The 60,948-nt window shown below is 38.6% G+C and overlaps 3 protein-coding genes across 3 annotated transcripts; 2 read left to right on the plus strand and 1 right to left on the minus strand.

Annotated features, from left to right (window-relative positions):
• Nucleotides 1-24,464: 24,464 nt before the first annotated feature.
• Nucleotides 24,465-26,518, plus strand: LOC108414049 (probable G-protein coupled receptor 139). The gene is made up of 2 exons (XM_017686820.2): nt 24,465-24,552; nt 25,581-26,518. Exons 1-2 carry the CDS (start codon nt 24,465-24,467, stop codon nt 26,516-26,518), a joined length of 1,026 nt encoding a protein of 341 aa, XP_017542309.2.
• Nucleotides 26,519-32,459: 5,941 nt separating this feature from the next.
• On the minus strand, nt 32,460-42,202 carry eif2d (eukaryotic translation initiation factor 2D). Its single transcript, XM_017686822.2, has 15 exons — nt 42,009-42,202; nt 40,462-40,652; nt 40,298-40,381; nt 40,106-40,196; nt 38,804-38,911; nt 38,351-38,622; nt 37,747-37,864; nt 36,644-36,689; nt 35,777-35,883; nt 35,137-35,292; nt 34,847-34,936; nt 34,519-34,614; nt 33,222-33,342; nt 32,803-32,977; nt 32,460-32,704 (listed from the first exon to the last, which is right to left on the minus strand). The coding sequence occupies exons 1-15, from the start codon at nt 42,062-42,064 to the stop codon at nt 32,634-32,636; spliced, it is 1,782 nt and encodes a 593-aa protein (XP_017542311.1). The 5' UTR covers nt 42,065-42,202; the 3' UTR covers nt 32,460-32,633.
• A 1,500-nt stretch (nt 42,203-43,702) lies between these two features.
• On the plus strand, nt 43,703-60,387 carry mapkapk2b (MAPK activated protein kinase 2b). The gene is made up of 10 exons (XM_017686823.2): nt 43,703-44,362; nt 52,131-52,270; nt 53,571-53,635; nt 53,916-53,995; nt 55,641-55,767; nt 55,893-55,968; nt 57,930-58,054; nt 58,849-58,934; nt 59,776-59,856; nt 59,991-60,387. The coding sequence occupies exons 1-10, from the start codon at nt 44,159-44,161 to the stop codon at nt 60,132-60,134; spliced, it is 1,128 nt and encodes a 375-aa protein (XP_017542312.1). The 5' UTR covers nt 43,703-44,158; the 3' UTR covers nt 60,135-60,387.
• The last annotated feature ends 561 nt before the right edge of the window (nt 60,388-60,948 follow it).

Genomic DNA, 60,948 nt, shown 5'->3' on the forward strand with positions numbered 1-60,948 from the left:
GTTGAGGCTTCAGATATTGATCTCGCCCGGAACACGACAGCAGTGAGGCAAAGCCTTAGAACTAACATGTGTGCTATGAAAAGGCACCACAAACAAGAAACAGATGAAGTGGTGAAAATTTCAAGAAGCTAACTATAAATGCTGTCTGCTGAGAGGAGACACTGAAGTAGGTTTATATTCTGAGCTAGCCATATAACAGTCACTGAGGATGCAAAACAAATGGGGGGAGGGGGGCATATTCCCGCTAGAAAAAAATTGCATTGACCAGCATAGCTGGTCACTAACAAAACCAACATGTTTTGGATGCAGGTATCCTGGTCAAGCAGCATGTCCATGTTTGGTGACTAGCCAAGCCAGTTAGCATAAACCAGCTTAGACCAGCATGGATTTCGGCGGTGACATCAGCTCCATGTCCGCAATGGTAAGCCTTAAGTATGCTAACTGTAAACAATCGCTTTGGAATCAACTTCAAATTGCATTGCATTATAGGATCGTTTCACCACATTGGCTGGGTTTGCTCTTTGTTTACATGCTTCAAATACTCACACTGCAAGAGTTTAAAGGATTGCTGTGTTATTGTGGTTTTGCAGGTGTATCCTGCTTAAAAGTGAATCAAATGAGAAGGGCATGTATCTTAACCAACTTCAGAAGGATGCTAAACAACATATGGATAAAACTAGCCTTACTCCAAACTCCCAACCAAAGAATGGAGTTATGATCTGGACATGCTACCTCCTCTTTCATTCACAGACTTCTTTTCTTAGCTGGTGTCTTGCTTGAATATTGTTCAACCCTATTCTTTTGGGAATTTTCAAGTTACTTGAAGCCCAAATACAGCTTACACTTGGTCAATGGCAAATATAATCCAGTTATGGACATATATTACTTGGCTACTGGCATATGTCACTCAGCAAGTGGCATATTTTACTGTGGGTATTGCGAGCATTTTAGCAAACACTGCTAGCCTAGCTGGTTAGTTAATTACTACTGTACTGTACTATATTTATAGTACAGTTAACATATTAACTCCACAAAAACCCACAGTAGATCACCTAATGTTTAAGGCTTAAAGTTTACACGAAAAGGGCAGCCAATCTAAGGTCTTTAAGACAAATAGACAAATGCTTATTGTTAAACCTCAAGCTACATTACTAGCTTATTAACATCATAAGTTATTCTCTTATGTGTTGCACCATGGAGGCTGAAGAACAACATTTCATTCCAAAGTATTCAAGTTGCATCGAGGAATGACTGTGAAGATCTCTCGACTTGACTTGATAATGCTTGTCAATTCTATTGACAATTCTTTTCTTTGGAGATCATTCAAGCTGTTTGTGCTCTATTGAATGCCTTTGTCAGCAACTGATATACCTTAAAGGGAAATTCTATCGACTTTTCAAAATGTCTGCACAATCCTTGGTGTGTAAACAAAGTCATTTAGATTGGTTTGTTTTGAAGTGGTGCATTGTAGTCAAACCTAGCTACTCTCTTCACAGCGGTGGTGAGAAGAACCAGAGGTCCTGATGTCTATATTGCAGATATAGCCATTTTATTGAATATCCAAAATGATCTTCTGAGTTTTTCTGCATGGATAATAGTAACATTGTGATAAATGTTTTTTTGCCTTAATTTTGCCCTATAAAGCTTTTCACCATGAAAAAAAAAACATTGTAGCCCAAAGCTTATGTCACAACTGACACAAAACAATGTCTCAGGCATCAGACTGCAGACTAATTAAAAGGGACATCAGGATAATTCTGGACAGTGTATCAGTGACATATAGGCTAACTGTTATCTTCATCCTACACTAAAGTGTTCTGTGTCTTATATACTGTTCTGCAGAAAGTATGCAGGCTGTATAACTGCATGTTCTCTAAAGCTCAACTGAGGGTGCAATGCTCTAGGATTCCTGTGGCTCTGTGTCTCACCAGACCTGTCATATTAAAGCATTTCATGTGAAGTTATTGATCAGACAGACATGATTACTAAAGCCTATTTCATATTCTTACCGAGGAGAACAGGAAGGAGGAGTGACAGAGGCAGCTAAAGAGCAAAAATGAGGAGTGAGCACAGAACACAAGACCCTAAAGGAGTTTCTGAAGAAACCTCTAACATATTCTATAGGACCAAAATGGTTGTGCATTAAAAATGCATCTCTCCATCTCAATCCCCCTCTCCATTCTCAAAATGGAAAGCATGAAGGTCCACTCAAAAAGTCTGGAGAACACTTCATAATGGTCTTACAATCCAGATGTGTGTGTGTGTGTGTGTGTGTGTGTGAGAGAGAGAGAGAGAGAGAGAGAGAGAGAGATACACACACATGCATGTAATTGACTGCACATGACTTAATACTCTATGAAGTCTCCGTGCTGCATTCATGTGAATAGCACTGTTGCGGACTTTGTTCCATTTTGAAAAATAACCTGATCCCAGATCAGCACTTTTACTGCAAGATGTTCTGAAGGGGTCTATACTTACAATGAAGAAGTAAGTACACCCCATGAAATCTCTATCTGTTATATCATATATAGATAGTATTTGTTCTTAAATTAAACAGTGTGTACAGATAAATATTGTGTAAAAGAATTTTTGTCTTTTGAAAAGGAAAGTACACCCCTGGCTTCAGTAACTGGTACTGCCCCCTTTGACAGAAACTGTGTAGTATTTTTAGACATTTACTGTGAGACATTTTTTGCCAATTCCTCCATGCAGAATTCCTTCAACTGTGCAGTGTTTGAGGGGTTTCTCACATGTACAGCCCATTTCAAGCCCTCCCACAGTATATCAATGAACTTCAGGTCTAGGCCTTAAGCCCAAAAGCCTCCATTTTTTCCTTTTGAGGCATTTCTTGGTGGATTTTCTTGTATGTTTAGGATCATTATTCTGTTGCAAGGTCCACTTATTCAGCTTCAACTTTTTTGTAGATGGTCTCACATTCTACTTAAGCATTCTATGATATGAAAGAGAACTTACAGGAGTCATGGTTCATCCCTAGATATTCATTAGTAAACTTTAGTGTTGCCCTAATATTCTTTTTAGATGGTAAAGGATTCCTCCTATACCTTTCATGTAGGTCAAATCTATGCAGTCTTTTTCTAATAGTAGATGCATACACTTTTACACCAAGAGTGGCAAGAGCTACCTGCAGATGCTGTGATCAAATACTGGGGTTCTTAAAGACTTCTTTTAACATCTTATGGCCTGCTCTAAAGTTAAGTTTGCTGGGGCATCCAGGCCTGGCAGTGGCGGTGGTTTTAAGTCTTCTCTACATGTAGATGATCTTCTGGACAATGGAATGATTGATCTCAAATATTTTTGATATCTTCATAAACCCATCCTAGACCCATAGGAATCTACAACCTTCTTGCTGAAGGCCTCTAAGAGCTTTTTTTCATCTAGGTTAAGGTCAATGTTAAGGTCAAATTTATTTATATAGCTTTTTTTTTTTGTAACGAGCAGGTCAAGCACAATAGTGGCAAGAAATAACTTCCTAAGACTCAAATTGGGAGCCCATCCTCTTCTGGTCAACATAGGCATAATAATACCACACACGCCAATAACAAAGAACAAACCAGACCATATATTTTATATGTTTAAATAAGACAAATGTTTTCTAATCATTATCGCCTGATTGGGCATACCAGATTGCAATTTAACACATTTAGAGTTATGATATATGTAGGGATGTACTTTCTTTTTCCACATAAAGAAACACAGACTGTGTGTGAAATATTAATGATTAATGGACAAGTAAAAATGCTCCAAAATTGCTTGGAATAAAAACTCTTCACATTAACTTACATTCAAAGTTAAAAACACTTTTTCCTCTACTGTCAAGTTACCATTTTGGAGACACTTGTTTTTCTTTGGACAGCGACAATTTGCCTCATTCTTTCTCCACATCTTCTAATCCAATAGCTACACCCTGTCTGCAGTAACAATATTTATCACCTTATCATTTCAACAGAAATAGGTGGGCAGGGTTGGTCTATAGCACCACAAGTAATGATGCTTCAGGGTCATCCTTATATTTGTGGAGTCCTACATTCCCCAGATCCTGTATTTTTTCACTGAAGTTTCCAGGAAACAGCCCTGTGTTTCCAGGGTTCCATGCTCCCTCATTGAAATGTTCTAGGAAACAACGTTGTGTTCTTATATTTCAGTCACGTGTTGCCTCAATCATGTTTCCTCATGTTCCTCAGGTGCAGAACTGGCCAAGATTGCCAGATCAAAATCTGATGCAACATTAATTTCATACATTATTTAATAATTCAAAACTGTGACATTTTATTTGCCACTTTCAAACTGGACTGAACATAGTAAACTATACATTCCTTCTGGTGTAAGTTAGCTAGCTAGCAAGCTAAGGGCTGCACAATTATGAATTGTAAAAAAGAAGGGCAATGCCACACGTAAAATAGGCAAACGAGTACTCGCACAGTTTATTCTACACTCTGACTTCTCTAAAAAGCATCACAAAGTTTGACTAGGTGGCCAATTAGCTCACTAAGGCTAAGTTAGCTTAGTGTAAGTGCTTCCATTGTCACCATGACATGTGATTTCCTTAATGTTAATCTTAATGCTAATAGTTTACTACATTACTAACTACATTTTGCAGTAGAACCCTAACTATTGCCCCATTTAAGTAGCTTTCAATAGAGAATGATTATGACTATCAGTCATGTGGATGGGTAGCACTGATTAACAGTACATCTGTTTTAATTTCCCTGAACTGTATGTAAAATAGATATTTCAATATATATTATTCTGCGTTCATATGTTTACATTGAAAAAGGAATTATGCACTTCATTCTGGTGCTTGACAGTGGCATGAAGCCATGAAATCGTTGGTATGGTGACTGCATTACTGGCAAAAACGGGTGATTATGATAAATAATTCCGGGGCCCATGACACCAGTCTTGGCCCAAAAGGGCCCAAAGAGTTCAAGTGATTAAAGAAATAGAATCCCTTGACCGCCTGCTGGATTGGAATAAAAACCTGAGGCATAGTATGTTAACCTCATTTAATTCTTCTTTTATATGCTTTTATATGACAAAGCTTCTTGATAACATGGCTCCTTTATGATCAGCCCTGATGTACTCCTTCATTTGGGCTGCTGCAGTGATGCAGTACGGAATATTACATAAGGTCATTGCAAACCTCATTTCTACAGTCATTACTAACAAGCTAATAGCCTCTCCTGATGATGTAAGAAATCTTATCAACTTCAACACATGAAAGCGTGTGTGTGTGAGCGTGTGTAGGCAGGGTGTGAGGTGCAAGTGAGAACAGAAGAGGGTTCTCTCTCCCTCTCTCTCTCTCTCTCCAGCCCAAACAGCTCCCAGCAGACATCCATTATTCAGCACTAAGCTTTTTCATCACCATTCACACAACATCCTGCCACCGCAGAGGCTATTTACCGCCACCGCTGCTGCTGAGAAATATATCTCTGGGCTCAATTCAGACTACATATACAAACAAACACACACATGCACGCACACACTCACTTAGACAGACATTCAAATGAAAAAATCCAAAAGTGATCAACCAACTCCATACTATAACATCATAATTATAATCATATTCAGAGTCACTGCCTCCATCTTGATGCTGAGCACTGAGGAGGGGATCATTATACTGAATGTTGATTCTGAGCATTAACGTGGAATTTTTGCAAAATCTCTGCATAATTCAGTGATTGAGACATAAACAGTCATTTCGAGTGGTTTGATGTTAAATGGTTCATTATAGAGAAACTCACTTTCAAATTTGTACTTTTTTTTAATTAACTTTATTAATAACAAAATAATATGGATGCACTGAAATTCTGGACACTAAATTTTAGGCACTGATACATTTCGGCTGAAAGTGATCAAAAGTAGCCGCTTCAGTTTTCAGCCAAAAGAGAGAAGAAGCCAAAAATTGTGGCTGAAAGAAAGAAAAGACTAGGCAAGGCTACAACCGCTTGTCATTATCCAACACTTAACAAATAATAAGAACGATAAAGAGAAAGGTAATCAGAGAAATCACTGTTTTCAAATGCACAGTGTGGCAGATAAAGAGTGGCCATCTGAAACTATTTCATGTATTTTTTAAGGGACATTCATTCGACAAGTAAGTTCTAATCACCAAAAATGAGTATCAGTACGAGTACGATGTTCAAGAACTTCTCCGCTACAGGTTTGTTCCCAGTTGAAAACACGACATCTTGCTCAATACACAGAACTTAGCAAAGCAACAGAGAAAGCAGAACAGAGAGATCCTGCTAAAACCATCTGTAGCCACAGTTTTTGACATGAGGAAAAATGCAAAGTGCAACCAAAAAATGATGGCAATCGTTGCCATTGATGACCAACCGTTCTGTTGTTGATGAACCCTGCATACTATAAACATTCAATTCACATTTTAGTCTGTACAGCAGCTGACATAGACATGAATGAGCTGTGCATGTGCAAAGAGTGCTGCCAAGGGCCAATCACTAATCGGTACTGTTCGCTTCTCCTTTGTTTTATTGTAAATAGAATTTGACCATCAGACGGTTATCATGGTCCATCAGACGCTCTTATCACTCACCACCCCACTCAAAACACAACATCCTTCTTGTTGTTTGTCCCCCACATGGAGGCTGTGTACTGTGTGAGAGAAACAATGAGAAAGATATTCTATCTCTTCTAACGTTATCTCTGACTGATTATATGTGAATGTGGCTGAAATCAGAAAATCTGAATTTTAGCAGTGCAGAGCAGCAGCTTGGAAACAGCTTGGAAGTGACTGCTGGCTGATGTAGTTTTAATGGGCCAGTCACTATTTCATACTCGTCCCATTGTCTGACAACAGAAACAGAAACATATGTCAATGAAAACAGTTTTGGGGGAATTCTGCTGTATTAAAATATAGTTTACACAAGCACACATAGTAGGAGAGAATCAACCAGATGTGAAGGGCTGACACCATCTGACACAAGGCGAACTGTAAATATGACCCAATGATGCCACAAATATGCTAATTAGCACATAATGTCATCTAATTCCGGCAGGCATTAGCTATTTTCCATTAAAAGGTGTTGCCAACATTGGCCTCTTGGCAAAGTCTTGCCATTTTGTTTATTGTGTTTTGACCCTTGCATTGTAATTTCTAGTTTTGATTGTGAATTTCCATTTTGTGTACCAAACATCATAAGCCCCTGAAGGAAACACTGCAGCTCCTGCTCCTGTTTCTTACAGGTAAAAAACGTTTTCAGCAGGCGTGTAAATCTCTGACCTCACATTTCAATTCTTCATTCTTAATGACATTTTGGTACAAAATTCAAATAAGTGTTTACACAGATGTGACTGGATGAACTCTTTACACACCAGTATATGGAATATAGGCAATACAGACAATGATAACAACTCACTAAGCTATGAAGTTATACACCCCTAGTTCTCGCTGATAATTCTGCAATGCAACAATCTCACAGTGTTATTTGCTTAGTCACACTCTAGTAGTGGATGCCAATCAATAAGCATAAGGATGCGTACACACATCCCAAACTCTTCCATCTCGATTCCTCCACAGTCACAGTGAGCTAGAGAGGGAGTCCAGGCGTAGAGAACAGAGCCATGTGTCTTTATAAAGGCAAACTGCATCCATCATCCGCAACCATCGCAGTGCAGGAGAACTCATTACTTACTGCAGCAGCAGGCATGCTGGACCTGTCATAGGCCCTAATGTCTTTAAATACGACGTCTTCGAATGACCAGGGAGGACATTTGCCCTGACTGTGAGTTTTTCAAAAAATCTAATTCATCCAGTTTTTTATTTGCCTTCTAATGTAGTCAGCCAAGTTATGTTTTGCATCTAGTGATGGGCCTTTCAGCTCTTTTCAGTAAATAAGAGCTGGCTGTCTTAGATCCCAAGCAAGCCTTAATTCAGTAGCACTGCTAGTTTTTTGTTTCTAAAATTAACCAAGTGAGCAAAATTATCCATCGCTTAATTTAAAAAAAAACCTTAGTCTACCATCTAATTAACAAAACGTGTAATTATTCTTTTTTAAAACTGAATAAGTCAGATGTGCTTTCAGCGGATGAATTAGGAATTGGCAGATGGGTAAAACATAGGCAAATCCATCAGTCATCAACAAACAGGATAAATCTCAAGTTGCTCCCTAATTCTTATGCAGTGCACTATGTTGGTGATGAAATAATGGGTTCTAAACCCAAATTGTGCACTATATGTCTAAAAGAAAGTCATTTATATTCAGTCAAAGCTATTTAACATTTAGCACACTATTTCAGTGTAGAGGCCATAGTTTCCTAATCTGTGCCGTGCACTATATGAGTAGTAAGGAGCCATTTGAGATTCAGCCAAAGGCATGTAAAAGTCAAAATCAGAAGAAATCTGGAAATACAGGTAAAACGTACATCTTAAACCACTAAGAAGAAAACCAGAGCCAAATTGACACAATAAGCAGCAGGTTTGGGGATACTGAGGTGGCAGAGCTGGAATATTTCAAGGAGATCCAGGACAGGGATCCTGTGATTTTCTTCTACAACATTGTAAAATCAACACATTTGTTTTGCCCTTTTGTTTCTTTCACTGCTATCGTTCATCTGAGACCCAACTCACTCGTGAATGACGCATCACTATTAGTATCTTAATATAGCTTTTGTACTGCAGCTTTGATGGAAATAACAAGGACATGTATACTGACTAATTATGGACACAACCTAGGCTGTGCTGTTTTTAGATGCTATGTTATATGATAAAATAACAGTACAGCATGTGTTAGAAACATGAAAACCAAGAATATTTGAGATTACTGAAAAACGTAACATGATCATTTAGACATGCAGTTTTCATAAATGGTGTGCATAATCTTCCAATATTTGTTACATTAGCCTTGTATATGTCTTGGCTAACTGACTGTACAGTCAACGTAAAATTTGAAGGCAACTTACTTCTCAGCATTTTTTAATTAATTCAATTAGCATCTGTGAACTCCTACTCCTTCAAGTTAGTTGAGAAAGCTAAGAAATAAGTTGTCTTAAGATTTTAGGCCTAACCATAATCATTTTTACACTGCAAGGCTAAAAGGTTCAAAATGATTTCTAAGAAAATGTGTGCTGGAGGGCTTGTGTTGTATGTTGCCTCGAGGCAACTTTGAAATTATATAATGCATCTTATCACAAACAGGATGTTTTATCTAAATGTTCATAAAGAAATCGAGTAACTACACGATGATCTTTAATTGCTAACTAACTGTGATTAACTGTAATTAACTGTGATTCAATTTCATGTTATTTTAATGAGGCAAAACACATCATGATCCAACATTGTTAGGTAGTGTTTTGATTTCTTGCATATTTAAAACCAGAAATAACAGTTAAAACTATGCTAAAATATTAACAAAAGAATCATGTCATTTTCAATAAATCAAGCCTTTGCTAATATGAACAAAACTAATAAATATAACATACTGCATGCTGACTGCTGCATGGCAGAATGGACTGGAAAAAGGTTTCTAGCCACGAATATGCAGACATATTCATTCTAAATATGTTAGATTTCCTAAATTAACAAAGCAAACAACAAAAAAAAAAACTAAATCACAAATCATTTTAAATGAAAAACCAAACAATAACCGCAGCCATCTCTCAAGGCAGCGCAGGCATCACTTCATTTGTAAAGCTAAATCCATTCCTTTTTTGCAATGTTGCTTCTAGGCAACAAACACATTTCAGCAATTTCTCATAGCATAAAAATAATTTCCATGGTACTGAATGTTTAAAACATACTTGCACACTTGTAAACAGATGTGAATCATAATTATTGATGCATGACGAGTGATAAAATTGTCCAGTACCCCATCATGCCAAAAAAAGGTTTAAAAATGCCTATCAAGAGGGTGGTCCAGCACATGGTGTTGATTGATCTATTCAGAAACTTCCCTTCATTATTAAGTATTTCATTGACATTAAATATGTATCATGTCAATGTGAAGTAAGGAAAATGGGTTTGTTAACCTGAGGCAACATTATGCAACAGAGGTTTAATACAACTTTTGGACTCTTTCACAATGACAGCTGATATGTGAAAAGGGTATACGATAAAAGTCTATGTTAGTCCATCTCTTGACAAACAGCTCTGTCAATCAAATCATCAATGTCCAGAGATGACCTTTGTGGCTGCTGGCTAAAGTGGATGGGGTCTCTCAGGACATGGGTTTTCATTTTGCCCCAGTAATCTGGGCTTTCAAAGCCATTTTGCTCAGCAAAGCCTGCTGCACGTGCTGAGAGTTCAACCAGAGATTTCTGTCAAGCAAAACAGGGCAGGCGATTTATATGAGGGAGTTAGGTGACGTTCACATAAATTTTCAAAAAATGCACCGTTTTGGAGAACATAAGTCATATTGATTTACCTGTCTGGGAGAACAAAAAAGTGGGGAGGAAATCTGCTGAAAGCACATATATAATACCCATAAGGCCCTTTTAAAAAGAGAGAGATCAGGTCTTGTATGAACTTTCCCAAATCCATAATGCACAAAAATATTTGTGCATTTGACAAAAATATGTGAATGCAGAAAACCTTAACTCTATTCATGATGTACATCATCTATGATACATAGGTAGGGTGCAGCTGATTAATCTACTTGATGTGTTTTGCCTGTACATGACACAAAACAAGCTAAATCAACTGCCCTTTCGCTTCTAACTGAGTTTCATTCTAAAATGCTGTATATCCATTTATACTTTTTGCATGTAACATGTTTTTGAAAATAATAATAGCCAATGTATAATGGAAAACGCATTTTTGGTATTAATTATAATACAGCGCTGCTATTTCCTTTAAGTGTAAAATCCACTCCCATCAACGTATATATCATGAAAAAACAGAAAACTCTCGAAAGTGGTCTATAATGCATTTTGCAACAAAACTCTTCACTTGTTTTCTGTTCTTTTACTAAGTACAATCTTATTATTAGAATTATTCCTTTAATCTTAAAACAACTAAATACTCGACACTTTACATAGCAAGTAGACAAAAAAGGAGTTTAGACCAGAAATTTCATAAAAAAGGACATAATTGCACCAACACTCAGACCAGACACTGATTAATGGAATAGTATGTTGAAAAATCTCATTTAAATTTCAGATATAGTCAAACAACAAGGACAAATTTGGAGTCCAAATTTTGCTTCTTTACTTTAGAACTGGAGCTGTGAAAATATGGAGTTCAATAGTCACCCAAAAGTCTGAATTGTTTACATCAGTAAAATTTCTCTCAACTTGCTCAGACCACACCCATGTCTTCATTAAGGTTGCAGAGGTGGCTTAGAGCACATTATGAGTATGATTATTACTGTGAGCTATAAAAATAAGAAAAATAGCACCACCATATTAGACAACATGAGGACCGGTGTTAACAAAGCAAGACTGATTCTGGATCAGATTGCTCCGTACTTATGATAGCCATAGTCACAAATTCTGATTCTAGATCACAACTCTTACTCTTGAGGTGGTTTGTGAATACAGACCCTGTTGTCTAAAGTGGCTAACCACAGTTTTGCTCATTTTTATGGATCATAGGAAGGCATACTGCATCCTAAACCACATCAACATGTCTGTCTGACATTAATAAAGACCTGGATGTGGTTTGAAAGATGTTGTGAGAATGTATTTTTACAGAAACAAATTGGATTACTTTGGTGACTATTGAGTTCTAGTGTTAGTTAGCAATGTAAAACAGATTTTTTGCTCAAGTATTCCTACTAAAAACGTCTGCAACTGTATATGCTAAAGGAGGAGACTGAGGCTATTTTCTGTTTACATCACGCAATCAAACCATTCGTGACTCTGGTACACCAATCTTAATAGCAAAGGCCCAAAAATCTGATCTCTCAGTAATAAACTCTTTTCTATCCCACATGCCCCCCCCCCACTTCAAATCAGTTAAGCAGTTTTGGGATACTGAGAGAGAGAGACTAAAAAGAAATGGGGGGAAAAAACATAAATGTCAAACGGTGTAATCCATTTTGGCCCAGAAATCCTCTCAGCATGACAAACGTAATCTGCTGGATGGATCAGAGAGTGGCTGTGGAGCTCCTGAGTTCACTCTGCCTCTCATATGGACAACCAGAGACAGCCGAGGGGGGCAGAACTGTGACACAACCTGACAAATAAAGCTACCATTCAGGCCAACTGAACAGCAGACACCTAATGAAAAATAGAAGCCTTCAAATTTAACGGTGTGCCAAATAATGCTCCCATATCAAGCTTAAAATATCCTGAAAGAGGCAGACAGACGGGAGTGAAATGGCTAAATATAGCCGCCCACACCCAAACATTCAGAGAGAATGTTCTCAAAAATGCAACTACTTGAGCGAGGTGGGGGGGAAGTGGGTGCAAGGGATTTGAGGTGGTCCTGATGTTCCTGATAATCACTAATACTATTGCTGTTATTACTAATGCCATTTCAGCTTATTATTTATTATTGATGTAATTTATTCCCTGGCAATGTGATCACTGAAAAGTAATGCCAATAAAGCACTTTTGAGAGAGATTTGAATTTAATACGGCAGTTCCAAAATTATAATCCCAATTTGCCCAATTCAGCCATACCTCACCTACCCTCATTCGAGATCAATAGATAGATAGATAGATAGATAGATAGATAGATAGAGAGAGAGAGAGAGAGAGAGAGAGAGAGAGAGAGAGAGAGAGAGAGAGAGAGAGAGAGAGAGAGAGAGAGAGAGAGATCAGACCTGGCATGAACTTTACCAAATCCATTATGCACAGAAATGCCAGCACAAAACTGAGTCAAATGACTCTAGCAATCCTTTAATGCTTAATACTTGACCTTAAAAAACACATATGATGGATCTTTTTTTTATTTGCTTTTTGAAATGAACACTGTGTACTATGTACTGTGTAAAAATGTTCCATCACTCCATCCACAAACTCATTTACATATGGTCGCCCATTCAACCTATAGCAGTTTAGCCGTCCACACATGTTGAAGTGATAAGGAGTGCTGTTACTGCAGACAGTCTGTAGCAGAGTCACTGAAGTGGAAGGGGGGATGATTAAATGTTGTGCTGTTCCTGGCTGTCAGGAAGCAAATGAACCACGGCAATTTTCCAAACCATCCAGATATCCAAAAGGAGTGGCTCAAGTTTATTTTTTTCAAGCAAAAATTAAGCATGACTGTTTTTGGTGCATAAAAAACATATACATTAAGTAAAATACAGAATGTTAGTGGTGCTTTAAACAATCAAATACTTAAAGATATGAAGCAATAACTTAGGACGGAACTCTAAATTCTACTATAAATAGTCAAGCAAATTCATCTGCAGGCAATTTTCTTGGCATACACCAGTAAACTATGAAATGTGGACAGTTTGTGTACAACACTGGCTTTCAAGTAACACCTAGTAACTAAGATCACCTCTAAAGTGAGCAATGTGGAGCAGTATCTGTAATTTCTTATAAGGCTTTAAGCTCAGTTCAGCATTGAAAAGAATTTTAAAGGTGGAATCTCAATGAAAGGAGCAAGTTTGTCCCAGCTGACAGTCTCACAAAAGCAGTGTGCTTTATACATCAGCGTGTATTCATTTTTAGGGATGCATTGATACCATTTTTTTCAGATGAGTACAAGTTTAGTACTAGCTGTGTCCAATACCCTAATGAATTATCTACTTAGAATTAAGCAGTTCTTAGTGTAAGTGGGTGCAATTTATCTTAAATCAATGAAATCTAGCTGATTTTAAATTATATGCATTAGCTAGCTATGCTACATTAGTTATCCAGGATTGAAGGAAAAGAGTGGGTTTTATTTTGCACTTCTGTACAGTATGTTTCATAGTTTTGGTCCTCATCTGTCTCTTACAACAGAAACAGTCTCAGTAGCACAGTGACAGCAGGAATCACATCCGAATGCATCACCTGTGGAGTTTAACATATGAAGTCTTTTGTTTGGGTTAAGCTGTAGATAAATGTCCTCTAAAGCCAGGCACACAGGGTGTGCACCAATTACTGAGCAAACATGCTGAGAAACTGAGCTTTAGCAGCTCGGCTAACTGTCCCTCTACAGCCTGTTTTACAAAAACAGTTTAAACATGAACTTTGGTAGCAAATGTCGGCTTTTTTACCTTTGTTTAGCTGGCCTACGTGTCTCCACTATTTTGTGGAAGCAGCTGTCATTGTGGTAGTGTGTGTTTAAAAACAGGCTAAAACCACACAGTGCATGCCTGGGGGGAATTCACCAATGCAGAATGTTTAAAGTGACTAGCGAATAGTTCAACCTCCACAGGGTCAGCAGAGAAGTTGGTATTGGCGAAGTTTTGAGTACGAGTATCGGTGCATCCCTACTTATTTTACTTCCAAAGCAAAGCAAGTAAGATTTTAACAAACTGGAGCTCATTACTGTGTGATGAAACACAGTATTGTGGGATTCCAGAAAGGCTCAGTTTCTTGATCAATAACAAAGTGCAGTGAAAACGCCTGGTCATTTAAAAGTCTGGTCTAGGTTTACTCTGTTGGCCCTTTGCTCCCTAAAACAAAACAAAACGTTAGCATATGTTTAGCTTCAGACCACATTGTGGGTTTTTTTCTCCAGACATTTCTATTCGACTCAGTTTAAACCCAATGCTTATATTTAAAAGCGTCTCCTCAGCTTCACCGTTCAATTCTTTGCTGATGCCTCCATGTTCTTAAATCCTCATCGGCACACAATGAACCTTGGAATATGTTGGCTGGTGAAGGACCCACCTGTTGGATCCATGGAAAAGAAGGGCACATTTCTCAGCCACATATGAAACGTTTGAAACGGCACAGCCTAGTCGGGTTGCAGTGACGCAATCGGCCTTCAAATACAGCCTCCGAAGGACGCAGCCCCTGAATTGGGACGCAGCTACAGACATGAAACAAGGACAGATAAAAGTTAGGCTTCAAGTTTATGAAATGAGTGAAATATCTGATGTTTTGTAGATTTTAAAAGTTCATTTCTCTTATATATTTACAGTAATTTACACATCAATGTGCAATATCTGTATATTACATTGCTACATATGTGCATACACATCTATGTTTTTTATTAGTCCCTTATCATATTAACTACCATGATATCATGCCATTTAAAAGAGGTTTATCTGTAAACTTCCATGTAAATGTAATGACCTCTGCCTCTGAAATGTCTTTTGGTTTTTGATTAGATCATCATGTACCAGCAAAAAATAAATAAATACAATCAATAACCAGTAAAATATTATGCTTAACGCAAGTAAGTCAACCTGGTTGATTTTGGAGTTCTTTTTTTTTGTATTAAGTGTAATATATTAACAGACGATTTGTGTTTTGGATTTGTTAACTTAAACTGTTAAAGAATTTCAATTAAGTTTACATGCGTTTTTAGTTAAAAAGCTGGATCATTATTTATTTATTTATCATTTTACAGTGAAATGAGTGTGACCGGGCCTAACACGACAGAACTCTGTAAAAATACAACTTTTGTTAGATAATGTGTTTAGTTCAAAGGCATATATACAGATGTTTCCAACCAATCTGTTGATAGAAAAAGAGCGAGAGAAATGTAACTTGTTTATTTATAAACTTGCATCATCTGTACAGTGTTTCTGGTGAGGAACCATTAGCAGTTGTTTAACACTGATGAAAGTTTTGCTAATTAGCTGATAAGTTGAGTCAGATTCACCTTACCTCATTTGGTTGTACCAGTTTACTGCTGTACGTACATTAAAAAGTCCCATTGTTGTTACCTTTCTCCATTTTATTTGACATCCATCATCCATCATCATTTTGTAGAATTTGCACTTTAGTGGTGTGCTAAAGGTTGCACTGACTGTGCTTTTGAACGGGCTGGTTTTACTGTTTATCACTATGCTGATGTGCTTGATGCTAATAATATGCACTGTCAGGCCGTTCTCCCATGTGCTGCTCTGTCTGCTGCTGTTTCTGTCATTTTAAATGTTCACTATAACATCTACAAAACAACGTGCATATAAATAAATTTGACCTCCCAGTTGGCAAATTCACAGCACGCCATGGTGCTTTTATCTATTTTTATGGATAACGATGTTTAACGCTGTGTCAGAACAACACAAGAAAGTCTCATTAGGAAGTCTTACAATGTAATGCAGTATGAAGCAAGTGTAAACCCTGCTGAAAAAATGAAAACAGCACAGACTAGAATGCTTCCCATGCTGGTCTAAGCTGGTTTACACTGGTCTGGTGTTAGTTTTGCTGGTCACCCAGCATGGTCATATAGCATACCAGCATCCAAAACACAGCATATTATGCTGGTTTTGCTGGCGCCTAGCCATGCTGGTCTATGTTGGGGTTCCTGGCAGGGTACTGACTGAGAAATGCAGATTTCACAAATGCTAACTGGCCTAAACTTACATTGTTAGCTATGTCAGATTTCTGGCATCAGTGAAAAACTAAAGAAGTCTGGATACCAAACATTTATGGGCATAGTTAAGGATTTAAAACCTTGTCGAGCTTTAGTCTAGTCTTTCAACAGCTCAGAGGTGGTTTGAAGGGAACTTGGGAATGGTCATGTTGGACTGCATTAAGTGATATTTTAATCCCACAAACAGGGAAATTCCACCTCTGCATTTAACCCATCCGTGAACCACATACACACTAGTGAATACACACACTAAGGGGCAGTGAGCACACTTGCCTGGAGCGGTGGGCAGCTCTATCCACAGCGCCCCGGGGAGCAATTGGGGGTTAGGTGTCTTGCTCAAGGACACCTCAGTCGTGGACTGTCGGCTCTGGGGATTGAACCAGCAACCTTCTGGTCAAAGGGCCAGTTCCCTAACCTCCAGCCCACAACTGCCCCCTATTATGGGATCATTGTGGGTTCGCTCTTTGTTTACTTAATTGCTGTTTATTGTAGTTTTTCAGGCTTGCCATGCTTCATACGGAATCAAATGAAAAGGGAGCGTATCTGAACCAACTCCAAAGGGATGTCAAACAACTATACAATACTAAAACCAGCATTATTGATGGTCTGAATCCACACAAACTCCTGAACAAAGAGTAAAGTCATGAATGGAGCTGGTGTGAAGCTTTAGTGTTCTTTTGAGTAATTGATTCATTGTGTAACTCAGAGCCCACGTACATTTCAAAAATGTTTATCTCCTTCAGCCACTGGCAGATTTAACTCTGTTACTTCCATATTTCACTCAGCCACTGGCACATCTAACGTTATTCACTCAGGCACAGGTATATTTAACATATCACACAAATCTTTTATACTGAAATTCATTTATACTGAAATGGCAGTCTCTAAAGTCTTGACACATGCTAATTGTCTGACACCCCTGCTAGAAAAAAACAGCACACACCAGCATGGATGGTGACCAACAAAACCAGCACCAGACCATCATAAACCAGCATGGAATTCATGCTGGTCTAGCATGTTTTTTCAGCAGAGGCCTCTGTTGACAAATAGCCCAGACACAGCATAACTTACTTCACCTCTTACCTTTTAGCTGAAAACAGCTTGTTTTAAATAGTAAAGCATTGTCTGTTATTCAGTAGCGGTAGTAATACATCACTGCAAAGCTGAGATTAGTTGTTCTTATTGAAATTTGCCATTACACCTTAAATGGTGCAGCAGTTACATTCTGGTGCCTACAAGGGGTTTGTAAAGAGTAGCTGACCCCAAATCGGATAAATCCACTAAATGATGTGCAAGTTCTATGTTATTAAATAGATCTGAGTAGAGTATAAAATGAGCTTGAGCTTAATGTTTGTCTGCATTCTCACTGTGAAGCTTACTATGTGCTGTGTCTACTAGAGCTTCGTCTAAGTAGCTGACTGAATCTTCCTTTTCTATCCGCTTTCATTAATTCTGCTCTGATCTGCGATCTGGTAGTCATGCATATGCGCACGCTAATCACCTCTGCAAATGTATATCAATGAGTCCATGATCTTCAGATCAGGTTAAATATAAGAAAGCAGGTAGAAAACGAGCATTCTTTCAGTTATTAGCCAACCTCGCCTGACTAACCCTGCCCCAATGATGAATCACTCATAAAACACTGTGTTATGACCAGGAGCGCTTTAACCTGCTCGCGGGCCCTAAGGGTGTAGTTACACACAGCATCCAATAACTCAGAACCTTCGTGACCTTAATGAAGATGCACACACTGCCACTGACGTCCGCTATTGCCAATCATCATCTTTCTATTACTGCACAAACGTAAGCGAACCTGAAGTTAGCTGCCAGGTTCCTTTAAGAAGCTGGCAAATAGGAAGCCAGTTTCAGCCTCACCGAACCTAAAACCTGAACTGAATCACTAAACGCCATAGGTTTGAAATTTGCACTGAATTTGAGATTCCGTTACACCTTTTAACCACGGCTGCAGTTTCAGATTCAAACACCGGCACACTGACAACAAACTGAGCTTAAGGCAAGAGCAGATAGTGACAGTTGCCCTTAGAAAAGAAGGCTGAGCTTAGCAGAGAGCCTAATCATTTATTTGGCAATACAGTGACGTAATACACAGTGACAAAACCAAACATCATTTTAAAAAGGCGACTTAATAAATATTCTTTCCACATTTGATAGGAGGCCTGATATCAAACTGGGTAAGGAAAAAAAGGCCAATCAGAGACCCTAATTTACTCAGGGCCCTTGGGCTTAAGCCCAGGTAAGCCCCTGCATTAAGTCGCCCCTGGTTATAACATCCCCTTCCTAAGCCTTCTTTAATTGGACTTTCACCACCCCGGGATAAGTGAGACACTCAGACAAGAACTTTCAGCGGTTAAGCTACAAATTCACCTCAGTCTGCGTTGCGGGTCTTTAATGTGAGGGCATGTTTGTGGTGAAAGCCGAGAGTCCCTGAGAATTCCCTCTTTTGTGCTACAGCTAACCGACCGGCTTCCCTGGAGACTCGGCCACTTTAGCCCGCGGAGCGAGGCGGCGTCTCAGCTGACCCGCGGCGCTCTGCTGCACGAGCTTCTGCAGCGCGCGCAACCTGCACAGAATAGCAATGCGTCAGCCTCAGTTACCTTAGCAACTGCCCCGTGTCTCTCCGGCTGTCTGCTGCGTGCTGCTACAGGCGGACACGTACTGTACAGACTGTAATGTCACGGTAGACCTAAAAGTCATCACCGGTGGGTTTTTATCCTTGTAATGGGCTCCAGGCCTGATCGGAACGGTGTAGCGGTAAACACAAACACAACAGACCGAACCAAAATATGCTCAACAATGGTAAAACAGCAGTGTTTGAGGCTGGGATGTCGAATGTTTGGGGGAAAGCGGGGTCCGTACGCCTTTAAGTGCGGAGATGCCCCATTTTTTCTGCTGCTGCTGCTGCTGAGAGGAAAAGTCTGTGGGGAAAACTGCTTTTAGCTTTCTACGTGGTTCACCCCGCGGCTCCCCCAAGTCCCCTTGTTTTATGCCAAGCTTCACTTCACTGCATGAAAGTGTGAATAAATGGCACTGTGTTTTGAAGCTCCGCCGTGCTTTTGCTGCAGTCTCGCTAAACTGGCTGCGAATTACCTCAGAGCAGCTACAACTGACTCCGAGACACTCTTAGACTAAAACAGTTCCCCTCATCCCCGTCTAAGGCCAGATCAGACGACTGGCAGCAAGCTAGTGCGTGTACCCTTTGAAAAGCTGGCATAGCTGCTGAAAAGTCATCTAAAACCCAGCGAGTGCACCGTTAGCTTGGCGCTAACAGCCATTAGCATTATCCAAGCTAAAAACAATAACGGCTGCGGTTTCTAATGTTACTGTGCTCGCCATTAAACACGGCAGTGGATGTGAATGTCTAAGCACATGTTCATTGTAAAATGACAAAAACCAGCCCCGGTTACTCGTGAAGAATCATATTGGAGCGGGAGGAAAAGTCGACAACGGGATTTAACAGCAGGTTTAGCAGCACACACTGGTTTACCAGGGTCAGCAAGGACGACCCCAGGAGAATATAGTTTATAGCGTTTTATGACATGGATCACTGAAAAGCCTGTTTTCTCCAGTAGTCACCTTGTTTAAGTATCAGTATTAGTACAAAATCCTGTTATAGCCCAGCGGCGCAACCAGCTTCCCACCCGGCAGTTAGTGACGTGACGCTGATTGATCCTATAGATGGAGCATCTTCAGGGATTCGTCACCTGCTGTTCTGAGAGCCGGGTCATTTATCAGTGAATATGCATGGCTCATAAACGGCCTCACCGTCTAGGATGGGCGGACTCATGGGAAATACCCACTGGTCCGGAGCGCACTCTTCCTCTCAGCAATCTAGGTCATACGCCACAGGCTTTGAACGTGCAGGTCCACTATTTGTGGGTTAGATTTATTACTAAGAAATCAGCGCAAAGAGGATCTGGCCTTCAAACGGTTTTGGGAATTCGAAGAACGCCATCTGCTGGCCGCATCCGTAGATGGCACTCCAGGGTGCACTCCTAAAATCAGGGTTCCCAAATGGTTTCTGGTGTGAACATATGGTTCTTATACCTTTCCATTATGTAGAGGTTCTTTAAGACGAGAAAGTGCAGGTAAATAGGCGTTTTTTTCTGAATAGCACACATCACAATGAATATTTGCCAGTTGATTATTGATATTCTCATGTATTTAAATAAGATTAAGATTAAGAGACCCTTATTAGTCCCACAATGGGGAAATTTCAACTCCGCATTTAACCCATCCGTGAAGTGAAACACCACATACACACTAGTGAGCACACACACACTAGGGGGCAGTGGGCACACTTGCCCGGAGCGGTGGACAGCCCAATCCGCAGCGCCCCGGGAAGAAGTTGGGGGTTAGGCGTCTTGCTCAAGGACACCTCAGTCATGTGCTGTGATGTGCTGTGCATTTGAATCTTTCTCAACAATTTCAGCTAGATTTCAGCCAAATGAGATGTTATATAATTAAATCTGCAATGATTTGCATATCGTTAGAAAAAAGTCTTTGGACACTTTTAGAATCTGTTTTATTTTTCTTGTTCTATTGTTTAATCAGGATCACTCGGAACGATCCGTTTAATCAGTTTTACTCAGAATGATGCAATAAAGACAGTAGCAGTTCTGCAGACTGAAATGCATTGTGGATGAGAGAGGTCAACAGAGAATGTCCAAAGTGGTTTGAGGGGACAGAGAGGCTACAGTAACTAAGCTATCCACTCTGTATGATTGTGGTAGGCAGAAAAGCATCTCAGAATGCACAACACATTGAACCTTGAGGTGAATGGGCTACAATAGCAGAAGACCATGCCGGATTCCACTTCCGTCAGTCAAGAACAGAAAGCTGAGGCTTAGTGGGTGCAGGCTCACCAAAACGGGACAGTCGAAGACTGGAAAAGCGTAGCCTGGTCTGATGAGTCTAGATTTCTGCCGAGGCACAATGATGGTAGGATCAGGACTTGTTTCATACTTTACATGCTTCAACAGCATGAATCCATTGACCTAACCTGCCTTGTGTTAACAGTCCGGGCTGGTGGAAGTGGTGTAATGATGTGGGGAATGTTTTCTTGGGCCTGTTAATACCAGTCGATCGTTGCTTGATAATAAACACTTATATTCTATTCTCTTTTGCTGGCTTTCATTAGCCTTTCTCATCAAGTGTGATAAGGCACCTAAATGTATGGAAGATGCTGTATAAATAAAGTTTATTATTGTTATTATTATTATGTATTTTGGAACTGTATCCAAAGCATGATGACCTTATATGTGCCATATAAAACCAAATAGATAACTGAGAATAGTAACAAGTATTAGGTACCTCTGATTTAGTTACAAAGCTTATAAAATTTGTCCATAATGCCTCAGTGATCAGATCTTGAGGCAGATAACATGTCTAGTACATCATGAACTAGTACCACAATTAACATAGAATGAAACATGTAAACATATCTGAGAAGAGCATTATTATTATTATTATTATTATTGAAAACAAAAACAGTCGGTCATTGCTTGAATGCCACAGCCTGTTTGAGTATTGTTGCTTACCATGTGCAACCCTTTATGGCCATAATTTACCCACCTGGCTGCTATTGGCTAATTCAGCGTGATAATACACTGTCCAGTTTTGGAAAAAACATCTTTCATATTCTTACACTAATAGTCAATATATAACAATTACCATAAGTCAGGTGCTATAAGGATTTAACCCAAGTTGAAATGAAACCAATGTAGGGAGCCAAAGAACACCTTATTTTAAAAAACATAGGCAGCTCTCATAGTTTTATGCTAGCACAAAAAAACATATTATCTCATTTGTTAGACTATCTTGCTCAATATAGTAGAACTAGAGGTCCAACATAAAAGACTGAAGATACCAAATCAGCTTCGTGAACATGCAACAAAAAATGTGTTTCAGATGCACATAGAATATAACCTACAGGAGTGGTATTTGATTAGATCCGTGTCTTTCTATGCCCGAGGCGGTCCAAACTCTAATCTCTTTTCATGGTCAGGAATCTCTGACGCTGCGGATTACAAGCAAAACCATTCCAAGAGTCAATGTTTCCTCAATGGCTAAGCTTCTTAGGAGCCCCAGAAGAGTAGTGCCAGAAGGGATCTTCGCTCTGAGATTAGCGCCTGTGCCCACCTTCACTATAAAACCTCGACAACAGTTCTCACCCAGGCTGTCTGAAAGGCATAACAGTGCCAAGGCCATAATACATGTTTTAAAGCGAGAGGGGTTTGGGTTTCACTGGGTTTAGAATTTAGTTAAAGTCCCTATATCTGACATTTCTCTTGGTGGCTTATAACGTTTGTGTGATTTTATATATCAGAAACAATTCAACAATTTTTGCATTAAGAGATTCATTTTAAAATGCTGAATATCCACTTGTAACAATTTTAGATATAAGCTTTTAAAAAGAATAACAGCTGACATATAATGGAAACATTTTATTTCTTTAATAAAGGTTGTACTAATCATAATATAGCAATGGTATTTCTTCCATGTGTAAAGCTTGTGTGTGGCAGCATGCTTTACACCACTCTAGCCGACACGTGGCATTGCATATAATGATCTTAGTCGTCTGAACAGTTCTTGTGCTGATGTTGCTTTCAGAGGCAGTTTGGAACTGAAAGTTTGGTGCAACAGAAGATAATCAGCACTTGGATGGCTTATTCTTCGAGTCTGCGTGGTCTACTGTTTCTTGATTGAGCTGTTGTTGCTCCTAGATGCTTTCATTTTCTGATTAAAGCAATTACAGTTGGCCAGGGCAGATGTAGCAGGGCAGAAATTTCATGAACTGACCTGGAATCCTATGACAGCACCACATTTAAAGTCACTGAGCTTTTCAGTACGATTCATTTTACTGTCAGTGTTTGTCTATGGAGACTGCATAGCTATGTGTTTGTTTTTGTGCATCTGTTGACAATATACTTTTGACCTTTAAGTGTATGTAAATGAGCTCTGTTCTGATTGGCTGTCCTGTACAAACCCCCCCCCCAAAAAAAACAGGCATAATTCATACTCTCCTCATAAGTTCAGCACAAATGGGATACATGAATAGGGTGAATAATGTGCTTTAAAATGCAATATTTAGCAATATTTAACAGTACATTAGTCTCTTATATATCTGGAAAGTTTGGAACATTGATTTTTCCATTTTTATTGTATGTCTACATTCCATTCTATCTTTTTTATATTCTATTTCTTCTCTTTTGCTGCCTTTTTTTAGTCTTCCTCATCAAAGCGTGATAAGACACCTAAATGTATGGAAGATACTGTATAAATAAAGTTTATTAAAGTATATGTAATATTATTGTTATTATTATTTATTCAGGAACTATATGCAAATCATTATGGCCTTATATGAGCCATACACTCAATAGACAACTGAGAAAAGCATTATGAGAAAAGCATCATGTATGTTACAACTAAGTATGTTACAAAACCTATAAAGAAAATGTCCATAATGCTTCAGTGATCAAATCTTGAGAACATGTGTAGTACATCATGAACTAGTGCCATAATTGACATTGAATAAATAATATTGTAGAGACACTTTTAATTAGTTTGATTTAGAGTTAAAACAGTTTTAAACTCTTTTATTTTTCAGGAGATACATCTGAGAAGATTATTGTTATTATTGAAAACTACAACAGAATAAACAGTAGGCTATTAATATGATAAACGATTGCTAACTTTTGAGTGGTGGTCTGTATTACTGTCTGGAGCAAAAACAGCATGATCTTTTGTCTAGATGAATATCAGCCATTAATAAGCCGATCCATAAGCCAGTGTGAAAAACAGCGTGAATATTATATTTGCAGTCTAGCCAGCGTCTGATGTTTCATTATCTCCAGTCAGGTCAATAAAACTACTGAGTAGGCACTGCAATAATTGACAGGACTGATAAACAGCCACGAGTATTAGTTTCCATGACCACTAATTTCCTATGGCTCCATATAGGGGCTGGACACACAAGCACCTCCCTGTGTCCACACTCTACTTATGGCATGCTGTCTCTTTCAACTGAAAGTACGGATGCATGAGGGGAGATATGGCAGCACAGGAGCACTGGATGATACATCTGCAGAGGGTCTACTACCCCGTACTCGCAGCTATTGGAATCCCCTGTGAGTATGTATACATACATATACCGAGCTACACAGGCACTTTCAGACAGAAAGGTGCCAAACTGTTGCTTTGGTTTCTTAAAGAATCTTTTAATGATTATATCTTTAAAGAGGATTTCCACAAATCTTTCAAAATTCCCAAAAAAATGTAAAAAATTTTCAATCAGTCATTCTGAGTTGTTAATTGTAGAGAAACTTACAGACAGGAAACCAGGGGGTCAAGGTGTTTGTAATACGAATATAGACATTTTATTTACTCTCCAAAATAGCCAGTGGCCAGAGTTTTTTAATGTAATGCTAATTATAGTAGTAAAATGCAAAAAATGTTTTGGGGACTATCCTGCCTTACAACTCCCTGCATGTGCCTCTTCACTGTTAGCAGCGTTTAAACATGGTTTAGGCCAAAAGCTTCTCAAAACTGCCAAGAGAACACGTATCAGACATCAGGCAACATATTCATAACCATTTCTTGTACTAAGTTTCTGTGAGGGAGCTTTTAGAGGCATTAAATGTTTCAGACGTCTGGTTCCCATCACCACCACTGTGAACAAAAACAGTAAGTTTCTCTAAAACAGAGCATTTCACATCAAACCGCTCTAAATGATTTTGTTTTTATCTTAACCTTCTATTTTGGTACTTCAGTGTAAAGCAGTTCAAATGATAATTTGGAGAAAAAATGCAATGTACAGAATCCCTTACCCCAAATATATTTAAGCGGCGAAGACATTTTTAGCTTGAACTAAGCCAGCTTTTATTCAAAAACTAATGAAGTATAAGGTTCCAGTATTTGTCAGCTAGCTACATTAGCCTTGTCGCTAGAGTGCGAAACTAAAGAAGCAATCTTCAGACACCAAACATGTCTCGGCTGGTGAACATTTGCAGTAAGTAGAAGATTGTATACGTGTGAGTTCCAATAACCTATCAAAAATATGCATGCTGATGTAATATAATATACATATGAATGATAAATTCAAACACAAGAGTCTCAAATTAAGTGATGAATTTTTATGTTGTGCTTTGGCCCGTAGCTAACATTGTGTCTTTCCTGATCTTCTGGAGACGCAAATGCATGCTCTCCAAATCCAGCGCCCTCTACCTGATGGCCATCGCTGTTGCAGATACAGCCGTCCTGCTGTTCATCGTGGTTTTGGAACTCATTGTCAAATTCTACACAGTAGAGCCCTTCTGGTTTCGAGACCCCTGGTGTAGCATGCGAGATGTCTTCAACTATGGGGCCTACAATGTCTCCACCTGGCTAGTGGTGGTCTTTACTGCTGAACGTTTCCTGGCCATTACCACGTGGAGCTTAAAGAACAGGATTTGCAACCCTCGCTGTGCGCTAAGGGTCATCTGTGGCGTCTTTGTGGTGGGTCATTTGCTGGCCGTGCCCTACTACTGGGCTTATATATCAATCTACAGCCAAGACGCCCAACACTGGCTCTGCATCTACCGGCCAGATTCTCCCCTTGAGTATGCCCTCACCATGGTGAGCCTCCAGGCAACTCTTTCCCATATCTTGCCCTTCATCTTTATCATTGTCCTCAACGGCCTCACCCTGCGCCAGATATCCCTCAGCAATCGGGTGCATACGGCTGCAGAAATGTGTAAATCAATCTCCGGCCATAAGGTTGCACCACTGCTACGTTCACGAAAGAGGAAGTCGGTGGTACTTCTGGTGACCGTATCCATGACTTTTGTGCTGCTGTCTACCACACGTTCCATCACACAGCTCATCCTACGCACCAAGGGTCTGCACGTGGATCGTGATGACTACAGTCTGGACATAAACGTGGCAGCAGATATCGGCACCATGCTTAGCCTTAGCAATGCAGCTGTGAACATGTACCTGTATGCATGCACGCAGACCAAGTTCAGACAGGAATTTATAGCTTGTGTCAAACATTGTCTATGGAGAGGCTGCCTGGTCAGAAACAGTCCATCATCATGTACGCCTGGACACGCATGAGAAAGACTCATACCAGGAGACTATTCAGGTGATTTACAAAACAAGGTGCAGTATAATTTGTATTTAATACGGATCCCAATTACTGTATTTATACTCATTTCTTATTCTTTTTATCAAGTTTTAATTCTTTAGATTCTTTCAGTTTCAACTATAACTTTAATGTTATGAAACGACTGCACTTTCTTCATCTTTACAGATCTGTAAAAAGGAATTTTACCATTTTTTTTCTTCATAAAACAGTCTAAAAAGACCAAAGATGTAAGCAGAGTCAGTCGAAGTGGTTTGATGTGAAATGCGTTGTTCTAGAGAAACTTGCCAAAGCAGAATTCTTCCAGTGTTGGTCATAGGAACCAGATGTCATTTCATTTAATGCCTCTAAAAGCTGCCTAACAGATTTTTAAAATTTTTATTAGATTTTATATATAATTCTGAGAAAAAGTGTTGATCTAAAACATTGTAAAATCCAAAACTTTTGTAAAATGCGTTCATATATTTTACCATCATCAGGGTTATATAAAAACTCAGAAGACATGTGAAGGTTCACTGGTGGCTTTGGAGAGTAAATAAAATGGTGAAATTTACATTGTAGAATTCGCAACACCTGGTTACTATCACCACCACTCTAAAGCTTCTCTACAATTGACCACTTCGTCAAACCACCCTGAATTTCTGTTTACATCTCAACAACTAGGTTATGTAAAGCATTTTGGAAGACAAAATGACAATCACTGAAAAGAGGTCAATGAGGTCAGTGAACAACAGCAACAAAAACACACTTATACATGTACAAATATGTAATAATTATGTAATTATGTGCATAAGTGTAATAATTGTGTAAATATGTTCACACTTATCAAATGTTATTTGAATTCAATTCTGGTTAAGAATCAATGCAGCTTTTTAAAAGGTTTCCATTATCTTCATATACACTTTTAGTTCAAGTTTGCTGCACTTTGGTGCTCAGTTTTCACATCATGTGAGTCAACATTCACTGGCCCTTATTCACCACAGCTGCAAGTTTGATCATACAAATGCACCACAGATGAAACTGAAGGATACAACATGTATATGGTCTAATCTGATAAAAATAAATGAGTGCACGTTGGCCAGTGTGCTCCCAAAGTAACTATGCACTCAACTATGTTTCCTCTCAACTATTATACTTATCTTCTTTGATTTTACTCATGTAAAGATACACTTGTGACAATAAACCACATGCTGCTTATGCACAGGACAGCATTTACTACTTCTTTACAAATCGTTAAGGTGTTCGCTCCATATCTACAGCAGGCTTTGTTTGGGATTCCTTGTATCATGGGAAGCAGAATTACCAACAAACTTTGACTGAACTCTGGAGGTGTGGAAAAAATATCCCTGCAGATTTCCTTAAAACTGAAAGTGAATCTTCTGAAAAGAACAGCTGCTGGAATAAAGGTAAAGAGTGGACACATTAAATACTGAGAAGCGTTTTAGTTTTTGAGGTTTTTGTGCAATTTTCTGTAAATATGTCTTCTGCTTTTTAAACTTTCAGCTTTAAGAACTATAATGGCTGTTAGTGACTGTACATTAAATGCCTTTTGTACATATATGGCTTGTACAATATGAAACTGTCTGCAAAACCTATTAAAAGAATTTGCATCACTATGTAAGAATATACTCATCTAATGGCTCATTAAAGCCCTGTAATAACCCACTGTTTTAACTGTAAAAAATACAAATGCTGAATGAACATAAAAATGTACATATTATTTACTAGCATTTAGCATGCTGTTTAAAATGGAACAAGTCTCTTTCTCAACATGATGGTTATTACCTCTGAAGCATTATCATTGGGCTAATTGTCAATCACAGTACACTCACTGGCCACTTTATTACATACACCTTGCTAGTAAAAGTTCAGACCTCTTTTACCTTCAGAGCTGCCTTAATTCTTCATGTCATACTTTCAACAAGGTGTTGGAAATGTTCCTCAGAGATTTTGGTTGGTTATTTGAGTTCCTGTTGCCTTTCTATCATCTGGAGCCAGTCTGCCCATTCTCCTCTGACCTCTCACATCAACAAGGCATTTTCGTCCACACAACTGACCGCTCACTGGATATTTCCTCTTTTTCGGACCATTCTCTGTAAACCCTAGAGATGGTTGTGCGTGAAAATCCCAGTAGATCAGCAGTTTCTGAAATACTCAGACCAGCCCGTCTGGCACCAAAAACCATGGCACGTTGAAAATCACTTAAATCCCCTTTCTTCTCCATTCTGATGCTCGGTCTGCACTTCAGCAAGTTGTCTTGACCACCTGTACGTGCCTAAATGCAGTGAGTTGCAGCCATGTGATTGGCTGATTAGCTATTTGTGTTAACAAGCAATTGAACCTAATAAAGTGGCCGATGAGTGTATATATGCAGTATACACAGTAATATATGCTCATACGATTATTAAATGTACAATTACATTGTGGTATTGGAAAGCTAGATGGTTAATTTAGTAACATATAATAATTCATGTTCACTTACTGTGAGTTTATTAGAGATATTCAACATTTTTAACCTTAATTATCCCTAAAGCTGAGTTAAGGATAAATGTCTGAGAACTGAAAAGTTTAAAATGTTAACCTTAGTAAAGCTAACAGCTCTGAGTCACAAATCAACACAGTCTTTTTTACTGAACTGCCCTTCTCTGAGGTCTGTCAAAACCAGAAAAGGTATAAGCAAAGACAGTTCATGTGCTTCAGACACAGGTGTGTTCATACGTGATCTGTTGCTCTTTTATTCTTTGCTGTTTATCGTTTTTAGTAGACAATAAAGGAAGTGAAATGCTTCTAGAGATATACAGATGTAGTGCAGATACAAAACTATCAATCTGACTCTTTCTGAAAATAGCTCCAACCTTTAACCTCATCCATCACATTTAATAGCTCATATTTAAAGAACGGAGGTCAGAACCTGGTATACTGAGAATTTGTGACACCATCTATCACTGTTTGCTTACACAGGTTATTCATGTTACTATGGAGAGAAACTAGTGCCAAACTGAAAAGTAATCACTACAGTGGTAAACCGTGAAAACCAATGGCAGCATGGCATTACTTTTCCATAGTGACAAGCAGAATACGTGCCAAAAAGAAAACAAACCCTCCACTACACTGTCTTTCACATCATTTGACCTCTTTACTGAAAATAAGATACATGAGCATTTGCATTAAAAGCAAACAGCAATGAAAGAATTGAATAAGATCCTTTGTAATGCATTTATATATATATATATATATATATATATATATATAAAATCCATATCCATATCATGTATATTATATGGATATATAATATCCATTAACTTCTTGTCACGGTTTTCCATTGTAGTGACTGCTTTTCAATTTGGCACCAATTCCTTTCTACAGGTTTCTACTTGAATTAGCTACATTTAGTAATGTAATCAAAAACTTTTACATGTAACATTTGCAAAAGGTCTTAATACCTTTTAGAGCAATTGGTTATATATCAGCGTTAAACCCAGTTTTAAAAGGGAATTTCAGAGTTTTAAATAAAATCGACAAATATATAGATATAGATATAGATATGTGTGTGTGTGTGTATATATATATATATATATATATATATATATATATATATATATATATATATATATATCAACATACACATATCTATATCTATCTATATATGAATAAAACTTGGAAGATAATAAAATGACTATATTTGCATTTTGTGACTTTGCAATCCTCCCTGGTTCCTATCACCACCACTGTGACAAAATCTTTGTAAAATTCCTTAATTCCTTGACAATGAACCATTTCAAACCAAAAGATTATGATTGTTTATGTATCAACCACTGAATTATGCAGAAAGTTTGAAAATACAGTGGTATCCCTCTTTAATATTTAATAATAAGCATAAGAGACATTTATAGGCTTAACCACTTTATTGGGTTTTGCTCCTGTGGCCACGCATCCAGTGCTGAGCACTAAAATAATTTCTTGAAAAGCATGAGTAGGTCTTTATTTACAATAGCTACATTTACACGGGTGCCTGGCAACAAAAGTTTCAGCCCTCCTTTAAAGCACATTTAGCCACAGGTGACGGAAATATAAAATCCTATATAATGCGAAAGCTCTTTGTTTGGGCCAGTCTATTTTAAAGTATCTCAAATACATTTTCAGAAAGTATGTCAAACACAAAGTATTTAATCTGTGTCTGTAAACATTGGGTCAACATCCCCTACACGTTCACGCAGTTAATCTTCAGGTTTATTTTTCCGCAGCTTCATCTGTTCATGCCTGTTTATTTGGAAAGCCCATAAACGGCTTTAATTTTCTCTTCACGGAAACAGGCACTGCTTGGCACTCCTGAGATACTGTGTTTACATTTCCTATTTAATTTCCTTTCAAAACACAGAGTCACCACCCAAACATGCTCATCCAGTACAGTCCAAAAAAAAAAAAAAAAAAAAACAAACCCCACGAATGAAACTTTTACTATCTATAAGCTCAGCACTGCAGAATGATAATAAAGGCTGCTGTTGTTTAAAAAGACTGTTATAAATCATTCTATCCTGTTGATTATTCTTGTTTGTTTCATTTTCCCAAGAACATGACATTACCAAACTTTCCCAACAGCATATTTCATTAAAAACAACCACAATTAGCCTGGATTAAATAGATTTAATGCAGTACATTATGTGAAATGTTGAATAATAATAATTTATTTGATATATTTAGGCATATTTTTTAAATTGCTGGTTCTTTTTGTCTGTTCCAACTTACAAGAAAAAATATCATATATCATGTAAATATCCTAAAGTTGTGATGTTGCTTCACTTATATAACATGAAGCAATTTATGCACACAATTATTTATTTGCTGTTTCACATATAAAAAATGAATTAAAAAGTTTCAGAACTTTTGCACAGGCAATAATTTCACATTTTATCCCTCCCCACATGTGCTAAAATCAACAAATAAACAGTAACTGCATTAAAACGTGTAGATGTGTGTTCTGTTTTGAGGGTGTGTACTTATTTTCACAAAGAAGATCAATAAAACGGCATTTAACACAAAAACCTTTGCACAAAACTGCAACTTTACGGACGTTGCAGGTTTTCAAATTAACGGTCAAAAACAATTATGACCTTCTGTCAGCTCTGCTGCTGAGCATTCCTTGGAACATATTTCAACATTTATGTCTTCAAAAGTATTTGCTGACATACTATTTAGCTGCCCGTAACCTGTAGAGTCAGGCTTGGTAATTGTAGGCTATGGAGCTTCATAGCAAACTGGTGCTTAAGAGACGGAAGAAGCTGCCAAAACACCAGCCCAATATAAACATGCTCTTCTACTAAAAGCTCTAACTTCTGCTCCACTGTGGGAATTAGTAGGTCTTTACATGGCAAAACTTCAGTTGCTCAAACTTCAGTTGTGTTGCGCAATTCACTTGCAACTCACTGGAAACTCAATAGTTCTGTCTTAAACAGGAGACAGCCAATCAAAACACTGATAATGCCCCCTAATTTTACACAGAATGCAAATTTGAGATTTCTTTGAGATCTTAAGGATGAAAATTACTACAGAAGGGAAGAATGTGATGGATTCCTTGATGAAATAGCAGTACATCTAGGGCAGGAAAAGGAGTTATCAAGTCCAGTTGTATGAAAAGGTTTGGGTAGAATAGAAGTAAACACAACCAAACGTAGCCCTGGGTTGCCAAAACCTTTGCATACAATGGTACATCTGAAATTGCTACTTGCCACAAGCTTAAAATACACAGAACTAAACAGAACACAGAGCCAGATAGACAGACAGACAGATCCCAGAAGTGGAAAGTCTGGGTCTGTTTTTCTTAAAGTTACTGTCAACTATATGCAACAGTATTGTTTGTTGCTCCTGCAAACAAGAGAGTGTTATTAAACAGTATGCTGCAAGTTGGAAAAAAAATGATTTACAAACTTTTTTCCAGTTTTTTTATTGCGTGGTTGAATGTGACACTACATTGAATTCTGATGATTTGTCTTCATGCAATATGGAGTAGTCTTATTACACAAAGGATAACTGGGGCCAGTAGTTTTGTCTACATTACACTAATATACAGTCACTAGAGTGGGATGTGTGTTACTTCTTCTTGCCTGCTTTTGGTGCTTTATCCAAACCTTGGATATATTTGCGAGGTATTTGATATTGTTCTGCAAGAAACAGAAGAACACGAGGAGAAAAAGTGAACATAAATGGATTACAGACATACTTTAGCAGATCTAAGTATCCACTTTGTACCATATTGTACCTAGTAACAGTCTGCCAACATGTTGCACCTGGTTTCCCTGGATTTGTACCAGCTGTCGGTCTTTGGCTCCAGGGATGTCGTGGAGGACTGAGCTGGCCTGGACTCGATGCTGTAGGGTGTCTGCCACCACAGCTGGGTCTATCCCAAAGCCCTCCAGGTTCTTTATTATTGTAACCTAAAAACATCATAAGAACGGGAGCAAGAAACACCGAGAATGTAAGACAAATACATGGAAGACGAGGTTCATAATAAACGGGAAGTCTAAATTCTCAAGGTTGCATCAATGAAGACCGTCCAGGTTCTTTATTATCAAACACCAAAGACATCAGAAAAAGTGGGTCAGAAAACACACACTTAAAAACTACAAAACATACAAAAAAAAAAAAAAGTAGCACAGACCAATTATGCCCATGGGATACCTTCTTGTTTGAGCCCCTGGAGGCTACAGTGATGTCTATGGATTCCACCTGTCCTTTCCTGACCACAGGAGCCTGTCCTGGAAACTGCAATTGATGGCATGCCTGCATCCTGTTCAGAGTCCTGCAAACACATGGAAATGTTTTTCCACACTCAGCAGCAGCCTGGTCCATCTCTACTCCTTATGATTCAACATTGCAACGCTAACGTGGGATATGCTATCACTGCAGTAAGTGTAAATGTAAATGAAGTTGTTTTTTGTTGTTTTTATGAAGGCACTTACAGAATTTCTTGCTTGAAAAAGCTGTTGGACTCGGGCCGAACTTTGGGGTTAGTCTGAACAACAGGCTGGTTGTGAATTTTAGCTCATATACTGGACTTTTATTACATACACAGAACCACATACAGTCATCTGCAAGAGTCTGGCCACTCCTTCATCAATTACATTGTATTGATTTTCTAAGTGAAAATAAGTTAACACATCTTCTACTCAGAATGCATAAAATAGAGAAAACAAATTAGAAATAAAACATAAAAAAATTAAATCTCATCTGCATAACATTTTATATTTTATGTTTTATTTTTTCCATTATGTTAAATTGTGCAAACAAATTAGCAGAACAATGCCACTTTGAAGTTCTCTGTACAGGATGTGTTAACTTCTTTTCATTTAGAAAATAATAAATGAATAACTGTCATTTCAATATTATTATAAAAATGTTTGTTTTATACCACTTTCTGGGAATTACTACCCTATCTTACTTTCCTACTTCCATTTCCTGTTTTACTTGAATAGCTGAGGTACAAAGTCTGTTCCAAACAGCAATATAGAAATCAGAACTGGGTCAGATTACCTGGAAATGTAAACTGCCTAGTAGCACATTACTGTGCCTTACCATTAACATGAACAACAACATTAAGATTAAAATCAAGGTTGCTGTAATGACGATCTAGAATTAAGACTTTATACAAAGAACAAATCAAATACTAAACAGTTCCATCTTCCCCTTAGTTGTTCTAGTGAAAAAGAGTAAACAGTGACTGTAAAAATCAAACCCAAACCACAAAGAACAGGTCACTAAATATAAATCCTCCAATTCTTGTAACAGGACCCCTAGTTCTAAGGTACAGTTTTACACTAGCCTTCCGCCCAATGACCGCTGGAATAGGCAGCAAAGTGAGCACTGTCCAGTAAGAATGCCCTGACCTCTTCTCATTGGACAGAGCATGAGTTTTGACTTATGCTATGTGAAGTGCCCTGCTTTGTGAAGTGCCCTGTTAGTCTACAAGAAGGCTCACCTGCTGAAGAGGTCATCCCATTTCAACACCTCTATCTCCTGGTATTCTGACTTCTCCAGTAAGCAGTCACACAGCACAGGGTTAACTTTCACATAACTGACAAACAGAAAGAAAAGAACAGAAGACAGGGAGGTATCAGTTCGCTGCTTCTGTATCACTACATATCTCACTGATGGGGGGTCCTGAAAACACAAGATGTTTTTCATTTTTTCTGGTAAATAATAGCTTTAGAAGTAAGGCTTATAATCTACATGCAGATAAAGCAGAGGAAAGGATCATAAACATTGAGAGAGACCATTTACATTATTTCTTTTTTTTTTTATCATACCTTTTGTTGGTTTCATGGACAAGCTCATTTTTTTTCACATAATCAGTGACGATGGTCCTCACTTCGCTAGCTTGGATTACTGAACCCTTTCTGAAACACACATCACACACTCAATAAGCATATACATAGAGGGTCTCAAACTACACGAGACAAATGAATATTATATTATATACACACATACACACACACACACACACACACACACACACACACACACACACACACACACACACACAAGGACGCATGTATACACACAGTCTAGAACATACAAACATGCACAAAACACTCACTTCTTCTGGGCCTCCTGGAAAAGAGGCTCAAGGCGTGCGGTGACCCCATAAAGAGGGGTGATTTCAGGGGGCTGATAAGACACTTCACAGTTCTCTCCCTCCTCCACACTCTCCTCTGGGGGCTCCCAGTCGTCTGGGACGCAGAAGGAACACAGCCTGGAATTAAGATATCAGTTATTAGCTCTGTCTCTCTAAAGCGATCTCATAACATAATGGCATAAATAAATTACTATTTATATAGCGCTTTCATTTTAGTTACAATATCTCAAAGTGCTTTACACAGATAAATGAAGCACTATAAAAGAGAAAACAAATGAAATAAGAGCACAATTTCAAACAACAGAAGAAACAGGAGATCACTGTCTTTGAGCTTTGTCATTTGTAGGATTGAATTTGTATTAATGATATATTAGCCTTTTTAGACTGCATATACACCGTAACTGTAAAAAAGGTACCCTTATATGAATTTGATATCATTACAAGCTATAACATTTAGTCATTTTCAGCATTACTATTAGGAAAATGTTATAGTCATTTGTCCATACACTATTATGCAATGCAATAATACAATTACTGTCTACATCAGAAGGATAATGCAGATGAATATGCTGTTGAATGCTATTAGTACAAGCATACACACTCCGGGTTCTTCCAGTCCACCTCCACAATGCTGTCAACTCCTTTACTCAACTCTTTCACCCGAATTAGACTATGCTCCTTCTGCATGGTCTGCAGAAACTTTGAAAGCTAAAAAAAAAAATGCAGAGAGAGGAAGAGAGTGTGAGAGAGAGAGAGAGAGAGAGAGAGAGAGAGAGAGAGAGAGAGATAGAGAGATAGAGAGAGAGAGAGGCAAAGAAAAGCAAAGAAAAGATGGCTGTCATTTTTTTTAGTAAAACTGGTTTCACTTTTTTTTTTTAAATCATTATCTGCATTTTAACTTGAACAGCACAGCTAACATAACACATAATTCACTCCCTCAGTCTCAAGCAGATCCGATTTTTGAGTCATTGTTACTGCACTACAGCAGACTAGAGTCCACTGTTGCCAAACAAACATGACTAGAGCATTCAGCACAAAATCTGCCCAGAATAGCACATTTATTTGATGGGAGCAAGATTACTGGTTTTTTTTTCCTTTGATGATGTGGAGCTATTAATCACATTTTTCATATGAAATTTTTTTATATATATTCATCAATAATGAATGTACAGTCTAGCTGCTCCATGGAATTTTCTTTCATAAATGTTCAAATGATTTGTGTATTTTATTAAATCTTTACATGTTCATTAAGTGGATGTTATTGTATAGGACGCTTCCACACCAGCAAATTAATATTTGAATACACATATCAGCTAAAGACTGCGATGGACTGGCGACCTGTCCAGGGTGTATCCTGCCTTTCGCCCGAAGACTGCTGGGAAAGGCTCCAGCATCCCCCCGCGACCCTGATGGAGAAGCGGCTTAGAAAATGGATGGGTGGATGGATATCAGCAAAAGATGAACATACCTTTTTATAACTGGATTTTTTGATGTCAAGATGCCTTCCCCTAGGACTGCAAAACAAACAAAAACAAACTTCTCAAATAACAGTGACAAAACAGTGAAGGTTACTCACTGAACCTTTTGGGTAAGGCACTGGGCTGAAAAAGAAGAATACATTCCAAAAAAAATAACAAAAAAAAAAAACGAGGCTATAGCAGGACTTCCCAATCCCAGACCTAATTCAGCTCATTAACCATTCAACGAGCTGTTCGTGTGCTTGGTAAGGTGTGTTAGAGTAGGGAAAACACAAAAAGTTGAGCATGTGGTCTCCAAGTCTGGGGCTATGCCCAAAATAGCATATTATGTACCATACACTGCATGCAACTCTTCATAATAGTACACAGTATAATATCCAATAAGTGACAAAAGCCATGTATATTAAGGGCTGAGCCACATCAGATCCACCTCAAGATTAATTAATAACCGTTGCTAGCCGTTCTTTAGCAGGGCTTGTAGTTATCCTTGGTCTAAAGATGCACCTAAGTGACGTTTAAAGGACAGCTGATACTACAACAGAGTGAAAAGTTGTTTTCTATCCCCAAAGCCAAAAATAAACCTGTCAGCCTTGGTATGTGGTCTGTGTGGTTTCCAAAGGTGGGTTATTTTATTTTCACTACATTGAAAGCTGATAATATAATCTAGTTTTCTGAACAGTAAGTTAACTTTATTTACTAAACGAAGTACAGAACCTCCAATGCTGCAATGACAAATTATTTTCTTTAATTTTGCCATCATTTATATATCCATTTAAGGCTGACTTCAGAGAATATTTAAGTCAGGGTCAGGTGGTTACATCAGTGGTTACGTCTTCCTGAAATCACTGTATTGCATTAAATATCATGAAGACAGCTCCACCTGCATAGTTGAGTATTTGGGCAGAGTAATACATTTTTCTGTGTGCTTTTAGCATACAGGAGAAATTCATATTGGTCACAAACTGAACACTACGTACTACTTTTGGGCACAATCAGCAAGCAAGCGGTATGTAGTAGGCTATTTCAAACACAGCCTGGAATTGGGAACCCCTGGCCTGGAGGTCACAGGTTAAAGGCAAGATTAATCAAATACCAGCAAGAGGCCATGTGCTTGCGCAGGAAGGTGCCAGTCAGCAGGGGGAGCTCTGACTTTTTCACTTTACTTTTTAGTGCATGGAGAAAGCACTGAAACAATAGAGAATCCATCTGCTCTGTAAAGACATTGAGAACCAGTGTTAAATTCACTCACAACCTATACAATGAACAGTAATTCCTGGCCAATTAATTCTAGGACCCAGAGTCATTAAGGGATCCAAAATGTATGTAGCAGACTTCCCAGATGAGGACTAATGCTGCATTCAAGAGAGAAAGTCAGAATATCCGACCTCCTCGAAAAGGCTTGATGTTTGCACTTCCAAATTTGCTTGGAATGCAGCCTAGTTTATTCTCAAACTGGTCTAAGATACAGTGGAAAAAGAGAGACAGGAAAACAAAAGCTTGTAATTACAGGAAAAGTAAATAATACTATGAGCTTTCAATGTAAGTTAATGTAACAAGATTTTAAGTCATTTTACATCATAATGTAAAAAAAAACTTTCAAAAATGACAAAAACTGGGATACAAGGTTTTGTTTTGACAGCAAGAATTTATATACCTAGTTGTACAAACAGATGCACATGAACTCAACAATAACTTGCCTTGTGGTGATCTGGAGTCCTTCTCTTCTTCCTGCACTTCCTCCTTGGCTTCTTCTGTCTCCACCTCTTGCTCCTGTTCTCCGAGGTTAAGGTCCAGCAGGCTCTGACACGACGACTCCACAGCAGCCGTTTCGGAGCCATGCTGTCCTTCATTCTCTGCCCCCTCATCCTCTCCTCCTTCCCCGGATTCCACTCCATCCATCTCTCCATCTGCCTGTACTGAAGTATCAGTCAGTGGTGTGACAGGAGGAGCAGTCTTATCGCCAAAAGCCCTAAAATTACAATGAAATGTAGAGGCCAGTAGGAAGAGAATGAAATTACATCTGTGCAGAAAACAATACGTCACATCTAGGTTCATAAAAACTACGGCTGTCCCCTCAAATATTTTTCACTGTATGTTGTACAAGATAACCACTTTCAAAAGAATGAGGAGAGTGTGTAAAAAACGCTTACCACAGCTGGTCCATGTATGTGTGCAATACATTCACTCCTTTCCCCTTCATTCCACTACTCCTCATGTCACTACTCGACAAGGCTGCTGTACCCACAGCAACTGGAGCCCTGTAACCAAGCAACCACAGTTAAAACTTAGACAAAATAATCTTTAGTATGAAAAAAAAAACACTCTGAATTTGAATTATGTATTTATAAAGCAATCCTTGAGTATTTATGAATGGCACTTGCTAGTAACTGCAAGATGGTGTAAGATGTTTGATGAAGTGAATGAAATAAATTGACACCTGTCCTGTTGGTAACACTGTTCATAGAGCACCTTTTCCAAACAATGAAACTCATAAGGCAAGGTAAGCATTACATATCATTTCTAGACATTTCTACTTGAGTTAAAGTTGAAAAGCAGAATTGCTATTAAAGAGAGCTGTGTGGCTGCAGATTCAAAATAATAGTTTTTAAGCAGATTTAAAAACAAGTCATTCTGCACTTTTTTACTCAAGTAGAAATACAGACTTATATACCCACGTAATATTTTACCAAGGTTATTTCTGTTGGAACACCTCTGGTCAACAAACTTAAAATTGGCATTTTTCTGCTAATTGTAGTGCACAGTTCCAATGTATTTACTGAGTTTAACATATTCAAAAATATAAAATATAAAATGTCCCATAACTTTTACACAGGCCACATTGTACAGTATGTCTTCCTAATATGTTACATTTAGTAAATGAACAGTAATTGTGCATAAAAATGTGCAGATCTGTATTCTCTGCAGAGGATATGTTAACCTATTTTCACTAATAAACACTTGCCCACACTTTTGAATATGACAGTGTAGTGTAGCTATTTTCATACATTATTTATATCTATATTCACAAAAATACATAAAAATGATCAGTTGACTTTAAGGACATCAATATCTTCCATAGAACTCATATATATATGGTGTCTTTGCTTTATAATACATGCTTCATAACAAATGTTTGTCACTTTAGTTAAATTAATTAAGACCCTTTATGTCAATACAATGTCATTTACTTTATAAAATGATATTATGTCATTTGTGTGATGACTGGCATACACTGTTCATTCTCAAGTGCTGCTTTTTAATGCATGTGAAGTCATAATGAATGCAGCCTTTATATAACGTGTTAAAAAGCAACCGCTGGACCGTGTGAACTTCTATACACAAGTAAAGCTAATTTGCACTACTGTACATTAACATAGCTCACTTATGAGATACAGGCTTTATTGAAACATGTGCACGTAAACTATGAGTCAGCTGGCAACAGACAGCATTACCTGTTGGACACCACATTAATAGCACAGCAGTCGCCTTTCTTTACATCAGGCAGTCCAGCTGAGGACACCACTACCCCTGGCAGCATGAGATCTGTTCCAGTCACAGAAAAATGAATCAAAATGTGAATAATACATACAAGGGCACATACAAGTGCCACACATATTCGTTATTCATTCCCCAGATGAACCTACCTGCCCCACCAATTAATTTCTGCACTACGGGAGTCCACGTTGTAAATGCTGGTAATAAATCAGGGTATCGCCAAAGCGTGTACACTGGCGAAAAAACATACAATCAGATGCTATAAAAAATCAACAGTAATTATGACAGAGAGTATCTTGTAGCCCTGTGGTACCTGTAGGATACAGCTGTTTCTCCAACTGAAAGAACACAGGGTTCTTATGGAGGACATACAGAATAACGGCATCGCCTTTATGTGCATAAATCTTCACAACATTCACTTCTTCTTTGTTAGGTACAAGCTCGCTCAGGTCATCTGCAGACAGGGATGGGAATGCAGCTGAGATGTCTGCTTTCAGCTTTCTCCTGCAGAATGAATTAGGGGGAGATTTGTATTAATAACTGTCACACAGGCAAACTAAGTCATAGTAGAATAGCAAACTTGCACATACAATAACAAAATCTGCCGGACTTAAGCATATGGCCTAAGTCTTAACATGTCCATATCACTGAAACCCAAACATGACTTGAATGTAATAGGTAAACATGGTTTCAAAATGAACTGTCCGCTCCCCAGTAAAGTTAGCAGCAAAAACAGCCCATTTTAAATGAATTGTTTTTGTAATAAATATTTTGTATGTATATATAAACATGCACGCGCGCGCGCACACACACGCACACACACACACCAATCAGCCACAACATTTAAACCACTGTTTCTACGCTCACTGTCCATTTTATCAGCTCCACTTACTGTATAGCTGCACTTTGTAGTTCTACAGTTACAGACTGTAGTCCATCTGTTTCTTTGCATACTTTGTTAGCCCCCTTTTAAACAACTCAGTGTCACTGCTGGACTGAGAATAGTCCATCAACCAAAAATAAGCAGGCGACAGCGTTATGTGTACAGTGTACTGTGATCGCTGATGAAGGACTAGAGGACGGCAATCACAAACTGTGCAGCTACACACAAGCTACTGCCTCTGTCTTTACATCCACACGGTGGACCAACAGGGTAGGAGTATCTGATAAAGCGGACAGTGAGTGGACACAGTGTTAAAAAAAACTCCAGCAGCGCTGCTGTGTCTGATCCATTTGCACCAGCACAACACATACTAACACACCACCGCCACGTTAGCGTCACTGAAGCGCTGAGAATGATCCACCACCCAAATAATACTTGCTCAGTGGTGGTCCTGTGGGGGTAATTGAAGAACAAAAAGTGCACCTATATGGCAAGCGAAGCTGATAAAAAGGACAAGAACAGTAGACACAAGGAGGTGTTATGGCATACTGATGTGTGCTATATATATATATATATATATATATATATATATATATATATATATATATATATATATGTGTGTGTGTGTGTGTGTATGTATGTATATGTGTGTGTGTGTATGTATGTGTGTATGTATATGTATATGTGTGTATATGTATATGTGTGTATGTATATATGTGTGTGTTATAGGGACGTTAGCCGAGTTCTCCAGTCATGTAACCTAACCAGCTGACTAAATTACAACACCACTCATCAGCGACCATGTGAACCCTGTACACTAGTCTAATCATACAACAGCAATAAAACACAAACACGAATTCCTGAGAAAAAACGTACGACTTGAGTTAAGTGTAAAGTGCCGCAGTGAGCGTCGAGTTGAATGACAGGCTCTCTAATCACCGACCTACAGCGAACTTCAGCTAACTGGATTTACTTACCTGTCGGATCCTTTCATAACGGTATTGGACTTCACACGAAACGCTTTGGTGAACATTCTGCCCTATATTTACCGTATCGGTGTGCTACTAATTCCTCTGGCTAATGAAACCTTTTAATTCTTAGATTATAGCGAGACAATTTCACAACATGTTGTAAATTAGCAGCTGGGGTCTACCATGTGGCTGCACTACAAAATACGTCCGGGTGGAAACAACGTCTAGCTTCGGAATTGACCCTCTTACCCGCAGACAGATCTCTGTCAAACGGTCTGCTTAGGTCATCATCTAATGACCCTTCAAAACCACAGGATTTATGGTTAAACATAAGACAATGCATTCAGAGGAAAACCTGTAGAATCTGTAGTAAAGCATAACGTGGGCTTATGTTATAGCCCTTCTGTTTAAACTTCTATGAATGTTGGACGTGGGGGAGGGGGGGGGGGTAGATAGAGGGATGGATAGAACTTTACTGATCCCGGAGGGTCCAGTAGAAACACATATAATTGCACTTAAACGTAGATATATTATGCAGAAAAATAAGACATAAGTTGGGCATAAGTTAAAGTGCAAGTAAAGCAGACATTTAGCCTTTAACAATATATTTTATAGATTCTACATTTAACTTTTTTTTTTTTTTACTATATTTTACTGTATGAACTATATTTAGAGAAGGCTGGTTGCACTAAACTGGACTATATCAGAGTCAGCTAGAATTTCTCTGCTTCATTGCAGGCTGCATTTTATTAACTGAAAGCCTGCTGTTTTTGGACCCAAACATTAAAGGGGAATTCCACCAAGTTTTCAAAACCTTTGCATAATTCAGTGGTTGAGATATAAACAAAGGCATTCTGTTTGGTTTTATGTGAAACGATTTATTTTGCAGAGAACTTTACAGACTCAGATTTCTTTACAGTGGTGCTGATAGGAACCAGGTGTCCCAATGTCTACAATGCAAATATAGCCATTTTGTTTACTATTGAAAATCACCAGTGAACCTACAGACCTTCTGGGTGTTTTTTTTATGTAACATTGATGATGGTAAGATAACAGCCAATCTGAACAACATGGAGACTATTCTTTGGAGACTACTTTGCCTTACACCCTGCATGCATCCTGCCACCATGATTTGATTCAAATAAATTGATTAAAATAATAAAAATGAGGTTTTAGACCAAATCTTTATCACAAAACTCATGCAAAGCAAACTCTCTGAGGTATATGTGCTTGATATATACTTGACTGCTGGTGGCAGTAGGTAAGGTTTTCACTTGAAGATACTTCATTGGTGTAAACCATGTTAATGAACATTTTAAATAACTGAAGAAGTGTAAACTTAAATGTCTTGAATTCAGTAATAACACAAAAATAGCACATTTGTGAAGTACTAGGAGTGTACTGTATGCATCACCTACTATTTAATGTATTTATTTAAATTTATATCATTTGTTTCGCATCTATTGTCATGTTTGACCATTTGTTTGCTTCTAACAAATGCAATTTTCCTTTTCTCTCAGTGCAGCAAGTAAAATTCACTTGTATTTCCAGCAGATATTTGAACTGGACAAACGTGTGGAGCTAAGGCGTTGCCCCGCCCCTTTCCCTGTGCCCCTCCCACTAACGCTCTGCCCAAGCATGTCAATCATGTGACGTGTGATGCCTCGTAGTCTCTCACTATGTCTGACCGACAGGCCACAGTCAAAGGGAAAGTGTCCAGTGTATAACGGCACTAGCCACAGTCCGCTGTCTGGACTCTTGGGCCTTCAGCTTGAGACGCTGAAGCTCTGAGAGAAACCCGGGGACGCCGAGTGCATCAGGAAAGAGACCAACTCCTTCTACAACGTGATCTCACTCCACCACAGTCTGCCGGCTAGCTGTCAGAGCAGAGGCTGACCCCAGAGCAGCTCTCAAGTGATCACATGCAGGCTGCAGGACCGCCATGTGTCCCGCTGGACAGCTGCCAGCAGCCGCTCGGACACACTGAAGTAGTATGAAGAGGCGCTGGCTGATGTGTTAAGGCTTTAACGCTAATGCTCTGGTGTCTTTCCAGATTCTTCTTAACGGGATAGTCCCGAAATCCTTTAAGCGCCTCTGCAGAACTTCAGTAGTGGAGTGAGGAGAGGGGAAACTATGAGGATTTCTGGACCATCACCATGTTCTTAAACACGCAGAATGAGAGCGAGTCGGACGCTGCCAGCCTGCTTCCCCCGCAGCCTGCAGTGAAATGGACCCAGAGGATCAAGAAGAAGGTGATAACCGAGGACTATAAGCTCTCGGGGCAGGTGCTCGGTGTCGGTCTCAATGGAAAGGTGTTCGAGATCTTCCAGAGGAGCTCCGGGGAGAAATTCGCGCTCAAGGTAATTCAGAGTCGAAGCGGTTAAACGTGCCAGGGCGAGTTTTCACACCACATTTCGTCCGTTTGATCGTGTTTACTGGCCAAAACAGTGAAGCGACCGCCGCGTGCAAAAGTTTGTGGATTTCCTAAATGAGAGCAAGTAACGCATCCTCTTCAGAGAACACACTGCTGTACAGGCTTAGACACACTGATATTTACTGAACTGAACATTTGGGGGGGGATAAAATATAAAATGTGGCCTGTGCAAAAGTTATGGCACATTTGTTCCACGTACAGGACATATAAACGTTTTTCCCTTAGAATATAAACCATAAATGTAATTTGAGCAGGAGGGTTATACATATTCACAGAACAGAACAATTAGTCCTGTCTTGCTGGATTTAGTGCAGCTCAGTTTGACAAATAGTGAATAAAAATCATCGTGTTCACAGTAGTTTTTTAAAATGTAGCACTACTGTTTCTTCTGTCTCAATCCCAACTGATCAAACTGATCACGTCATATTTCGTGACATATTGTGTATCATGAAAATTTAGCAAGTATCGCAATATTATATTTTTGCCATATTGCCCATCTCTCTCTCTCTCTCTCTCTCTCTCTATATATATATATATATATATATATATATATATATACATACATATGTGTGTGTGTGTGTGTGTGCATACAAAGTTGTTTCATGAAGTTGATCAAAATTTGTTCCATATTAATACTTTTTGTTATTTTAGATAAAATACAGTTATTATTACATATCATACAATTATTACACTTCATTGCTGTCAGAACAAAACCTCATATCTCCAAACTGATAACTTTACAGGAGAAGGAAAAAAACATACATTGCTTTTAATGTAAGTCAAAGGAAAGACTTTTTTTTTTTATCCAAGCCATTTTGGGCCACTTGTTTAGGTCCCTTCATTGTGAAATGTAAACACAATATAAAGGGCGACAGTTTTTGGATTATGTCAAATACTGAAAAACAAAATTGGAGATATGAGGTTTTGTTCCAAGAGCGCGCACACACACACACACACACACACACACACACACACACAACAAACTCAAGTTAGATTAACTACTAACATAATCAAGAAGTGACAGAGGACTCAACCGATCGCATTCTGATTTCCAATAGGCGAGGCCACTTTCATGAAAAAAAAAAACATCACTCTACGCCTTCTGGAAATCCTAGATAAGTCAGTGACTGTGAATATGAGCATTAATCTAGCCAGGTTTCATTCAGATGTTTAAAGCAGAAAAGAGCAGCGGCTCTTTACCACGTCTGTTTACTGAAAGAGTCACTGTAAAACTGCTACTAGGTAAATACATGTTAATATGTCTGTTACAAGCTTTAAATATCATGGTTTAATCGAGAACACCAAAAAAAGTTAATGTGCATCACTGTTAGCACTAACATACTACTAGAATCCCATAGTGGTGCTAGCAGAAATTAGCATGATCATAGAGATGTTTGTGTCATTTTAACAGTCATAGTTCACCACTGTTTGGAAAATGATGTGATACAGTAACTTTAGGGCAATGACGGAAAAACAAACAGCATCTTCATTAGGCCAGTCACAATTATTACATAATCACCTAATTATTTAAAATGAATGCACTTATTTAAGCTGACAGCAGTCATTTTCCACAGTCATCAGATTTCAGTCATATTATGCTACAACAAACAAAATATGAATTTGGTGCTCTAATAAAACAAAATAGTTCTGACCTCTAACTTGGCGCTCTAATATAGTTAGAGGGCAGTGCTGAGTAATGTGTGTTTATTTGTTACCTATGTATCTAATTCGTTTAACCCTCATTTAAACCCATCAGCAGGCCAAAGGGTTTAATAGACACTTATATAATCTAAGAATAGCTCCGCCAGTTTGAACTGAATTCCCTGTAAATGCTGAATACTAAGTCTTAGTATATAATAAGCCTGGGATTTTAAGGGGTTAAACGTTTTTAGCATGTGTGCTGGCAGAATGAGCGTCTCTTTGGCTTGTATTTTCACTCTCATGAAGAATGCTTAGCTTTGTTGAACTCTACTCATAATTAGGTGTAATTGCTGTAAACATTATGTGAGTGTGCTTAGTACTGATTTGACAGAACAACCAATGTTAGCTACTTAGGAAACATAGGTAGAGTGTGAGCTGGCTAATCAGCTGTTGTTGCCACTTTTGATTTCTATTTTAATAGTTGCAAACAATGAACATGAAAAAACAATGAAATCATTAATCATAACTGTTTATATGGTAGCTAAAATTTCATGACTGTGACCGTCCTTATCCTGATTCATTTCTTTTTATTTATATATGAAATTGCGCTCTAGATTTGCACTAACGAATGATCCATTGTAACCGCTCAGGACATATGCCAGAAACTGCCCCCACCCAAGGGGGTATACTATAAACACATTCCTGGAAGGGCAGTATCTGCTTCAAGAACAAAACGCTGTTCATCACTGACATGCCCATATGCTGGCTAGAGCTTCATGTTTCCAACACAGCATCTCCTGTGTTTACATCCTCCCTTGATTACAGTATAACATGCCATTATTCCATAGAACATACTGTAAACTGGTGCGATATATCATACAAACAGTTAACTGCCTTCTTTATCGTTTCCCTGATCTGCCGTTTGTGCTACATAATATATCATATGTTTGAAGGTGCATTCAACAGCTTGCTGGTCAGTGTATGTACCTCTCATCCATAGGAATCGCACACACACACACACAAACACACACACACACACACACACACACAAACACACACACACACACACACACACAAACACACACACACACACTTGTCATCTATCATAATAAACACACTCATGCAAGCACTATTTCTTCTGTCTCTTCCTCCCAGAGTTGGTTTCATATTTCCATTTTTATCTGTGTATTTGAGATGAGTGTGCGCTTTTCCAGTAGGAGATAAGGTGTAGTTTTTCATCATGCAGTCAGAATATCGATCCTGCTCGGTTGGCTTTTGAGCATTCGGAAACACAGAACACACAGTGCAGGCCTGGGAAAAAACGACTGCCTCATCATTGTCCTCCATGCAGTCCTGAACTCAATGACAGAAAGTGACGCCACAGCTTCTCACAGCTCGGCAGAGGCTCAAGCTCTTAAGCGCTGAATCATTTTAGCGGTGGCCGAATCAGGGTACTAAATCACAGAGCAAACGTCTCAGCCCAAATGGCAAAGAACAGAAGTCAAAGCTGATTAATTTACGCAGAAAGCTGTGACTGACTTTAAAAGGCAGTGGCACTGGCTCAGGCACCAGACTGAGTGTCTGGCTCATATACAGCCTTGGCAATTAAGCTGGGGGGGGGTTGACTGTTATCCTCTTAACTCACCATCTGCTTAAACAAGTTAGACAGGAGTGAATGAAAGAGAAGCCACCAGCCTCAACCTCCAAACTAGGAATCCATAGTAGAAGGCCAATCAATCCATCCAGGCTCCACCCACAAATGCGTTCTTTCATAAAAAAGTAAGCAAAACTTTACAGAATATTTGTAAAAAAGCGCAAAACTAAAAACAGGCTAACTATTCATTAACTACATGGACTATTTAATGTGAAATGACAGAGCCATTCTGAAGTATGTAATAAAAGTGTGAACCTGCAGCAGGATATTGTTGTTTAAGGAAATACATTTATGATGTGTTATTAATTTCAGTCATTGCGCGTGGCATGGCACACTGTTAAATCCAGCAAGTTTTGATTAGCTATAACAACATTTTGCAGCTCAGAAGCATTGTAAACTGTAAATTCAACCAAATGTAGTAACTGTAAATAAATATTATAGCAGACATAAACCAATGGTGCATTAATGTTTCTCATTAGGTTGAATAACGTTTTTGCCAATATTCTGTAAAGCTTGTTCAACTTCGCAACAGCTGCTATAAAAGAACACGTGCGCAGAGCATGAATAGGTTTCTTCATTTCATTCTGATTTGACACATAATTTGGAAGCATATCAGATTAGATCGTTCAAATGCAAATGTAATATGCAAAATTGGTGAAATTTAGCTGGAAAAGTGCATTCGCTGAATAAAATGAGTGATTGTGCAACTTAAGAAGTTGCAAGGCAGTTGCTAAGGTGCTACCAAATACACTGTATTGCCAAAAGCATCAAGTCACCCATCCAAATCACTGAATTCAGGTGTTCTAATCACTTCCATGGCCACAGGTGTATAAAACCAGGCACCTAGGCCTGCAGACAGCTTCTACAAACATTAGTGAAAGAATGGGTCACTCTCAGGAGCTCAGTGAATTCCAGCGTGGTACTGTGATAGGATGCCACCTGTGCAAGTCCAGTCATGAAATTTCCTCGCTACTAAATATTCCACAGTCCACTGTCAGTGGTATTATAACAATGACAGTAACTCAGCCACAAATTGGTAGGCCATATAAAATGACAGAGCGGGGTCAGCGGATGCTGAGGCACATAGTGTGCAGAGGTCACCAACTCATGTGGCCTCCAGATTAACTCAAGAACAGTGTAGAGAGCTTCATGGAATCAGTTTCCATGGCTGAGCAGCTGCGTCCAAGCCTTACATCATCAAAGCCTTGAATGCAGTGGTGTAAAGCGCCACCACTGGGCTCTAGAGCAGTGGAGACATGTTCTCTGGAGTGATGAATTGCGCTTCTTTGTCTGGCAATCCGATAGACGAGTCTGGTTTTGGCGGTTGCCAGGAGAACGGTATTTGTCTGACTGCATTGTGCCGAGTGTAAAGTTTGGTGGAGGGGGGATTATGGTGTGGGGTTGTATTTCAGCAGTTGGGCTTGGCCCCTTAGTTCCAGTGAAAGGAACTCTTAATGCTTCAGCGAAACCAAGAGATTTTGGACCATTTCATTCTCCCAACTTTGTGGGAACAGTTTGGGGACGGCCCCTTCTTGTTCCAACATGACTACGCACCAGTGCACAAAGCAAAGTCCATAAAGACAAAGATGAGCAAGTTTGGTGTGGAAGAGCTTGACTGGCCTGCACAGAGTCCTGACCTAAACCCTATAGAACACCTTTAGGATGAATTAGAGCGGAGAATGCGAGCCAGGCCTTCTCATCTAACATCAGTGTCTGACCTCAGAAATGCACTAGTTGAAGAATGGTCAAGAATTCCCATAAACACACTCCTAAACGTTGTGGAAAGCCTTCCCAGAAGAGTTGAAGCTATTACAGCTGCAAAGGGTGGGCAGACAACATATTAAACCCTATGGATTAAGAACGGGATGTCACTCAAGTTCATATGCGGCAGACGAGCGAATACTTTTGGAAATATAGTGTAGGTATTATTATGGTATTTGATAAGTGGTTGCTATGGTATACCAGGTGGTTGCTAGGGTGTTGCCAGGAGGTTGCTAAAATGTTGCTAGAAAAAAAAAAGGTTAATGATGATTGTACAAAATCTGTATGCCCGATCATAAATCTATCTACAAGCACATGATTCCTAATCAGACTGAACATTCTAGTATAACGTGTCAATATTTTGAAAATCTCTTTCACAAATTAGTGGACAAAAATGTGTCAGAAGAAGAATAAGAGGTATATAAATTGGATAACAATAGTGTTGCTTCACAGCGCACAGTAGCTCATAATCACATTTGAATTTGCCTTTTGATGTACTAATATTGACATTTCATTGACACAGTTTCATTTATAATATGACACTTTTTTCATTTTACTAAAAGGTAAATGCAAAAGGGAAAATGAAAATATATTTGGCAAGAGGTCAATTTTTTGCTTTAAGGTGTCCCTTAGGACCCCCAAGCCACAAGGGGTCCCATGAGTATGCTTTATTTTTTTTTTTTACATTTAAAATTTTTGTCATTATTGAGATTGGTAGAAAAAATATGGCCTCACTTTATTTGGATACCCCCAACAGATTATCTATGAATGTTCAATTTATTAACAAAGTCTTCATTGAAAGTCAATTGATTCTCAACAGTGTCAGAATTAGGATTAATACTATGGTTAGTCTTAGGACCAGATTGAGGGTTAGATTTAGGTTTTGGGTTGAGGATAATGTTAGGGTTAGAGTAAATTAATATAAATTTAACCCCTTAAATACCCAGGGTGCATCAGCAGGCCCAAAGTTTTATTATATGCTTCTATGACCTAAACTTTTTAAGGGGTTAATAAAGTTAATAATAAGGGGTTAATAAAAAATAAACTGGATAGAATATAAATGACATTCAAGAAAGCATCTACATAGCTTTTACAGTGATCTATCCAAAACTCTAAAAATCAAGAAAGCGGAATTGTTGCATCACTTGTTGTAATTTTGTTGCATTTGCTGTATATTTATAGTGACATTTTGTTGTTTAATATTCTGCTTCTATATGTGTTGTTTATCGCTTTGTTATGTTCCCTTAGCATTTACTTATCTTATGAAATTAGTATTAATTGTGTTCATTTGTACAAAATAATACTGGAGAGACTGGGAGCCCCCATAAATTGCTTTCTAGGACACTCTAGGTACCCTCAATATTTTGGACATGAGAACCGTTTTTGGGACTATCCTAAGACTAAGACCCCCGTTCTCTCTCAGCTACACTGGCTACCGGTCCCGTCCCGTATAAAGTTTAAAATCTTACTTCTCACTTTCAAAGCTTTGCATAATCTTGCTCCCCCCTACCTCAGAGAACTGCTGACCTCTTACACTCCCTCTCGCTCTCTCAGATCTTCTAGCAATAACTTACTTGCTGTTCCACGCACCAGACTTTCCACCTTGGGAGGGAGGTCCTTTAGTGCCATGGCCCCCAAACTCTGGAATTCTCTTCCTCAATCCCTCAGGGACTGCTCTTCTCTTTCTTCTTTTAAATCTGACTTAAAGACTTTTCTGTTTGATGCACATTTTTCTTCCTCCTCCTCTGTATAGTTTTTTTTGTCTTGCTATGTGAAGCGACCTTGGGTTTGTGAAAGGCGCTATATAAATGCAATTTATTATTATTATTATTATTAAGACTACTCAATGTAATGGAATGTAGTCTTCCACATTATGATAAATATAAACAGACTGTTTCAGGCTTGGTTCTTTCCAGCTCTGGCTCCAAGAAGTGCTTTCCACAACCTTCTCAATGACATAACCGCTCCTCTCCATCGCTCCATAGAGCTAAGACTAGAACATCTATGAGCTATTTTATATTTAGCTAGTGGGAATTGCATTATGGTGATATATTTGGGTTTCCTAAAAAGCTCTTCAGAGATCAAAGAGACTGCATTTCTGTTTATGGGTAATATTACAGCAGCTTTTGATTGAAAATATCTTTTTTCTGGAAGTGAAATTACATTTATGCGGAACTTCTCCACACAGTTTTCATTTTGTGTGGAAAGTGGAACTTCTCTTTTATCTAATACATGTAACCTTCAAATGTCAGAACTATCACCAACGGTAGCCAAAGCATAGTGTAATTTTCGGTTAATTGTTTCTCACTTGTAGGGCGTTGAAAGTACAGATTTCCAGTTTTCAAACGGTGTCCCACATTTTTAATTAAAGAGATATTTAATGATTTGAATTGCTGTGTGTACAGTCTGGTTTGCAGAAACAATAACCTTCCTTTACATTTTGCCATGTTTTCTCTTATTTTGACAGTGAAACAAGCAGAAGAAGATGGAAATACGTACTTAAATGTATTGATACAGAATGTAAATACATCATTACATTATAGCAAATATATAGCAAGAATAGCAAAGCAACAGTTATACCTTTGGACTTCCAGTATGGAAACATTCAGCATGTTTTATCTGTGTAAATACCCTGCAGATGCTGAAGGACAGTCCAAAGGCTCGTCAGGAGGCGGAGCTTCACTGTCGGGCATCTGTCTGTCCCCGGATTGTGCGGGTCGCTGACCTCTTTGATAACTTCTATCAGGGCAAGAAGTGTCTCCTCCTCGTCATGGAGTGGTAGGACTCTGTTTATTAAGCTTTACTACACATACACGTACTAGTCATGAGCATTTCAGTCAAATGTGATGTTCAAAATTGATTTCTAAGGCATTATTCTAAAAATATTTGAATATTAATAAGAGTCCTGAGGCTACAGGCCACCACACACCTTACACTTGAGTGACACCACCCAGCATCTTAGGTCTACTCACTATATTAAATGCACACTACACCACTACAACACAGAAGGGTGTCAGTCTAAAGTGTTAAAGATGAACCGATGAATGCTAATCATCTGATTTACCTGACTTTACATCATTACCAAATCTTCACATTGCATGAGGGCGTGTACACTGTCCAGCTTCTGGCAAGAACATATAAAACTGCAGGTATAAGTTTGTAAACTTCTTTTCCATTTTTGATGCGATACTTTCGGGAATAGGAAGAAAAAACAAATAGGAACAAAAAGTCCAAGGAGCAGAGGACCGTGTCTACTATTGGTCTGAGAAATCATTGAAATTGTCTCTTCATTGCGTCATAGTTCATTTGTGTGAAATAGAAGAAAAAAAATTCAACTTGACTTGTCACTTGTTTCCCTGCTGCTGTGTCGCCCGACGATAAATCGTGGCTACAAAAATCACGTATTCCCATAGGAAACTGGGCACCTGTAGTCTGCTAATGTGAGTGCATGGTTAGAAAAGCCACATCATATTTGTTGCTGCTTTTCTGTAACACTTTCTGTCAGGGCCAGAGTGGGACTTGTTTTCAGACTGGGACTTACATGATAGTTACATGATGCTGACCACCCCACCCCAAACTCTAACTGGTTTTCTTCTGCTACACACACACACACACACACACACACACCACATTACCTTTGTGATTCATGTAACTTTTTCTAAAATATGCACATTTTCATCATCATTTCATTTTCATTTTATATTTCTTACTCTTATTATTATTTATATGCTACAGTGGGATAATTAGTGGTGGCTAGGTAGTGTAATCAGAATTGATGAAGCTTTTATCTTAAATGTGTCAATCATGGTGGTCAACATGATACAGACTATGTACGTAAACTAAGTAAGGTCAGTATTACTCACTGCCCACATGCTCAGATATATCCTCATCCTCCTTTTTGGCAGATATACATTTGGATGAAGTTTTTATAGTTTGCCTGAGTTCTTTCTATTCTGTCCTATTCTATTCTAGCTCACTGTTGTATTACTGCCATATAGCTGTTATTACTGTTTTTCAGATTTATGGGTAGCTATATGTTTACTTTATGACTGTTATCATTCTGTCCCATCTTAACCAGCATGGACGGGGGTGAACTATTCCGACGCATCAAGGCACGCCGTGAGCAGGCTTTTACTGAGAGAGGTATGAACACAGCATTCTGCAGGTTCATTATGTAGTTTTTAATCCTAAAATGTTTAATTCATTAACTTCTGTGAATTATTCTGTAAGAGTTAATCTAATGTAAAAGTCATGTACTTATTAAAGTGGCACATGTATAGGCCCATAATGGGTCATTAGCGTTTGAATTAAGGATGAACGAAATGGTGAAAAAAGATTTGAATTGGACTATACAATTCATTCAGCTCAGCTGCAGATTGGCCTTTCATTTTTGGGTTCTTATTTCTGTTTTTACTCTGTGCAGAGGCCTCAGCCATTATGAAGAGCATAGGTGAAGCCATTGACTTCCTACATTCCATTAACATAGCACACAGGGATGTGAAGGTAAGCAACATCTTTGCAAGCTGAACTCATTAAACTGCAGATGTATAATTTACTTATTAACTTATTAAACATATTGTATTACTCAATACTCCCTTTAAATCAAAGACTATAGTAGTTACTTTTTAGTAACTACTATGAATTATTCAGTAATTACAAAACTAATATGAGATATGAAAGTGAGGACATGAGAGTGAGGAACTGAAATGTGGACCCACCTACAGGCCCTTGCAGTATAATTGGGTCAGTCTGAATCTGTCCATTCAGTCTGACCGAGCTTTTTCAGGTTTATGCATAATTAAACTGCTTGCTTAGTCAAGATTGTTTACAGTGACAGTAACAGAAACCAGACAGTGTGTTTACATGCACTTAATAATCTTAATAATCTGATAACCGGAGAAAATCAGATTTTGTCAGTAATCTGATGAATGTGTTTATATGCACTTCAATAATGAGATAATCGGAAATCTCCAGGGTTACATGAACTGGGCAGCAGTCAGATTTCTGCTTTGAAACTCACAGAAGAAGACGTGACGTAAACATGATGTAAAACTAAAACTTTTTTAAAAACATTACTTGAAAATATGAACATACCTCATCTAGAAGACGAAGAATATTTAAATCCTTGAATGTAGTTGGTGTCAGCATCGCTACAAAAGTGTTTTGCTGTGTGTTGCAGCAACGCTGCTTGTTTATTTCCGGTACAGCAGTCTGTTTTCGCACATGCGCAGACTGAGAAATCTGAAAGAAATCAAAGTAATAGTTTACATGCACTGAGAAAACTGATTACTGAGCTAAAATCCAGCTCTTTATTTTTTTTTTCCATCTTTATCGGCTTTCTTATTCAGATTTCTAGATTGGAGTATGGTGTTTATGTGACCATTTAAATTATCGGGTAACTGCAGAAATCCAGTTACGTTTGGATTATCGAGTGCATGTAAACACACTCGCTGTTTTACAGTTTTATGAAATTTTGGAGATTTTGTCTGAAAAATATACAAAATCTATCATGGTGGAGAGGTATATGCAGGAAATTGTAAGGCAAAAGATGATTTTACCACAGGATGAAAAGATCATCAACATTACATACAAAAGCTTAGTTTCACTGGACATTTTGGACAGTAAATAAAATGTCTGTATTTGCAGACATCTCGTCTCCTGGTTCCTATTGCTACCATTTTAAAGAAAACTGTGTCATTACGTTTCTCTACAGTGCACTTTTGTCTGCACCAAGCCACTCTGAATGTCTTTATTTGCATCTTTATTGGCAATCATTGAACTACATACAAAAGCTAATATACCTACATTATTGGAGGTCAAATACGTAGCACAGTCCTCCAGCCTCAGTCTGTATTCCCAGAGCAGTATTACAATCATGCTGACCCTGGGCAGCAATCAGTCAGCTTGCATGATTAGGCACTGAATGTATATGGAGAATCAAAGACAAGATCAAGCAGATGTCTTACCTCTGAAAGCTGAATGTATTCTACACAGACTGTCAATCAACAACAGGTAAAAACCCCTATAAAAATTGGATTAGAGGATCCCTGGGGCTCTGAAAGAAAGCTTTCTGCAGTGGGAGATTTCTGTGGGCATCACAAGACAAGTCATATTTCATCATTCTTCTATTATGCTGTCTATCTGTCAGCCAGAGAACTTGCTTTATACATCAATGCATCCTGACGCTCAGCTCAAGCTCACAGACTTTGGATTCGCCAAAGAGACCACATCCCAGAGCTGCCTGGCCACACCCTGCTACACTCCCTACTATGCGGGTAAGGAAGGGCTAGCTGGCATAGCATGTCACAAAATAAAAGGATTGTCTTTCACAGATTCATATTCAGAGACTTCAGATAATGTTTTATTGGTTTAATGGTTCATTCCACTGTTTTTCTTCCAGCCCCTGAAGTGCTTGGGCCTGAGAAATATGACAAATCATGTGACATGTGGTCACTAGGTGTCATCATGTACATACTGTAAGTGTCCATCTCGAATGCAAAATTATTGTAGCCGGATGGGTTGTAGTTAGACATGTAGCTGGCATTCATGTTTTGGTAAAACACATCAGTATTTGTTGCTGGTTTGTTGTAGGTGTGTTAATGGACGCAGGTGACAGCCACTGTGGGCCTCTGTTAGTTGATGTTATATATAGGGGTGTACATTTTGACCAATTGGATATTCGATTAGCCATAGAGGTTGATGAACAGGCAATCGGGGAAGAAAAACAAGAGAAAAAACACTTTGGCCGATATTTATGTAGGGCTAGGGCTGTAGGCTAACATGTTCAGGTGACAGAACTAGTATTGCACAAACATTTATCAGCATGCAGAGGAATACATTTGAATGTCTTATTAAAAAAATAACTGAGGAAAATAGCTGTTTTTGTGCTGGATGAGGTGGCTAATTCTTCCAGTCCTGGTGGGTCAGTGTCCAGCACAGTTTGGTAGTTTCCTGACTCAAACACCCACAAAACCTGGCAATTAATGGATGAGTGCAAGTAAATCACTAAGCTGTGCTGGACTTTGGCCCTCCAGGACTGGAGTTGTGCATCCCGAGCTAAGCTAACTGGCACAGCACTGCATGCTGATAAGGACTCAATGACTTTTTTACAGGTGGATGATGTGTCATCATGTTAGTCAGAGAAGTATACCTTCACTGTTTCTGGACCTGCAGTGGTTAACACGTCTGCCTTCTACACTGTAGACTGGGGTTCAATCCCCCACCTGGGCAAACACCCTACACTATACCAATAAGAGTCCTTGGGCAAGACTCCTAACACCACCTTGGCCTACCTGTGTAAAATGACCAAACTGTAAGCTGCTCTGGATAAGAGCGTCAGCCAAATGCCATAAATGTAAAAAATGGTTAGCGACAAAGGCCCACCACAGCTGGTTCTGCTGTCTCTGCCTTTTTAGTCAAGGCATTCTTAGTAATGTGCTCACAATAATGTACCTGTCTCCTTACTTACACACTAACTCGTGAACACAAGTGAACTCACCTTGTTAAAACATGTTAACCAGTATATTTTTTTCTCATGACAAAAACAACACCACCAAATAGTGATTTCAAAGTACTCTACCTCTTCAAAGTACTCTACCTGTGCTCATTCCTAGTAACAGAATTAGCAGTTAGCATTTGCTTTGAAGCATGTTGAGTCATGCAATGACACTGCATTAGAATCAGTTTGAAACCATGTGATGCCGCTTCACATGACTCAAAGGAATTACATGCTAGCCTTCATTCTACCAGCTTAATAGCATCGTAGACCTAACTAGCAGGTAGAATTGGACATGAGGAGAAAAAATGTTTCTTAGCAAAGCAGATTTGCCAATTACTGGAAACTGATCCTACCGATAGAATGACCCTCAGAGAGTTCATGTATCTTCCCTGAATCAATGAGAGTTGTGGGCTTTGTTTACTTATTTTTTTCAAAATTTTATTGACCTTTCATTTAATAGAAGACAAACGCAGAAAATGGCAAAACAACTTACCTCTTCACTCAAGGCTATTCTTTTCCTTCTACTTTCCTTTTTTTCCCACATGCATACAAGTTCTTTTCTTAAAAGCGACCTTAAAAGTGACCTTGGGCATTAGGAAGGCATTAAAAAAACAGAACAAATAAGCTGCTGGAAGAAGCAAAAAAGATGAGTCACTGCGAGCCGTCCTCATAGATCTTTAGAGCTGGACTGTACAGTTCAAAGTGACTGACCAAAGCCCCGCCTTAGATCTTCTCCTACTCTCTGATGTAGGAATATGTTGGACATTACGAAAAACCTTAAAAATGAAAAATTCATCAATAGCAAAAAAATAAATAAATAAATAAAATTAATTAAAACAGCAATGTGGTGCCTTTTTGAAGGATACCAAAATGTCCTTATGAACACAGCTTGAATCTCCTCTGTCTCTCACTGTAATTAACATTCTGTTCTTCCTCTAGATTGTGTGGATATCCCCCTTTTTACTCCAACCACGGCGTGACGCTGTCCCCAGGAATGAAGAAACGGATACGGAACGGCCAGTATGAGTTTCCTAACCCTGAGTGGTCAGCGGTCTCAGAAGAAGGTAAGAAGTTTTAAGATTGATTCAAGAACATTTACTGCCATAAGTATTCGGTACACAGGGCATTAAAAAATGAATGAACGATGGAACTCTTGCACTACAGCGGCATGGTCCTACAACTAAAATGATAAAAAGAAGTACACAGGGGGCAACAGGGGGGAGCTACTGCACATATGCAAGAAGTATTGCAAATCGTCACTGTCCAAAAAAACATGCATGTTCATTTTTTAACATTGCAACAACAAACTACATTAACTTATATTAAAAGGTAAGAAAGTATTCGTGTTCTTCTCGTGTTAAGTTACTGTCTTGTTTTTCTTTGGTCCACCAATCCACCAGATAACAAGTTCCACTGAATAAAAGTTAGGATTCCAAACAGTAGAGGTGCCCCGCAGTATGGAGTGAGTTAGATGGCAGGGTTAAATAGAAATAGTGCAAAGTGTTCAGTGCATTAATGCAAGGACACATCCCACTGCGGTGTATAATATAGAGTGTAGCCATGTGTGATACCGCGTGTAGAATAACACAGTGTGGGCTAAAACAGTATACGACTGCGTAAACACAGTGTAATGCAACATATACAGTTAACGAGAATATGGTAAAAAATAATAAACATGATATGCAAAATGTAGTTATACAGCTACGGTATGAATCTAAGAGTGTGAAGGAAAAATGCACTGACCAAAAACATATTTGCCATACTTTCTGTGAAAGTCCTGTGGAAGCTCAGGCTTTGTTTCAGCAGTTTCTGATGGGGCAGTTTGTTTTTTTCTTTTCTTTTCTTTTCATTTTCCCAGCAAAGCAGCTGATTCGGCAACTGCTGAAAACTGATCCTACAGAAAGAATGACCATCACAGAGTTCATGCGCCATCCCTGGATCAATGTGAGTTGTCGGCATCATTTTATTTATTGTTTTTTCAAAATGGTATTGGCTTTTCATTTTAACCAAGACAAAAGCTTAAAAAAGTAGCCTGCAATAAACCAGCAACCAACAATTCAGTCCACACAGAGGACACAGACACAACCCTTTAATTAGCATCAGTTAACTAGACACACGCACGTATTGATTTACTGTTAACTTACATTTACATTTTAAACTTACATTTAAAATAAAATGTCAGAAATCTGCAGGAATATTTTCTCAAACCTCCAGCTTTCAGTCTTAGAAGTTGGTTGCATTTTCTGCTTCTCATGCAATAAGTAACCCCAAACACAGGCAGTGATGTTGAGGTCTAGGCTCTGCAGTGGTCAGTCCATTGTTCTGAGAATACCAAGTGTCTTTGTTTCCTTTTCACATCAAGTGCTTGTGAACAGCTACACATGACAGCAGTTTTCTTCTCACAGTGAAAGGACGGAGAGAAACACCTACCTTTAATTTTAATGTGTGTTACTGTAACGAGTCTTTAGTCTGTGTAATTTTGGACCATTACTATTTCATTTTGGTCATTTTGTCATGAAATGTTCATAATAAAAAGTAAAGGACATGTAATGTTTTTAAATGGTGTAAAGAAATGGAGTCGGTTTAGATGTGACACTGACAACCTATTGACAAGAAACCACAGATCTATTAATGATGAGTGGCATTATGACAACTACCACTAACAGCCATGCACTAATCAGCATCTTGTTACGAAGTAGATGAGTCCTATATGTCACATTATACACCTAAACCTGTTTCCATACTATTTCACTTTTTCTTTTATACTGATAAAACCAACCTGCAGAGATCAGTTGATGTACCTCAGACTCCTCTGCACACCAGTCAAGTTCTGACAGAGGAAAGCCACGTCTGGGATGAAGTCAAGGTCAGTGGCAGTTTCCAACATGTGACCTGTGGGATTAAGTCTGTGTAATTCATTCTAAACAGGAGTTACTCTGGATCTGTAGGTGGTGCTTGTTTTATTTATGTTTGGCTGATCATTTTTGCTGGTATGTCCAGGAAGAGATGACTAATGCTTTGGCCACAATGAGAGTGGACTACGAGCAAGTCAAAATCAAGACGATTGAGGACTCGTCCAATCCGCTTCTTATGAAGAGAAGGAAGAAACTGGCTAATGCATCACCAGAACCACCAGGGCTCTGACAAACAAGCTAACAAGACACACTCACACAGTTCAGTGCACTGTAAGCACTTACACTCAAAAACACACACTCAGCACCAACGATCACTCTGATTCCCTTTTGTTACTACTCAGACTGTAGAGACGTGTTGCCTTTTGATTTATTTATTCCAGCGTGCACCAAAGATAAACCAAACATGGAATTCTTGTTACTGTTTTTCAATGACGTTCGTCCCTTGTTTCGCTTTTAATGAATAAAAAAAGTGTGATTTGTCAGTGTTGTGTTGCTGTTGCCTTTCCATCTGATGTGGGTGAAGTAAAATGGATTAAAACACAGTAGCCTGAAAAGATTAAACATTTCTGCATAATTCAATGGTGGAGATGTAAAACAAGTGGTTTGATGAACTTGTTCGTTGTAGAGAAACTAACCGACTGATTTCTTTAAAGTGGTGGTGATAGAAACCATGGGTTGCAATGTCTGCAAGACATCTATAGCCGTTTTATTCATAATCCCAAACCACCAGTGAACCTACACAAGTCTTCTGAGTTTTTGTATGTAATGTTAATGATGGAAAAATTGGTGAACATCTAAAAAAAAATGAAGTTTTCTTTGAAGACTATTTTGCCTCACAACGAGCTGCATCTACCCCTCCACCATGAATGGCCCAAAGTCTTGTCAAAATTATCAGCGTATTCATAACTAACTCATAATTCATAAATTTCATGTAATAACCTTCTGTGAGGGAGCTTTTACAAGCTTTAAACTCTTCAGTCACCTGGTTCCTGTCACCACCGCTGCAAAGAATTCGGACTATGTTGGTTTCTAGGACGGAGCAT

The sequence above is a fragment of the Pygocentrus nattereri genome, chromosome 29 (genome assembly GCF_015220715.1).
Source record: "Pygocentrus nattereri isolate fPygNat1 chromosome 29, fPygNat1.pri, whole genome shotgun sequence".
Taxonomy (NCBI): Eukaryota; Metazoa; Chordata; class Actinopteri; order Characiformes; family Serrasalmidae; genus Pygocentrus; species Pygocentrus nattereri.

Bases quoted from the DNA above. Each gene is read 5' to 3' on its own strand.
- LOC108414049 (XM_017686820.2), top strand. From the start codon at position 24,465: ATGAGGGGAGATATGGCAGCACAGGAGCACTGGATGATACATCTGCAG. The intron at 24,553-25,580 runs GTGAGTATGTAT...TTTGGCCCGTAG, and splicing joins CGCAGCTATTGGAATCCCCT to CTAACATTGTGTCTTTCCTG.
- eif2d (XM_017686822.2), bottom strand. From the start codon at position 42,064: ATGTTCACCAAAGCGTTTCGTGTGAAGTCCAATACCGTTATGAAAGGA. The intron at 40,653-42,008 runs GTAAGTAAATCC...TTCATTCTGCAG, and splicing joins GTTATGAAAGGATCCGACAG to GAGAAAGCTGAAAGCAGACA. The intron at 36,690-37,746 runs GTATTTGATTAA...TTTGTTTTGCAG, and splicing joins AAGCACATGGCCTCTTGCTG to TCCTAGGGGAAGGCATCTTG.
- mapkapk2b (XM_017686823.2), top strand. From the start codon at position 44,159: ATGTTCTTAAACACGCAGAATGAGAGCGAGTCGGACGCTGCCAGCCTG. The intron at 44,363-52,130 runs GTAATTCAGAGT...AATACCCTGCAG, and splicing joins GGGAGAAATTCGCGCTCAAG to ATGCTGAAGGACAGTCCAAA. The intron at 55,969-57,929 runs GTAAGTGTCCAT...TTCTTCCTCTAG, and splicing joins GGTGTCATCATGTACATACT to ATTGTGTGGATATCCCCCTT.